The sequence below is a fragment of the Cibotium barometz genome, chromosome 38, assembly GCF_041138505.1.
Source record: "Cibotium barometz isolate CiBa-2024 chromosome 38, ASM4113850v1, whole genome shotgun sequence".
Taxonomy (NCBI): Eukaryota; Viridiplantae; Streptophyta; class Polypodiopsida; order Cyatheales; family Cibotiaceae; genus Cibotium; species Cibotium barometz.
Window position 1 is genome coordinate 28,815,060 of NC_141083.1, and position 72,089 is coordinate 28,887,148.

Consider the following 72,089-nt stretch of genomic DNA (forward strand, 5'->3'; position numbering starts at 1 on the left):
GCACAGCTTCAACCCTCATAGCCATGCACAACACCTTCATTAATCACAAGGATTTTGCACTTCATGAGCACATCTTGCATACATAGACACTCATAATCTCTAGTACATGCACCAAACCACATCTTTGACTAGCTATCCACGTATATCTTTAGATAGGGGACCATGGTGGGTGAAAGCATAGTCAATCGTACGACTCATCTTAGATCATCTTTGAGCATGCAGGAACCTCCCAATATCTTTAACGAGAACAATTCCTTGTGGTCTTTATGATACCATTTTCCTCTTCTTCGACTACCTTCACCATTACAGCACAAGAACCTCACCACCAAAGTGCAATAAGCAATAACAAAACACCCCAGTCCCTAGTTTCACCATGAGATCTGGGAATTTTGCCTTGACATGCATATCATTCAATCATCCACACCTCTTCACCAACTATATCATTCAATCATCTATGCCTCTCTCAGGGTGGAAACATCTACACCACCCAAGCTTGGTGACATGAGGATGCAAACTATTAGGATGAGGGGCATGTTAGCAACTTTATAGGTTAACATGGTTTTATCCCCAACCCCATCGTAAGGAAATTTTTCCCTATCCATATGTAATGGAAGCCCAATTCTTACAAGATGTCATTAAAGCGACCTTATCTTGAGCTTAATGCCAAATGGGAAAGTGATAAACTTCATGTATATGGTTTCTTAAGACTAAAAACTAGTGCTAATTGACTATTTTTTAAGTTTTATCCGACCTAATTTAAAAGTTGGTCATTTTTGTATAGGTCAATTTTGACATTAAACAATACACCTTGCAATAGAATACTTGTGAGCTCTCCCTCAAACTTATCTACTCTTGCTTTCTTGTGTTCTATTGGATTCTTACATGTTAGATAATTTGCCTGCTTGAATAGGCTTGCTTGTAGACTTTCTTGTGAGCACTCCCTCTTCTCTACTCTTACTTTCTTGTGTTCTATTGGATTCTTGCGTGTTAGATGGTTTGCCTACTTGAATAGGTTTTCTTGTAGGCTTCTCCCTCTCATTAGCTTCTTCTCCATCTACCTTTTGTGAGAAAGAGCCACTATGAAGGCAATTCTCTTCTTGCCTTCTAGGCAAAGGGACCTCTTCCTTCATGGAGCATTCCGATGTGAAAACGGATTGAGGCTATGACGGATGAGCTAGCAACCCCATATTAGGAAGTCGTATTTGTGGCTCGAAGAAGGTAAGACCCACTGAGACTTGATTTGGCAAAGGCTAAGGTAAGCCCTTAACTTGAATAATCATCATCATTAAAACTTATCAATCTTTTTGCAATAACTCTTTTTTAGGATTTTTTGACAATAATCCTTTTTCGATAATCTTTTTTAAGGTTTTCAAGGGAATTTTTTTTGGGTAACCTCACAAGCTACCCACTCAACTCGCAAGTTACCCAACAACGTGTGTAAAGGACAAGAATTTAAGCCTCTCTCTCTCTCTCTCTCTCTCTCTCTCTCTCTCTCTAAGAGCTAGCAACTAATATAGTGGCAACCCAACTTTTAAAAATTGGATACATCATGTGCCTACTCGAGAAATCGCTCATGTGCACAATCTCTTAAACTTCTTCACCAAAACTCTAATTCAAGTAAGTGGTTTCAAAGCGTCACAAGATCTAGGCCGCAGTGCAAAATTGTAAAAACAAGAAAAAACTTCAAAAATATCTTCTTCGTTCATATTCTATTTTGCTTATAGATCTATAAAATTTCAAACAAGGCCTGAAACTCGTTTATCTTAATTTTGTTGTGCTCATTATCATGTACAATATCATATCATGTGCTTTTGCATTCAATTTGCAATTAATGTCAAATGTATAAATAATGAATTTTCACAAGATTTGAATTCTTGATTTGTGCTGTAAATAAAACTTTTGAAAGACTCTTTATTTTTTCTTTGATTTAATCTTGTTTTGTATTGCAAAAAAAACTTTCAATTAAATTATATTTTTATATTTTGCAAGATTATTATACACCCACCTTAGGCATGTCTTGCCCCTACCCACTTGATTTCATAGAAACTCAAAGTGTTATGCTTTTATTATGTTTTTATATTTTGCAAGATGACACACCCTAGGCATGTCTTGCCTCTACTCACGAGTGTAGTGAGAGGGAATCGAACACAAGTCCTAGCTGGAAAATTCAATTGTCCTATTTGCTACATTACAACCTTCATGGTTGATCCAATTGAACTTGACAGAAAAGGTGAGACAAAGCAAGCACAAAGAAAGAATTAACACATTTTTCATCATAGACAAAAAATGAAGCACGTTTTCTACAAGTGCTGATGTATTGATGCAAGGATGTCAAATTGCAAAAGGCAGATACATCCACTATTGGAGGTGTTTGCTGGAGCAAGCTTATACAACATCACTTTCGGCAACAGCCAGGTGTTGATGAACGGCATGGCAAGGGTGCACTCAAAATAGTAAATAGGCTAGGGGGAACAAAAAAATCAATCATCACACGAGAGGTCCCAAACCCATGCATGCGTGCAAATGCGCGTGAGAGAGAGAGAGAGATAGAGATAGAGATAGAGATAGAGATAGAGAGAGAGAGAGAGAGAGAAATATATATATATTAACGGCTTCAAAAGACCCAAAGGGTCTATGTGACCAAAAAGGTTGTACAATGTATCCATGATGATTACTAAACGATGGAAAAGAAAAAATTATGTGGAGCTAGCTACATAAGCAAAAGTATCCAATATATATATATATTATATTATATTGACATCTACTAGTAGAGACTCAAAGGGTCTATGAGACCAAACAGGTGTTCTTACAAGTAATCCGTGTGTAAACTGGATATCGTCTATGTACTACATAGGTCCCTATGTATACAATGTAGTAAGTAACAATTACAATCTCATGTGTGTTCTCCACAGAATATAGGGCCATGATACCCAACCTCTTGCAGTGATGACTCCCTGTGACATTAAAGAATGTCTCAAATCTGGAGCTTGTAGGTGGAGGGCTTGGATCTTCTAAGGGCAAAGGCATCTGGCTCTTGGGGGGAGACAACCAGATCTTTGGTAACTCTATGGAAGCAAAGTGACCAATGCTCTTGGGATCGATCACGAAGATTATAAGGAGAGGCTATAGTTATACTCACTAATATCATTATGCCTGGCCTAGCAAGCCCTAGGCTCACATCTGAGATACGATCGTCAAATCTAGTCTTACTGTGTTTGGAGCAGGCTCGAGGGTGACTCTGAATGGACTCTATGGCAGGGAGGTGAACCTTAAGCCTTAATCCTCAATAGGTTCTAATGGGTTTGGGTCCTGTGAGACCTTACAACAAGACGGCAGCACTCGTCAGAGTTTGGTCGCATTCACAGGAGCCTCCACTTTTTTAGACCAGCATGGTGACAATGCATGGCCACACAATGATACCATTCTCCTCCAAAGAGAGAGAGAGAGAGAGAGGAGGAGGAGGAGGGGGGGTTTTGGAAACGAAAGGAAATTTTATTAATGTCTCAAAAAGGCCAAAATGACTTGGACCAAAAAACACACAACATGAAGACGATGGTGGTCTTGAGCCAGATTTGTTATCCAGCAAGAGAAACACCCAAAGAGAAAATCGGCCCACCTTACATAGTATAGGAAGCCCACTTTCCATTCAGCTGCAGACTGTTTCAGATTTGAGCTCACACTTCACGTAATCATCATGGCAAGTACTTTGTAATAACCACCATGGCCCAGCTTCATTCCTCCCTCAACCACACATCAAGGAGACCAAACAATTATAGCCCTCACAATTGGACCCAATTACTACCTGTCTACGAGAGTCCCTTCATGGAGGTTTGCCTCCAGAATCTCACCCCTCAATATTCATGCCTATACAGCCGTTTAGGGTTCTCTCAAAGAAAATTTGAGTGATGAAGAATAAAGAATCTATGCTCACTTATTAATCCATTCAACCTTCATGTTGATTTTCTCAAGCAAAAAGATTATACACTGTGGCTAGCAATTACACTTCCAGAAATTAAACTCTTGGGCTGTAGTAAAGGACGGGTGTACATCTTTAATCGCCCTTTTACAGAAGTTTAATCTACACGACTGCAGTTCATCAAGCCTTTCTGATGCATGTCTCTGCCTCGCTTTTTCACATAGGCTCAAACATTGCATCTCCAATCACTGTCTACAGCATATGAAAAGAAGAGCTGTTTAATGTAACAGGCACTTCAAGCGCCCATGCCCACATTATGGAGAAGCAAGGTCACTTTTGGGAGGTGAACCATCTTGTAAAATCCCCATCTAATTAATCTATCAAGTGAGCCTTCAGGTCTCCCTGGAAGAATTGAAGCTTTTCAACCAAAATGTAGAAAAGAAGAGTTAATCCACAAAAATACGCAAATCAATCAACTTTCTCGTGTACAAGATACAAGAGGCGCCCACCAAAAAGCTGCAAATCTATGCGTGAGAACAAATCCATGCTAATGTTGAGATGTTTTTCCCATCCAGCTCTCCTAAAGATTCATACGGTGGGGAAAGATAATGCCATCAGCCAGTAACATTCTGGTCCATCATCCCCGAAGTACACTGAATTTTCATTGAATGTACTAAAATATGTGACGTATATAAAATTTTCTCGAAAAGATTCTCACCCAAGCACTGAGCTGCCACGCCATATTGAGAAATCATAACATGTTTTCTTCTCAAAACATTGTTTTAACACTCCAGCTTAACAAAAAACGTCAGCATGCCGGGCCACTCAGACAACACTGAATGCTGATTGAAGGGTAGATGCCATGTGTGACGCAACAGTTTGAGATGCGAAGGCTTGAATCTGTTTTTTGGCATCTGCAAAACAGAATAAAATAAGAGAGACATCCACGATTGTAATGTCCAAGGAATACAGACACTGTTCTCTAAAATCAAAAAAGAAAAGACTGTTCTCTGAAAGATGGAACGTAGCAGGCAGCACGAAGAAAAACTTTTCTCATATGCCGGCGGTTAATATCACTCCTGTCATGAAATATACTAGACATGGGTACAAAGGGAGCACATGAGAGAAATATGATGATGATGATGATGACGATGATGGAATCTTTTGACATCAGAGTCTAATCCTTACAACACCAAGTGCAGGAAACCAGACTTGAACCACCCTTCTCCCAATAAGGAGCCCAATGCATCATGCACCCGCACACCAACCACCAGACCATATATGATCCATTTGACCGCATCAAAGGGCAAAGGATAGGACTTCCCATTCCCAAACAGAAGCACACAGGCCCCCGCGCCGCATGGGGGGTGGTATTGCAGAGGGGGGGTGTAATGCATCATGTCTTGCATTTATACAAGTACCTTTCTTGCATCTTGTGAAGCCGATAAGGTTTGCAATACTGAGAGCCAGACAAACTCCCACCACCAAAAGGTAATCAAAGTTGAGCCTGATGATGGCAACTATTCCAAGAACCACCCATGCTGCTGCCTGTAGAGATATTAACAGAAAACATCAGTTCAAAAGGTGATCTCCAGAGCCATAACCAAAAGTGTGCCAGCTAAATTTCTGCCATCTTCACATTCTGAGTTCACCAATATGTGCAAAATCTTGAGTGTACCAAAACACCAATGTGTAAAGGGCTTGAGATAGTAGGTTTAAAAAGTTTTGACAAAACAAACCCAGCCATTAAACCAACACCACATCTGTCTATTTGATAAAGCAACTCCTACTTTATGCCCTCCTCCTACAGCTCTCTCTACGTGGATGATGCAGTGTCTCTCCCACAAGAGATGATTCCATACAGGAACATTGATTGCATGCAGAACAGAGACAGATTGCATCCATAGATATGGCAGGCCACGACTAACAAGGGATTCACGATCAAAAGGAAAAAGCAGTACCACACCATAGGTTTGTCTGCCCTAGAACAAAAGAGGGGAACAAATCTTAGTGCCCAATTGTGCTGGACCCTCACATCCCACCAGAGCCCTTGATATTGATCAGCAAAGACCCTTGGAAACAAGCATTCACTAACAAAGGACGAGAGACTCACTTTATACAGATAAGACCCGTCTTGCCACACAATTGCTCCACCACTCAACTAAATAATGATGCCACCAATGCAGCATTTGTCTCAGAGCCCAATCGATCACCTCTCACCGTCCATCTATTTAGGCTTCAAAATCTTCAACATGTGGTGCCTTTGGAAAGAAACTATGCCTATATATAGAGCTTGATCACAAACAACACAAACTACATGAACTTGACAAACTCAGAGCAGATGTCCCTCAAAGAATGTCTTCATTGACCCATTACAATAAGAAGTAGATGCTTTGAGCATCAATCCTCTTGCCAAAGTGCTCATTGTTGGTGCCCCATGCTGATCTATATGTCTCAAAGTTCCTGTTGTGTTTCCTGTCTAGCAAACTAGAAGCAGAAAGCTTGCAATCCATGCCCCAGCTTGCTACTGCCAATGACAACTGTGACATGCCATGTGTCACTGACTTGACCCCTTGCTTCTAAATTACTAGAATACAGGCTTAAAAGATGGTACAGGTAGTGGTGATGTAAATCCAAAACTTTTATTCAATAATTAAAGTTTCATTGACTATGCATGCTTATAGGTACACACACTAAAATAAATTGTGTGGACCAATTATAACCTAGGCCGTCCACTTCTTATGTGAGGACCTATTATGTACCTGAGGCTAACTTGGAGGTTAGATTGGCTAATCTGTGGATTAAGGGGCCCAAAAGATGAGAAGAGCAGGATCATTATAGTGGCTAAGGTTCATACCTTAATAACCCCATAAGTTATAGCTATTAAATCTCAGAAGTGACTCTATAAGTGGGATGAGCCTTTGTTGCATTGTGTATGTGTGCTGTCCATGCATGCTAGTTGTGTATGCAGATTGCCCATGGACTGGGGGCAGCCATATATGGCCGTGCACAGGTGGGTATGCAGATGCTTTTTTGTGTTCCACATATGTTTTTGCATCCTTGTGTGCATGTGCGGGCCCTAGATGAGCTAGGCTATGCAGCAGCATGAGCAGGTGTGACTCCTGCCACCAGCTTTTATAACTTTTCCACTGTACTGACTTCTTGGACTTGCACATTGCAGAATTTGCATCATTCTAATAAAGCAAATACACCATTCGTGGTGGGGGCCCACAGAGGGTATTCGGGACCCAATACTGTGTCCACTTCTCCCTCTCTCTCCCACTCTACACGGATCATCTGCTGATCACATGTACTGTCAAATGTTTTCATTTTACTTTTTCTTTCAGTTTTCGATGGCTCAGTATATCCATGGTACCATTGTATTACTTTTGGTCGCATAGGCCCTAAAGGTCTTCCGTAGACGTTAATATAACACTCTCTCTCTCTCTCTCTCTCTCTCTCTCTCTCTCTCTCTCTATTTTTGCACATCTCTCTCTATGTTGTGTCCCAATTTAAGAGATGGTCCCCGTTTGCTTAGCTTACAAACATAATGACGCGAATGGAATTTTAATTGGGGGTTGTCCAAAAATAGTAACCTTGTTTGTATTCCACCATGTAGAAACATCATGTTTTAATGCTAGATCTCTCCCAAATTCTTGAGAGCTTGCCATGCATGCTTTCCACTTGACACCTAGCAAATGTTGTGCAGGTATGCATGGATAACACATCAAATTGCATTCGGGCTGGGCAATTGGTTGAACAGGAGTGGACGACCATTTTCTACACTAGATGTGCATGCCATTGCTTGGACCTCTTATTTGAGAACATTGGCTAAATTTCTTAGGTTGCGGAAGTGCTAAACCAAGCAACTCAAGTTGACATATTTTTCACAAGTCCACATAGTTGGCATTGTTTAGAAAACTCGGCAAGAAGGACTCGGTGAAACCTTATGCAACTCGGTTTGCATACTTTTTTATTATGTTGGTTACTCTCTTGGATGAGAGATGTATGCCGGGTGTGTGCAAGTTGATGATTGATGATAAATCTGTAAAAATGAAGGCATCAAAGACCCCTCAGGCAATTGAGGTGTTAGACATTGTGTTCTCTGCATCTTTTTGGCAAGAGGCAAGAACCATTGTCAAGATATGCACTCCCATTTTGAAGATTCTCCGCTTGGCTAACAGGAAAGGAGCCACCATGGGCCTCACGTATGAGCTTACAGATCGTATGGTAGAGCAAGTGCAAAACATGCAAGGCATTGAGGCCAATAAGATGAAATAGATCGAAGATCTATACATTGGTAGATGGGAATGATGCACACACCATTGCATGCTGTGGGCTATAGCTTGCATCCTATACGAAAAGGAAAAGAGCAAGATAGTGACTCAGAGGTGCATGATGGATGGATGACATTATATACCTAGATGAATCCAAGAACATGCCCAAATTCACCTTTTAGGAACATGCATGTTATATACTCATGGTAGTCAACCCACAAGACTATATAACTATCAACTCCATTATGCATAGTATGGATTAGATACTACGACATCCCCACTAACGTCATCAGTGCCCAATAGTGGGTGTAGAACTCTGTATCAAGATATGCTCTCACACACACAATCCACAAACACACACACACATAAGAGCATATATTCACACAAAGCCCTTCGTACTGAGTTTTTGTCAAACCTCCGGAGATGGATGGATGACATTGTTGGAAAAATACACTAAGGGTGATTTGGCCTTGCAAGGAGATCTCATTGATGAGCTAGACAAGTATAAGCGAGAAGCGACACATTTGCTCGTCCCATTGCAAAAGATGAGAAAAAGAATGCAAGAGGGTGTGAAATGGTGGGAGACATTTGGAACTTGCACACCCAAATTACAAGCTTTTGCACTTAGGGTGCTTTCTCAAGGCTCATGTGCCTACCCATGTGAAAGAAATTGGAGCACATTTTCTCTCATTCATACTAAGAGAAGAAACAGGCTTATTTCTTCTCATACAGAGGAGCTTGTTTTCATACACACAAACTTGAGGCTCATCTCCAAGATCAAAGAAAGAGGCTATGAGAGAATGGAGATCGCATTGGATATGCTTAACAAAGAAAAAGATGAGGAGCGCTTGATTGCCTTGCAAGATTTGCAAGAGGCTATTGCAGAGGCAGATGAGGCTTTGGATCCTCTTTCGATTGCTCCACCCTCTACAGATGGCCAGCCATCCTCTAGCCATGTTGGGACATCATGCTCAGTTGCTACCGAGGCTTATGAGTTTGATGATGAGGGGAAGGAGGAGGAGTTTGCACATGAGGATGAGGAGCCCATTGATCATGTTGAGGATGAGGGGAGCTTTGATGAGACTTAGGGTTACTTTAGTATTCTTCTACTCTCTACTTATGTTTTGTCCACTTCCTACTTATGTTTTTCCTCACTGTTCAAGAGTCAATCTACAAGTTTTGCGGCTTGCCCACTGAGTAGTGAGCACTCCATCATCCATGTTTTTGCTCGCTTCCAACAAGTTTCACTCATGTTTTATTTAGTTTCTTGAGCTTGGACCTCCTCATGTTTGTCCACATAGCACAACCTACAGTCTACAAGTGAGGTTTTGGCATTTGTCCACTCCACGCTCCCTACTTACGTAACATGTTACATGATACATCATTGATCACACATGTATGATGTAAATAGTAATATAAAGTCTAGAGTTTGGATTCTAGCTCTACATCATTTACGTTTTTTCTAATCCCAAAATCTTTGCAGTTTCAAGTTTCTTTGGTTATTTGTGTCATGTTTTTCCTTAAATTTAGGATGCCGTATGGAATTTCTTGGGGGTGTGAACCCTACTTTTTCCGTACTTCCATACCCGTATGCATTTGCCGTATGGAAAACTATGTACCAGATATTCATTGAAGTTCAAGAAACATCCTAGATTAAATGCTCAGTGGACGCTTAAGCGTTTTTCTACACTTGTCCAAACTTGGTCTGGTCATATAACCAAACACGCAAATAAAGTCACTTGCAAACCCAAGCAAGAGGGATGTTAGGAAGTCCACTCTAAGGGGTTTGAGTGCACATAATTTGCTTTGAGAAATGCACCATTGTGAGAAGAGATGGCACAAAGACGATTGATATTTGGATATATGGCCACTGAGGATAGACTTGACGGCTCTAATTATTCACTATGGAGCTTTATGATGAAAAGCTTGTTGATTGCCAGGGGGATTGTGGGAAATTGTCACTATGAATGAACCTCGTCCTACCCACAACAGGTGGGACCAAAACAGTTGCTCACGTGGTTGTTGGAATTCCAAAGGATGCTCCACCACCATTCTTAATTCCTTACTTGAGTCCTTTCAGAGTTTGCATACTTCTCTGAATCTCTCTTATGAGAGGAGAAGGCAATCCTATATCCTTTTGAGGAGCTGACTGGATTACTTCTCCATGAGGAGCAAACAAGGAAGAATAGATCCAAGGTGATGCAAGCGAAGGAGATCAAGCCTTCTTCTCTAGGAACAAAGGCAAAGTGGACTCTGTTAAAATATCTGCATCTCATGTGTGAGAACAGGCACTTGTATTGAGGCGTGGGTATTTTCTCTCAGTCGTGGACTGATTTACAGTCGTGTGTCTTCCATGTAGGGGAACAGGCGCAGAGGGGAACAGGCGCTTGTATTGAGGCGTGGGTATTTTCTCACAGTCGTGGACTGATTTACAGTAGTGTGTCTTCCATGCTATGAGTAGGGAAACTCCCACTATTGCCTATATATAAAGGCCTCTCTCCCACTGTTGTAATCATCCATTCCCAGCGCATTTGTATTGACGCCCATCTGCTGGCTGTAGTATGTACTACCCCGTGTAAACCCCATGTGATAATAGAACTTGATCATTGTCTGCACACACTCTCTCTCTCTCTCCCCCCTTTCTCTTATCTAGCTTCCGCATGTGCACACTCTAACATGGTATCAGAGCCAAAGGTAGTTGCTGCCATCATCTGTGAATTTCCTCCCTCTTGTAGCAGCATTTTTGGAGATCCTCTGCTGGCTGCGATATCTGCTAAACCTTCGTTTTCTGCTAAACCTGCGTTTTTCGTCTGTGCCACTCCTTCATCAGCATTTTGCTTCTCTCGTGCTCCTGCCTCTGCGATCTTTGGCCGGTGTCAAGGTGCAATCCTCAGGGGGCTGCATTTTGGCTTCCTTGAGAAATTTCACAGCTGTTACTGGTGATTGGTGGCTGTTTTTACAGTCAGGACAGCATCTGGAGGTGGTCCATTCGCATGTGGTGCAGCCCGACAAGTGGCCTCGACATCCCTACTTCTTTCCCAGCTTCCCCTCCCTCTAGTTGGGCCTTTTACGTTTTTGGGCCTGTTTTGCTGCTGTCCAGCCCTTCTCTACCTCAGTTTTCAGAGGGGGCTGATTGGTCCATGCTGTTCGAAAGTGCTAGAGAAGAGTTCTTTCACTGCTGTGATACGAGGTTTTGCGATGGTGTTGAAGCGACGGTGTTTTTTTGCTGCAGATATGGCTCCCCATGTACGACAAAGGAGGACAGGCTTGATGGGACAAATATGGTCGCCAAAGTTTTGCGATGCCGGGTCACTTCCAATCTTTTAGATTTTGATAACCTAAGCTCCCTCCTATTGGAAGAGGATTCAGTCCTCATGACACGAGGTAAGTTAAAGGTTTTGTCTCTTGCTCCGGATCATGCCTTAGCATCAGTGCACAAGAAGATTTGGACTTGGATTTGGATTTTGGACTTGGACTTGGACTTGGACTTGGACTTGGACTTGGATTTGGATCTAGACTTGGATTCATTGGATTTGGACTCTGGATCTGGTACTAGCCCAATGAGAGATTCTTGTCGTCGTGTGCTCGGCATCAGAAGTCATGTGCCTCGACATCGACTACCACTTGGATATTCTACGTAACTAGGTTGAACACAATGATAATCAATCCACTTAAATACACCAAGATTTAATGAACAACATGCTCAATACAAGAAGTAATTTGCTGAATTGACAAGAGATGCACAATGACACGGAATGGCCGGCCCCTCCCTCAAATAAAGTATATTGATCTTGCGAGAATCGAGTACATAGTGTCATGAGCATTTCAAACCAGATTTCCATACCAATGCGGTTGTCGGTGAAGACTTGCAACTCACACTACCTGTTGGGGTAAAGGCATTATGCCCACCCTTGTAGTGTGTACAAGCCCATAAGTTATAGTACATAGTACACTTAGTACTTTTAATGTACTAAGTGCACTATGTGTACTAGTGCAAAATATACATGTGTGATAGGGGAGTCACACACTCACACTTGATGAGTTGACTTATCCCCACATATGTCTCTCTCTCTCTCTCTCTCCCTTCTTCTCTGTGTGTATGTGTCTCCCACATGAAACCCTAACCCTAATTCTCCCATCAACTGGTATCAGAGCTTGTGTTTTTTTTTTTTGTTTAAGCTGGCACTCTGACTGTGAGGGATCTGCTTCCCATTGCCATGGGGCTTGAAAACCTAACAGTGTATACGCCCTCCTGCTGCTGCCAGCAACCTTCGTCGAAGTTCATGGCGTAGCTCAGCGCATCGTAGCGGAGCAGGCTTCCTGCAGTTCATCTTCCTTGTCTCTGCCCTCAGCTTCCTCACGAATAGCTTCCAGCGCGGAGGCTTGCAGTAGAAATCGTCGCTCGGCACGGCCTCCTCCGCCCAGGCTTCCGTGCCGTTGTTGAATCGGGCACCGGTACTGCCCTTCCTTCTGCTGCCCAGTAGTGCGCCAGCCTGGCTCGTATGCGTGCGAAGCTCTCCTCGTGGGCGAACACGTAAAAGCACCCCTTCAACAGGGTGTCGGCGAACACGTAAAAGCGCTTGAAAGTGCGCAGCATTGAAGAGCCACGCACGCAACCCCCTTCCAGAACGAAGGTCACCTTGTACGCCTGCACCTGTTCGACTACAAAGACCTGCACGAATACAGGCACGCAGAGCAGAGGCATGGACGGAGGACAGCTGCAGACAGCTTAGCTGGGCAAAATTGCAGGAAATTGAAGTGCAAATCAAAGGGCTTTTGTGCCAATTGGATTGATTTGCATGCAGGCACTGACATTTGATGCTTTGGGCAATGTGTTGATGCCTGTCAAGCACTCAATGTGCCTGTAAATCAAGGGGCTTTTATGTATTGGATGTATATGTGGCCAGGGGGAAGCATTGTGAAGACTCTGGATGCCTTCATGTAATGTACCATGTATGATCAGAAATTGATCTTAAATCAAGGGGCTTTTCAAGATTTTATGCTTGTTGAGCTTGGCAAAGCAGCAGGCAAGACTTTTATGCCTTGAATCCTCAGAAATCCACTTGCAGTCAAGGGGCTTTTGCCCAATTTCTGTTCGGGACTGTTGTCTGCAGTGGTGGGGACTGTAAAAGTCTGATTTTCACTCATTTGGACAGCCAAGAGAGCATTTATTGCTGCTGTACTTGCTGGTACAGATTTGGTACATCTTTGTACAAGTTTTGACATGGCTGTACATTGATTTGAGTGAGGAAAAGGCTCATTTTCAGCTGCTGTACTTGTCGGTACAGATTTGGTACATCATTGGTGAGCACTTAGTACTGCTGTACAGTACTTTGGAAGGGGAACAGAGCACATTTAAGGTGCTGTCCTAAATCTGCAGCAACCAGATTTTGGTGATTTTATCACATTGAGTGGGAGTAGAGTTGCATTTGTGCTTCCGCAGTGGGAGATAGACTTTGGGAGAACAACTGTGAGCACTTTGTGAGCCTTTTGGTGCAGTGTTTGCACATCTTGCAGGGAGTCAGGCATTGACTGTGACAGGTTGCATATTGCTATGGCAACCACAGGTGAGAGCTCTTCATTGCTTCACATCAAGAAGCTTGAAGGCTCACATAATTATGATATTTGGCAAACCCAGTGCTATAATGTGTTGCTCCAGAAGAAGCAGCACAAGCCTATCAAAGAAAGGGGTGTAATGCCCGCTTCTCTTACTGCTGAAGAATGGGAAGATATGGATGAGCTGGCAAGATCTACTATCATGTTGTCTGTGTCAGACTCTTTACTTTTCAGCATTCGTGAAGAGAAGACAACTTGGGGAATGTGGCAAAGATTGCACGACTTGTATGCCCAGCAAAGTGCCTCAAGCAAAGTGTATTGGTTGAAGAAACTCATAGGTCTTCAGATGAAGGAAGGGGCGTCTATGACAGCCCATCTAAATGAGTTTAATGGTGTTGTCAGCCAGGTAATCAATCAAAAGTTGGCAACGGACGATGAGTTCAAAGCCACCTTTCTCTTATGCACTTTGCCAGAGAGTTGGGACACATTCAGGACAGCCACTAGCAATTCAAATGCTATGCTGTCATATGCAGATGTGGAGGGTGCTCTCCTTCAAGAGGAGATGAACAGGAAAAACAACTCTGTTGGAAAGTCCAATGCAATGAATGCACGTGGGAGATCCCAGCAAAGGGGTAAAAGCCAAGAACGGGGAAGGAGCAAGTCCCGCTCCAAAAAAGACTTGGAATGCCATTATTGTGGCAAGAAGGGACACTTCAAAAAGCAATGCTACAAATGGAAGAATGATCAAAAGGAGAAGGACAAAGGCAAAGACAAAGACAAAGATGAAGCCAAAGAAGCAAAGCCAAAGAGCAAAAGTGGAGTCAAGATTGAAGAAGTCAATGTGTCACATGCAGGTGACAGTGAGGATGAGGTCCTATTCACGTCTTCACTTGATGCCCATTCACTTCTTGCAGGAGATGGTCATGGTATGCACTCATGGATCATTGATTCAGGTGCCTCCTTTCATGTCACAGGTTGCAGAGACTTGTTTGTCAGGTATACTGCTGGCAATGAAGGAGTAGTTTATTTGGGTGACAACCATGCATGCAAGATTCTTGGCAGAGGTGATGTGAGGCTTGTGTTTTCAGATGGCTCACAGCTTATGCTCCATGATGTCAGGCATGTGCCTGAGATCAAGAACAACCTGCTTTCTACTGGACAGCTTGATGATGCTGATTATGTTACCACATTTGGTCGTGGAAAGTGGAAGATTAGTAAGGGCTCACTGGTTGTTGCCAGAGGCTCTAAGGTGGACACTCTTTACTTCATGCATGCTGGTGTTTGTCACCATGCTAATGTAAATGCAACCGAGCTGCCGGAAATCTCTATGTGGCATAGCCGGTTGGGACACATGAATGTCAAAGGAATGGAGCAATTGTCTCGTTTTGGTTACTTGCCTTCTCTAAAGTTCTCAAGTTTTCAATTTTGTGAGCATTGTATATATGGCAGGCAACTCCAGTGCCCCCACAAGAAAGCTCTTGGACAGAAAGATGCTCAGTTAGAGCTTGTGCATACAGATGTATATGAGATGCCTCAGCTTTCTTTGGGAGGGGCAAAATATTGTGTGTCTTTTATTGATGATGCCACACGCAAGGTGTGGGTCTATCCTCTTCGTTTGAAGAGTGATACATTCTCAGTGTTCGAGAAGTTTGTTGCTCTTGTTGAGAATCAAACTGGCAAAACACTGAAGGCTTTGCGTTCCGACAATGGTGGAGAGTATATGTCCAAACAATTTCAGGACTTTTGTGATGCTAAAGGCATCAAGAGGGAGCTCTCTACTCCTTATGATCCTCCACAAAACGGGACAGCAGAGAGGATGAATTGGACCATTCAGGAGAAGGTCCGTTCTATGTTGTCACATGCTGCGTTACCTCATGGTTTTTGGGCTGAGGCTATTATGACATCCGTTCATCTTATAAACAGGTCACCTAACACGAGGCTTGGTGGGAAAGTGCCAGAGGAAGTATGGGCAAGGAAGCCTCCGTCATACAAGCACTTGAGAGTGTTTGGTTGCGTTGCGTACGTGCACATACGCAGGAAAATGCGCACCAAACTTGATCCTAAGTCTCACAAATGCATATTCCTAGGATATGGTGACAGAGGTTAAATGGGGTATAGACTTTGGGATCCAGTGAATAGAAAGATTATACGCAGCAATGATGTCATTTTTGATGAAACATGCATGTATAAGGAGCCTGCAAGGCAACAAGAGCCTGGCAGAGTCATCTTTGATGATGGACATCATGGACAACAACCAAGGGCTGTAAATCAGCCATTACAGCAGCAAAACCAGCCCTTAAATGGTGCTGAAAATGGTCCAAATGGACAGCCAGAGATGGCAGAAGATATCCTTATGGATATTCCACAGTTAGAGGAGATACCGGGCATGATATTTCAACCTTATGGCATGGAACAGGAGCCACCAATAGGTGATATGCAGGCTGGACAGCAACCTGCAAATGATGGTCATTGGGTACGGAGGTCCACAAGACCCTCCAGAGCCCCTGACAGGTTTGTTCCAGGGGTTGACTACTTGATGCTCACTGACTGTGGGGAGCCCTCATGTTACAAGGAGGCTTTACAGAGGGCAGACAAGGCTCTCTGGAAGCGTGCTATGAAGTCAGAGATGGATTCTCTGCACAAAAATGGAACATGGAAGTTGGTGCATTTACCTGCAGGCAAGAAGGTTTTGCCATGCAAGTGGGTATACAGGCTCAAACTTGCACCAGATGCAAAGCCAAGATACAAAGCCAGGTTAGTGGCTTAAGGGCTTCAAGTAGGAATATGGTGTGGACTTTGATGAAATCTTCTCTCCAGTGGTCAAGATGACCACACTTAGAGCTGTATTAGCTTTGGTTGCTCATGATGATTTGGATTTGATTCAGATGGATGTGAAGACTGCTTTTCTTCACAGTGATCTCCATGAGGAGATATATATGCAACAGCCAGAGGGTTATGCAGTGAATGGAAAGGAGAAGCTTGTATGCAAGCTGAAAAAGAGTCTTTATGGGCTCAAACAGGCACCAAGGGAATGGTATCATAAATTTGATACATTCATGAAATCCCAGGATTTCAGGAGAAGTGACATAGATCACTGCTTATACACCAAGAAAGCTTTGGATGGCAGTCTATTGATCCTCATCTTGTATGTTGATGATATGTTGATTGCCGGGAAATCTCGTAAGGAGATGGATGCCTTGAAGAAGAGGCTGCATCAAACCTTTGATATGAAGGATTTGGGTGATGCAAATCACATTTTGGGTATGCGGATACTTCGGGACAGAAATCAGCATGTGTTGTATTTGTCTCAGAAGGAATACATTGGCAAAGTTTTGCAGAGGTTCAATATGGATGGGGGGAAGAAGACTAGTACTCCTTTGCCTCCATATGTGAAACTCAGTGCTATGGACAGCCCACAGTCAGATAGTGACAGGGCTGATATGGCCAAGATTCCGTATGCTTCAGCTTGTGGCAGTCTCATGTATGCCATGGTTGCTACTAGGCCGGACATTGCATTTGCAGTGGGAGTGGTTTCTAGATACATGGCCAAACCTGGCAAGAAGCATTGGGAAGCAGTGAAAGGTGTCATGAGATACCTGAAGGGCACACAGGATATGTGCATATGCTTTGGCAAACAGGATGCATTAGTGCATGGTTACACGGATTCGGATTATGCTGGTCATCCAGATAACCAGAAGTCTACTACCGGTTATGTGTTTACATTCACAGGAGGTGCTGTGTCATGGATATCCAGGATGCAGAAGTGCACTGCCTTATCTACTACAGAGGCCGAGTATATTGCAGCCACAGAGGCTTGCAAGGAGGCATTATGGCTATCTCGGTTAGTGGTTGATTTGGGCTATACAGGGGATATTCCATTGTTGCATTGTGACAGTCAGAGTGCCATCCAGTTGGCAAAGAACCCTGTCTTTCATGCAAAGACGAAGCATGTGGATGTGAAGTATCACTTCATCAGAGAGGTGATAGAGAACAAGCAAATTCAGCTTGTTAAGATTCATACGGATGACAACCCGGTTGATCTGTTGACAAAGAGTTTGCCTCCGGAGCGGTTTGCTCATTGCAAACACTTGATGGGCATTGGATGAGGCCAGTTTCAGCCTTGATATGGCCTTGTATATTATCATGTACATGCTGATTTTTTTTTCTTTTCCTTCATTTAAGGGCACTTTGCCTTTAAGTGGGAGGTTGTTGGGGTAAAGGCATTATGCCCACCCTTGTAGTGTGTACAAGCCCATAAGTTATAGTACATAGTACACTTAGTACTTTTAATGTACTAAGTGCACTATGTGTACTAGTGCAAAATATACATGTGTGATAGGGGAGTCACACACTCACACTTGATGAGTTGACTTATCCCCACATATGTCTCTCTCTCTCTCTCCCCCTTCTTCTCTGTGTGTATGTGTCTCCCACATGAAACCCTAACTCTAATTCTCCCATCAGTACCCTCTCAAGTACCCATGTTCCTTACCATCTGCTCTCTATTGTTCCACCAACACATGGTAGCAACAATCTGCAAGAGAGCATGTAGAACAAGAGAACACTACACAGGGTATGTGAACATGAAGTCCTGCTACTTACTTCCATTAAGCATCAAAGCTTACCAATTGCAAGTAGAGTCAATGACATTGGAATTCTTCACGATGGAAACGTTTGGAGTCCTAAAGTCTTCAATCTGTCGTGATCCTTCGCGAGACAAAAGTCTTCAAGAGGATGAAGGGAACCTTGGAAAAACTTCCCCTATGGTTCAACTTGAGAAAGGAAGGCTAAAATTAAGATTTTTGACAAAAAAATACCAAAAATTACAGTAAAAATAAGAGCTATTTTGCTAAATTTCAGTCATTGGGAGTGTGTGGGAGAGTGAACACCACCTAGAAACACTCTTGGAAGAAAGTGCAAAAAATAGAGCCATAAAGGCCTCATAAAGGGAGCGCCTACTTCTAGAGAGAGAGGAGAGATGATGAGATGTCCACTCTAGGTGTCAAGTAGAGTGGACACGTGACTTGTGCAAGCTGGGATGGACACATGGCTGGTTGCTCCCTTTGTACAAAGGGGATAAGGTTTGGGCGGTGGGCATTGGATTTTGTCCACCTCAAGACATCAATGTGTACAAACACGAGCTGGTCATAATTTATAAGTGAGTTTTCGTTGCCCAAAACTTAATGAAGTGCGTACACACTCATTTATAAATTAATGCTAATTTTACGGCTAGGTTTATGACCAATACTTACAACCTGTCACATGCCACATAACCATGTCCGCAGGCAATTTCACACCCATGGTTCACAGGCGAGCATGCCCTTACCCGAAACTACACATTGATCAAGCAAGCATAAAAACAGGATGCAGATTCAATTGCAAGCAAAGCACATAAAGATGCTATGCAATGCAACATTGGTATGGACAATTCCCGTTCATGAGACTACCAAAATAGACACGCTCTAGGCAAGTACACGAGGTACCAGTCCTGATGGACCACCAATCCTCCAGGCATGTACACACAGGCATAAGTCCCAACGGAAAGCCAAGTCCACAGTATCACACGAGTGGCATCAATCCAGGACATATACAACTACCATGGACGTCATTCCAAATTCCAATGTACCTACATAATGAGAAAGCATGGGTGGCCAAATGGTGAAATCCCCCCCGGCTTGTAAATAGTTATCCACAACTGAAAAGCATCCAAATACGTCTGAAGCAAATGCAGACAATCTCTAAAGAACTCTTCATCTATCCATTTAGCAGCATCAATGGGAAGATAGTTCTTGAACTTCACAAGGTAACGCCTAACAACTTTGCCTGCCAGCAAGCTTGCATTCATTGTGATACACAATCTACTCTAGCTGTAAAATCTCCTCAAGCTCATCCACTTCTAGTGGATCCTCAATGACCGGTTCACTGGGCTCCGTCCCTACATACTTACGAAGGAGACTCACATGAAAAGCATTGTGTATGTGTCAATGACTAGGCAATGCCAACCTGAAAGCCACTTCATTGATCTTAGTTGCAAGCTTAGGATATGCACCCTCTTTTCCAAGCCTCTTTGCAAGTCTTGCTTTCTCAAATTTCAATAGTACCCAAACATTCTCTTTAACATCGAATTGCCTTGTATGCTTGTCAACAGCCTTTTCATGCTTGTCTTGTGACCTTGCAATGGCTGCCCGCATCTGAGCAAAAGCAATATCCAAGTCTCTTACGTACTAATCAGCTGCAAATATTTTCTCTCTTGTGCAAAGGATAGGTGGCAAAACCACTTTACCATAAACAATCTCAAACGGATGAAGAATGGCTCGCTGAAGCTCCCGCCTCCCCTCTCCCTACTCGCGTTGCTGCACAGCGCCTGTCGCCCCCCCTTGCCTGCTCGCCCCCCCCGCCTTCCCCTCGCTCCCTCCCCCCCCCCCCCCCCCCCGCCTTCCCTGCATTGCCCGCCGCCTGTCTTTCAGCCCCCCCCCCGCCTGCTTTCGCTGCTGCGCCCCCCCCCCCTTTTTCCGCCTGCTGCCGCCGCCTTGCTCTGCTCGCCTTCCTCTCCTCGCGCCTCCCCCCCTTGTCTTCGCGCCCCCCTCCCCTCTGCAGCGCCTCATCCCCCCCCCCTCCGCCAGCTCGCTTCCTCCCATCCCTCTTGCGCGCAGCCCCCGCCTTCCCCCTTTTTTTTGGGTTTTTTTTTTCTTCTTCTTCTTCGCCTACTCCCACTCCCCCCCTCCTTCCTTTTTCTTGCTTCCGCCCCCCCCTTGGGGTTTTGTTTTCCGTTTTCGCTCCGTATCCCGCCTCTCTGTGTGCAACTCGGTTCCAGCAGGATCCCGCCTTCGCCGCAGCTTCAGACTCTGATGGAGGCTCCTCCCGCCCCGCCTCAGAGGGACTCATCCGCAGCCCCCTCGCCCGCCCCTGAGGTCACCCCCATCAGGCTTTCTCTTTCGCCGGAAGAGGAAGCGAGCCTCACCGCAGAGGTGGAACGCCTCCAGGCTCATTCCACCATCTGCCGTATAGTCGGCACTCGCCCCAGCAGAGGGGAGATCAGGGATCTTCTTCACGCCCGCCTTCTTGCAGATGTGGGCAAGATCCTGGATGTACAGCTCCTGGGCCGGGGACATTATCAGATCGAGTTCGAGGCCGCCCAGAGCGTTGCCAAGGTCCTTGCTATGAGTCCCCTTGACATCAGGGGTGCTCGGGCTTCAGACCTTGGCAGCATGGATTTGACCCAGCAGCGGCGGAGCAGAGAGAGCGCCTCTTCCATGTTACAGTTTGTTTCCCTGGTCTCCGCCGGGAGTATCTTCCGCTCCTCTCCAGGCTCGGAGCATTGGTGGGCTCGGTACTAGAGACGGGCCCCTCAGCAGCTTCAGTGGTGGCCAGAGCAGCTGGGCTACCTTCGGTCAGAGTGTTGGTGCCTGACATCTCCTCCCTTCCTAAGGTCATTCAACTACCTAGGATAAGGGGGGGGGGTGGATAGATCAGAGAGTGGAGTTCTCGGGGCTCCCGAACCAGTGCTTCATTTGCAGGCAGGTCGGTCATCTAGCCAGGGCCTGCCCTCGCAGGAGACCCCGACCCTCACCACAGCAGCAGGCTACTGATGGCCCGCCCACAGATTCGGCTCGGCAGGCTGCCTCCGGGACACCTGCTCAGGCCACAGAGACCTCGGAGTGGCAGCCTGGACAAGGGCGCCGCCGAGGGAGACAGCCACAGCAGCACGCCCAGAGACCGCTGCAGCAGCAACCACAGTCTCAGCCTCACTGGGTCCCCGTGAGGAACAGCTTTTCTCCCCTCCAGGAGGAGACCCCCGCGGTGACGACTGAGGACCAGGAGATGCCAGCACCCCCACCTTCACCCCCCCCCACCCCCGTCCCCTTCCACCATCGCCTCCTCCCGTCTCCGCTCCGGTTTCGGCAGCGGCTCCCTCTCCACCTCCCTCGCCTCCCCCTCCTCCCCCTCCGCCCGCCTCACCTTCCCGGGAGGCCCTGGCAGTTCCCTAGCGTTCACCTGCAGTCCGGAGAGCGCTGAGCACTGACCTCGCTCGAGCATCACAGAGGAGACCTATGCCGATTAGGGCTTCACGGATTTCATCTATCTGCAGTCGGCTGCATTAGACAGCGCTCGGAGGCTTTTGATTATACCTTCACACGGCTTTTTGGAGCAGAGGGCCCCCATGAGCCAGCACCCATCCGAGTTCATGTAGTGATACCTCCGGCCCGCGGGGAGGAGGCACTAGACTCAGCGGTGGCATTCTCGTTCCCTCTATGTGGCCCTTGCGACCGGGAGTGGACTCTAGAGCTCGCTCTCAGCACTTTGAAAACTCAGGCAGTTGAGTTTTCTCATCACATGAGCGATCTGGAGGTGACAGATGTGATAGGCCGACTTTTGGAGTTGGCTCATTTTTTCTTGGATCCCGGGAGTGTGGATACCTCAGGGATTCGGCATTTGGTCGTGCGCGCAGTGGCAGACTTAGCACGCGACCCTGGATATGTGTGTATACACGAGGTTGCTTTGTCAGAGCGGGAGGCAGTCGCCATGGGCCACAGCCACCACTGGCGCCTGATCCGGGATTCTTGCAGTACACCGGGTGGGCAGATTCGCAGCCGTTCGGATGGGGACTACTCTCCATCCAAGCCGCTTGCGAAGGCCCGCCGTACGGCTGAGACAGCATCCACCTCAGCAGGGCATCCATGAGGATCATCTCATGGAATGTACAGGGCCTTGGCGGAGCACACTTTATACGCTATCGTGGTTGCTTGAGGCAAGAGCTTCAGAGATGCCTGGTTGGTGGCAGCATTGATATTTTGATGATGCAGGAGCACCACTTGGGTGAGAGCAGGATCCGGAGATATGGTTCGGTGATGCCTGGTAGATGGGACACTTTTTGGTCTGCAGGGTTTGGTCCTTTGGGTGGACATGGAGGAGTATGCATGGTCATTGCAGATGTATGGCGGCAGGCCATTGTGGATCGAGGGATCATTGTGCCTGGTAGAGCACAGTATGTCATACTGAGGATGCATGATGAGCTATTGGGTGTGCTCAACATCTATGCGCCCAATCATGCTAGTGCCAGAGCAGAGTTCTGGACTCAGGTTACAGATGCATTGCCAGAGGCCGCACATTGGTGTGTCGGGGGAGACTTCAACATGCTTGAGGACCCGGCAGATAGGGTGGGAGGCAGTCATGTTACAGTGCACGGCACGGAGCTTGCAGCTTGGGACCGGTTTTGCATGTCACTGAGGATCACCGATGCATGGCACCATGGGGCTTTCTCCCGGTCTCAGGACAGTCTTAGTTTCTCTCGGTCGGATCGCTGGCAGGGAGGGACTAATCTATCATGGATTGATCGCTTTTATGTGGGCGACTGGTTAGGGGAGCGAGGGGGCTCCGTCGGCAGTCTCGCTCTGGCACCTCATTTTCGGATCATGCGCCAGTTATATTGACATTGGAGGAGGGGACACGAGAGCCCAGCTTGCAGTTGAGGATCCCAGAGAGGGTACTTACAGATCCCAGTCTCGCTGAGGACATTGAGAGGATCTGGCATGATAGTCAGTGCTCTGACCAGGATGCAGAGGGCCAGTGTGCCCAGGGACTCATCGATCTTAGCTCTTTTCTACACGCTGCAGCTTTGACACGACTGGGAGAGATTCGTGAGCGGGAGCAACGGCTGAGACGCAGCCTTGCTTCGCTACAGCGCCTTCAGGAGCAACAGCCTGCATGTGAGTGGGTGGCGTCCCAGCTGAGCCAGGCACGCCAGGAGGTTAGAGGTGTAGAGGAGCAGAGACATGAGTTTTACTATCGTCGTCAGGCCTCTCAGTGGACGCAGCTTGGTGATAGAGTGACTGGAGAGTTTTTTGAGATCACTGGACCCCGTCATGCGCGAGCAGGAGTCCGCCAGCTTGGTAGACCGGATGGATCGGTAGCTACTGAGCTCGGGGAGATCAGAGCCATTGCCACTGCATTTTATAGTGACCTGCTTTCAGCGGAGCCAGCCACTGAGGATCGAGATGCTTGCAGACAGACTGTGTGGGCCCATGTGCAGAGGAGGGTCACAGACCATATGCGTACAGTTCTAGGTGCGCCTCTGTCAGAGATCGAGCTTGCCGAGGCCTTGAGGGTCCTGCCGCGACATAGTTGCCCAGGGGAGGACGGACTGACGCCGGCCTTTTTTATGCGCTATTGGGACCTTTTGGGGCCAGGCCTCCGCAGGGGCTTTCAGCATGTTTTGGACACTGGGGTGATGCCGCAGAGCTTTTCAGAGGGCTTGATCTATCTTATCCCCAAGGGGGAGGGAGTATCAGATGATATTCGGCATTGGAGGCCTATTACGATCCTCAATACTGTCTACAAGGTCTTAGCAAAGGCCTTGAGTTTGAGGATCCAGCCCTTCCTGGGGGAGTTGATTCATGCTACTCAGACAGGATTTGTCAAGGAGCGCAGTATCCTTGACAACATCTTTACGTTCTGGGAGAGGCGACGGCCCGAGCTAGATTTCTTGGCGAGGACTTGGTCGTGATGCTTCTCGATTTTGAGAAGGCATACGATAGAGTTGATTGGGGTTTCTTAGAGGGCACTATGCTTCGCCTGGGCTTTGAGCCAGGATGGATCAGAGGGGTGGCAGCTCTGTATTCCACAGCTCGCAGCCAGGTGTGCTGATTGCAGGAGGACGGGGGCCGAGTTTTGAGCTGACAAGATCAGTCCGTCAGGGGGGTCCTCTCGCCCCTTTCCTTTTTCTCTTCTTTGCGGAGGCTATGAGTATGTATTTGACGACAGAGGAGGTTGGTTTGAGAGGACTTCAGCTCCCAGTCCGGGGGGAGGACTTGCTTGATGCTGAGTTTGCAGACGACACGGGCTTATTTTTGCATGGCCAAGAGGCCAATCTTATTCGGGCTGAGCAGTCGCTCCAGGTTTTTAGTGCAGCTTCGGAAGCATTGATCAATTGGCGCAAGACAGTGGCCTTTTGGATCAGTAGTGCTCCCACTCCGGCATGGAGCCCGGACCCCGGTTTTAGATGGATTCCTCCAGGCACAACAGTGCGGTATTTGGGATGCCAGATTGGCCTAGATTTGTCACCTGAGCAGCAGATTGCCCCGCTTCTTCTAAGCATTCGGAAGAAGCTATTGTATTGGAGTACAGCTCGACTATCCTTGGCTGGGAGGGTGGTGGTGGCAAATCAGGTGCTGTTAGCGACCATGTGGTACATTACGTCTTGTTGGATTTTCTCGAGCTCTTGCATCAGCCAGGTACAGAGGCTGACCAGGAACTTTCTGTGGTCTGGGCGGGACGGTCAGCCAGCTCGGGCAAAGGTTGCATGGGCAGTTATTACACTTCCGCTGGCTCAGGGAGGTTTGGGCATTATAGATCCAGTCGATCAGAGTAGAGCCTTATTGGGGAAGCTTATTGTTCGGGGGTTGCTTCCAGGCGCTGAGCCTTGGAAAGAGCTCCTCTTGCAGCGGCTGCAGGATCGGGCGCCCCCAACAGGGGGTACTTGGGCACCAGAGATTCGCTGGATCTTCATAGAGATGAGGAGGACAGGCCTCAGTAGAGGATGGGAGGACAGATTTGCTTTGAGTATCCTGAGAGCTTGGGAGCTGCTGAGACCGGGGCTCTCTCAGTGACCTCCTTCTTGTGTTGAGGAGCAGGCCAGACAGCCGCTCATCTGGAGCCCAGCGGTTCGCACGGAGCAGGGTCATATGCTGGGTTCTCGGCCTCGTCTAGCCTGGGGACCTTGAGCGGCAGGCCCAACTCGTAGTTTTGGAGACTGGCAGGCTTTCTGCAGTCTACCAGAGGAGATCCAGGTGGAGAGGCTGAGTCACTTCAGAGGGGGGTTGATTATGAGGGATGATATTCAGGAGGCACTCACAGAGGAGTGGTTCACGCCTCTCGAGCCAGTGGCCCCACGGTGGATGGGAGCCTTTACACAGTTGGAGATCCTGATTGTGTCAGAGCTTGCACTGAGGATGGCAGATGCCTCTACTATGAGATTCAGGATGAGGGTAGACTCCAGAGAGTGGAGGTGGAGTCGCCTTTGGTTGCAGAGTGCACCTTTCAGAGGATTCAGGTAGTGGCCGCCGCTTCTCGGAAGTGGCATATTGACCCGACCCTGCTGATGTGCTCCCGGATTGGCGCATATGGGCATATGCAGCGCGCCCCTTGGCCCGGCTACAGTGGTACCCCGGGGAGTACGAGTGGCATGATCCTTATGCATCCCTTGAGGCCACAGAGATCACCTTTTTCCAGTATACTGTTCAGCTGGGGCGGCATATTTTGACGGCGAGGAGGACGGTTTCTCCAGCAGCAGCGGGGCATTGGCGACTACAGGGACTCTCACAGGAGTTCCTAGAGGATTTCTGGACTCGGCTCTGGGCTAGTCGACAGGCCCGCAGAATCTCGACTTTTCAGTGGCTGGTCGCCCACAGGGGCTCAGCAGTTGGCACTTGGCTTGTTTACAGCGGTCTTCCGGCAGCCTGCGTCCGATGTGGCCACCCTATGGAGACACAGAGACATTGCCTTTGGGATTGCCCTCAGGCACAGCAGATTTGGCTGCGGATGCTGCGTATTCTGGCCCCCCTCTCTCCAGAGGGTATGTTTACGTGGGGTGCCGCTGCTTGGTCGACTTCGTCAGGGCCTGCTATGGGCTATGAGATGGAGCAGGGCAGTCAGGCCATCAGATTTATTAGGGGCCAGCCTCGCCTGGTTCCGGCACCGGATTTCTCGTCCGCCAGCTGGACACAGGAGAGGGATTTACGATGGGAGCTCCTCAGCAGCCTCACCATCTGGTTCACCTGGAGGGCCCGGTGCTTTACGGCCTTTGAGGGGAGATTGGAGCCACCAGCAGAGACTGTACGGGGGATTTGGCAGGAGTTGATCCACACCCTGCGAGGACAGTACGACCGCATCCGGGGAGACTCGGATGAGGCGATCTTACGGCGCCAGGCCTTTCACACCACTTGGCGCTGTGGCCCTTTCTACACCTTACACACGGGATCCCCCCGTTGACACTACAGGCCACCTGTTTGGCTCTTCCCCCCCCCTATTGTATGATTTAGCCGCTCAGTTCTTTGTACTGATGCTTGTATTTTGCAGCACCTAGGGAGAGTCTCCCGGGCTGCCATGCTGTATTCGCTGCTTTGTCTCTCTTAGGAGCAGGAGAGATCTTTTTTAGCCCTACGGGCGTTTTTATATAACTAATGAAAGGATCTTTTCTCGGAAAAAAAAAAATCTCAAACGGGACCCTTCCCATAGATGCATGCACCGTGGTGTTGTATGCAAATTCCACAAGCGATAAGTACTTCTCCCGAGAAGACTTCTAATCAGCCCCACAACATTTCAAGAGATCCAACACGGCTGAATTTGCAACCTCACTTTGCCCATCCGTTTGAGGATCATAAGCTGATGAGAAGTCCAATTTGGTGTCCATATTATTAAATGAGGCCCACCAAAAGAGACTTGTAGTCCTGGGATCTCTATCCCCCACAATGCACTTCGGCATTCCATGATGCTTGAACACTTGTGCAAGATATATTTTAACCATATACTCAGCTTTTATAGTCTTCTTGACCGGCAAAAAGTGAGCTTACTTACTAAACCTGACTACAATTGTCCAAATAGCATCCTTACCCTGTTGGGTCCGTGGCAAGTTGTCAAATCCCCAAAGGATCTCCTCGTGGAACGTTCCTGGTACGAGACTCGAAACCTGCAAACAAACCAAACAAACAAGAAGGAGGTGCAGGCCTGACTCACCTCCCAACCACGACAACCGTGGGCAAGCCCACAGACTTGGCTGTCCCCACCGAGCCACGAGCTGAGCTAACTAGATGGACGTACCGACCAATCTCTACCTCTGACTTGTGAGAGCTGTATGGTCTGGAGCCTAGATCTAGTGCAGACGTGCACTTGCTTTATGCAGCCGAGGCCGGCAGCAGTCTTGAGGCCCGCGAGGGTAGCTTCGTGGCGGTATGGGACGAGACTCTATATGACTAATGACTAACCTTGGCCACCCTTTTATAGGCTCTTGGCCGGTCATCGGGCGTCCACACTTGGGCGCCCGCCCGTCCATACTTGGGTGCCCGCCCGTTAGTCTATCCCTAACTCAGCTCGCCAATCTGCCTGCCAAGCTCCAAGCTTTCCCAAACCTCGAAGCTAGTCTTGTGTGCGTGTAGCACACGGTAGATACACACTGTGCACATGACACAAGTCGATAATGAAATCTGTGACTACAATTGTCCAAATAACATCCTTACCCTGTTGGGTCCGTGGCAAGTCGATAATAAAATCAATTGTAATACTTTCCCATGGCCGTATGGGAACAGGCAATGGCTGAAGCAAACCTGGTGCCCTTTGCGTATCAAATTTCACCTTCTAACAGGTGATACATGCACGTACATGTGCCTCTATGTCCTTCCGCATACCTGGCCAAAAGAAATAGATATCAATTATGTGCATAGTAGACATTATGTCTCTATGACCATCATATGGAGCATGGCACTCGTCGAAAACCTTTTGCCTCATATCAGACACCACACATAGGCAATTATCTTTCATGAGATAACCCTTTTTGATCACATATGAGGCATGTGCAAGACCAGCCATCAAATCAGCCCAAATAGTGGCAAAATCAACATCCGTATGATACAAATCATGCATCTACAATACATCAGCAGGGAGCATCCGAAAGCAGCAACTAGGGAGAGTGGAAAGCTAATGCTACTAGTCAAAATGGGGTACATGAGTACATGGATAAATGAATACATGAATATGGGGGGAGTACAAAAGTGACAGTGAGTACAATAGTATATGGTTGGAGTGGTAATCATCCTAGGAGCTCTAGCATGGGTCTTTGCCGGATGGCCTGGATATCTGCCATAGTGAGATGCCTGGTCGGACGAGCTCGATGCCTCGCAATGATGCTCTGAATCCTCCGGTGTAGGCACCGTCTCTGATGTAAGGATCCGCGAACCCTCGAGCGTCTGGATCTGCCCAACTGGATAGCTCTCTCAACTAGAGTCCCACGGGGTGCCCACTGTTGGGCTGTCGGCTGTGTCTCCTCCCGGGTAGTCCCTCTAAAGAAGTCAGTAATCTGTCTCTGTGTGGACTCCCTGCCAGTCGGGCGTCTGCTCCTCATAATGGACTCTCTGAGCCTGCGGATCTCCAGGAGATAAAAACCCAAGCATCGCTGATCACAATAGTCCATGACTCTAGCCAGTGGTCCAAATCCCTCTCTGAAAAGGCAATGGTAGCGCCCTCGAATCTCATAATATGCTGTGCAGCGACAGATGTAGTGCTCCTCCGTCTCTGGCTCTATCCAACAAATCTGACATATCCTATCCCCTAGAGGTATGCCTCTAAATCTGCCTGTCTCTATCTCTAACTGATGTGAAGAGGTACGGATCTGCCCAATGGCGCACCTCAATCCATGAGACAAATGGGTATCCATGTAGCTCAGTCCAAGTATAAAGCCATCCTCAATGGTGCGGAGAAGATGGTCTCTATAGAAAGCCATCTTTGTCCCTAACTATTGTGAGGGCTCTAGCCATGTCCTCCTAGTGTCCAATTGAATGAGGTCCTGTCTGATGACTCTACTAATCTCAGAATGTGTCAAGGTGAGAGAGCGTGCCTCTAGAGAGTACTGGAAGGGTGGACGTCTGTCTAAGCTGAACCCGTGGAGCTCAAACCAGGATGCTATCTGCACATACCAACATGAAGTGTCTCCCTCCATGGCTAGCTGACGAGAGGACTCTAAAGCAAGTCGTGCATACCGGTGTTGGGGAAGCTCCCAGGTGCTATGAATGAAGGACACTGATCTGGCAAGAGCCTCGACTACGATCGGTGGTGCTCCCATCTCGGCTCAAATAATCTCATGGGGTACCGAGACCTTAGCCCGAATCGTCCTGGAGATCATGGACACAAGTGGTCTCTCCATCGATCTCCATCCATCGTATGCGCGTCCTGATCGACTGTGACGATCTAGGCTAGGCCCCCAGATCTGTACTCCATATAGCATAGCCGATGTGACCAGCGTGTCAAAAAGCCACAGCTTAGTGCATGGCTCCTGAAACTGTACTTGTGAGCACATCCTCTCTAGACCTCCTAGTGCTGCATATCCTCTAGTCAATCTGGCCTCTGCTGCCCCCCTCATGGAAAATGTGGGCCTAGTGAACACCACTCCAAGATATGTGTATGAGTCAACATACTCCACTGTCTCCTGCCCATATGTGAAAATAGGCGCTGATCTCCAGATCCACTGAGCTGTAGTGTTAAACACCATAACCTTGGTCTTACCAAGGTTAACTGAGAGCCCACTGTCCTGTGCATAAGCATGTAAAGTATCCAAGTGCCTCTGCATACCCTCTGGTGAGTCTGCTATAAGCACAATATCATCAGCATATAAGAGCAGAGGTATCCAAGTGCCAGCCAATTGGGCTCCTCTGTCCCCTCGTGTCCCAATATAATCAGAGATCTCGTCAATGTATAGTCCAAATAGAGTCGGAGAGAGCGGGCAGCCCTGTTTCACCCCTATAGTGGAGTGTACTGGCTGGGAGAGACCCTCTGAAGTCCGCACCTGCCCAACTACTGTCTCATAAAGTGCCATAATACCCCAAATGAGCTCACATGGAACCCCCAAATGAGCTCACATGGAACCCCCAAGTCTTGCAGCCTGCGCATCAATCTAGCTCTGGGCACTGTGTCAAAGGCCTTGCGGAAATCCACAAAGCCACAGTAGATCCTCCTCCTCCTCCCATGTGCTCTGCCCTCCTCAATGATAGCCTTGAGGGTAAAGATATGATCCAAAGTAGAGAATCTCCTCCTGAAACCGGCCTGTCCCTGAGCTCGGACCCCTTGTCTCTCTGCCCATCTGCTCAACTCATGCTCAAGAGTAGAGGCATATAGCTTGGCCAGCAAGTGACCAATCATAATGGTGCGGTAGTTAGTCGGCAGGCTCGGATCTCCAGACTTGAGTACCGGCACAATCGTGGATGTACTCCAGGTCCCAGGAAACCCCTCACACATGGCTCTATTAAACATGCATCATGCAATCTATGGCTCTCATAAGCCACAGCATGTCTCTCGTTTTCTTCAACATGATCCGGAACAAAAATCAAGTACGCAAAAACACTCTTTTTCATTACTTTCTTAATTTGTACATGAGATACAAGGGAAATGGTATCACCCTCTTCACTAGCATCAATCACATGCTCTCGACCTTTATGCATGAAGGTGATCATGTTGGTCTTGTAAGCCCCGCACGGATCCATGCGAGTGTACCAAGGCTTCCCAAGAAATACATCACAGCCATTCATAGGCACTACCATAGTTACCAGGGGTTTCAGAAACACCTGATTTGAAACGGGTTTCAAAAAGGTTTCAGAAGTTTCATATTTTTTTGAAACGTCCAAAAAAAGTTTCATACAAAAAATGCAAAAATATATATATTTCTCAATATAGAATATACATGAAAATATGTATTTAGGCCATGACCAAGGCTCAAACGTCCTTGTTGAGATGGTCAACTAGTCACTACTAAGCAAAAAAGGAATGTCAAAAAAAAGTTTCACACAAAAAATGCAAAAAATATAAGTTTAGAATATACATGAAAATATGTATTTAGGCCATGGCCAAGGCTGAAGCGTCCTTCTCAAGATGGTTGACCAGTCATTGGCAGGCAGGAAAGGACGTGCGTGTGCAAGTCGAGTGGCAAGCAACAAGAAAAAATGCACTTCAAAAATGCGTATGTATGAAACTTGCATGTAAGGTTTTTGGGCCTTAAAAATTTTAGGTGAATAAAAAACGAGTTTCCTATTCTGAAACATTTCGTTAAAGTTTCGGTCAGTTTCATATGATTTGAAACGAGTTTCGTTGCTACTATGGGCGCTACAAGAAAGTCCGCATGATCTACATAGTGTATGCCCAACGAAGCGTATAGTGACAGATTCAACCACTAGTCCGAGAGAGAGGGAGAGAAAGAAAGAAGAAAGAAAGGAAAACTATATTAACGTCCTTTAGAGGCCACATCTGACCTATAGGACTAATCAGATACATCCATGTGATTACATTCCACTTCGGGGGCAACAAAATGAAAATAGAGATAAAACTAAAAATAGTTCAAATTCCCTACAAGACCATAGGAGAATCCTAGATAACATGAAGAGAGAGAGAGAGAGAGAGAGAGAAGGATTCGGGGCAACCACACTGAGCGGGGAACAGGCCCCGTCCCCTTTTAGGAATTTATTTCAGGAGCAATCCACGGGCTTTTCCAAGCCAGGACCAATACAACAAATGAGTTCAATATCAAACAAATATGTCGATGATGAGGTCGGTGCTGAGTCAACGTCAAGGTACAAGATCCCTCATGCATGAGCACACCAATAGGAAGACCCACAAGAATCTTACACCAGACTAGTACCAAGGTATGTATCAAATTCTTGTTGCTCACAAAACTCCACGAGGAACTTGAGGTAGAGATGCTAAGAGAAGATGGTGCACGGCTGTCCAAGGCTCTTTTCCCAAGGGTGGTGATGGCGTTCCTTCAATAGGAGACAACTCTCAAAAAGGCGGTGTAGGCCGCGCTGCTAGAGGTGACAGGCGGCGTGGATAGATGGTGCAAGCAACACAACTGGAGGCGGCAGGCGACACTCACCAGGCAGTACAGAAGCAGCGCTTACAAGGCGGCGCAGGCAGGACGACGCAGCTAGCGGATCAGGTGCTGCAGGGCGGTGCAGGCAAGGCAGCGCAGGCGCAAATAGAGTGGCGCAGTCTGGCAAACAGGTGGCGGGCGGAAGAGGCTCTGGGGACATCATCGCCATTGGCGGAAAATGGCTCTAGGCGGCGGAGGCACCGGCGAAAGGGACGTCTCAGCCGACGGAATGGGCAACGACACCAACGGCAACGGTTTAGCAACGACGGCAGCGGTTCAGCAACAACGGCGGTGGCGGTGCTACACGTGGGGCAGAGGCTAAGGATGGAGAAGAAGATAAAGATGATGATGATGATGCTCTAGCTCTTCACAAAATAAATCTCCCGAGGCTCTTCACAATTTTTTTGTGAATCCCCAAGAGGATACAAGCTCCTTATATACTTGAAAAGGGATCCTTGATTTTGGCCATGCTTGCTTTTGCCTTTTTGTTTTGCTTTTTGGTTTTCTCTTTTAAATATTTAATAATAGTAAAAAATAGCCAAAGTTCTTGATTTATGCTTTTGAAGCTTCAAGGCCATGCTTTTTGGCCCTGAAGTTGCTTTTTGGAGAAGTGGCTTGTAGCTTTTTGATCCAATTCGATGTCCTCTTTCAAATGATGCCCTCAGCTTTTGATCAACACAGCTGACTTTTTGCTTTTTCTTGCTTTTTGACCAAGACTGGTGCTTTTTCTTGTGCTGGCTTAATGAACCCTATTTCCATGTGTCCGAGCATGAGTTCCTCATGTGAAAAAGAGCTCGGAGAGCCAAATAGTTACACACAGCCTTGAATGTGTATGCACAACTTGTCAATAATAGACATAACGTGCACTTCTCTACCAACAAAGACAGCCCTTGCTTCAATTTGAGGACCCATGTCCTCCACTTCAATACCCAAAGCAACTGCCATCTGTGTAGATATGAAGTTCTCAGTTGCACAATCATTAAACATGAAAAAGCAGGTTGATCCTTAAGTTGTCCCCAAGCTTTACATACAACCCTGTCTTTGCTATCATGTGAAGTGTTGCTCTGCACATCCGGAATCATATGCACATTGGGCTTTGATGCATTCACATTATCACGCTTCTTATTGTTTGGGCATGCATTTGCAATATGCTCAGTGCTACCACAAGTAAAGCATTTCCCCTCGCTCATATATTGCTTTTTCTGCTCCAGAGTGAGACCATAGTCTCTCACTTGGAAGGAACGCTTCTTGGTAGACTTATTTTCAGCCTTTGAACCATTTTTATCTTAGTTTTGGTCTTTTTTAGGTGGCTGGCCGTTATTTTGCACAGCCCTCTCTTTGCCTTGAAATGAGGATTTAGCCTTATTGGATCGACTCAACTTGAGTTCCAATTGCTTGGTGGCAGTAGCGACTGCAATTAGTAGGTGTGTCCAAGATACATTTGTAGTTCCGCTTTGTACACGGATTGCAATCCCGATTGAAACCTTCTATTCCTTTCTGCCCCAATGACATGCATAAATGGAGACACCTCCAAAAGCACTTTCCAAAACTTTTGCACATACCAGAGTCACAGGGGACGGAGGGGACGGACCCTTGGAACGGAGGGACGTCGTCCCGGAAACATTGTGGGACGGGGATGGACAAGGACGGACGGACGTCTCCAACTAGGCGTCCCTTTTCTTCGAAAATCTGTGCGGGAGTACTCTCAGCTCACACTACCGATGACCGACTTGTTGAAAGGTCGTGGACGTAAGTCAAATCAGCCTATCACTTGGAATAACGATCTGGATATGGCCTTCAGACTTTTGAAAGATAAAGTCAAAGAAGCACCTATCTTAGCATTACCCGATCCTAGTCGGCCTTATGTTCTTGAAACTGATGCCAGTAACTATGCCATCGGGGCTGCTCTATTTCAAGATGATAGACCTGTTGCTTTTGAAAGTAAAAAGCTAGACGACACTCAATCTCGTTGGCCAACCCTTGAGAAGGAGCTTTATGCTGTGATTCACGCTCTCAAGGTTTGGAGACATTATTTATATGGCTCCAAGTTTGTGGTATTGAATGATCATCAGTCAATCAAGTATGTGTGTGATGCGGATGATTTGAGAGGAAGGAAAGCTCGATGGGCTGAATTAATGCAAGATTTTGATTTTGAGATTCGTTATAGAAAAGGGTCCATGAATAGTGTTACAGATGTGCTTAGTCGAATTAGAGAGGTGAATACTTTGTCGTTCACCGAGATTTCTACTGATTTATTTCAATCATTGAGAGGGCTTTGCAGGATTGATAGTTATTTTGGTCCATTTTGGCAAAAGATCCAAGACGGGAGCTCATTGATTGACCAAGACTCAATGACTGAGCAGCCTACCATTCAGGCTGCAAGAGGCCAGTGGATGATTCGGAATGGTTTACTATTCCATAATGACAAAATTTGTGTACCACAGATCCCGGACATTAGGTCCAAGATTCTTAAGGAGTGTCACGACGCCCCTTCTGCTGGACACCCTGGGGTACACAGGACATTATCGTTAGTGAAACACACTTTTTATTGGCCAAAGATGAAAGGGTGTGTAGAAGATTATGTTCTCAAGTGTCAAGTTTGTCAAGCAAATAAAGCTGAACGCTTTAGACAGGCTGGGTTGTTGCATCCTTTGCAAATCCCAAGTAATAAATGGGAAAGTATTTCCATGGATTTTATTACCGGATTGCCAAGAACACATCAAGGCCACCATTCTATTTGGGTTGTGATAGATCGCTTGACAAAAATGGCTAGATTTTTATCGACCCGGAAGACCTTTACAGCTACGCAATTAGCAAGGCAGTTTATTGAGCAATTGTTTAGACTGTACGGGTTACCGCAAGACATAGTCAGTGATAGGGACTCTAAGTTTACGAGCGATTTTTGAAAACTTGTTTTTGAGAAGTTGAAAACAACTTTGAATTTGAGTTCCTCAGATCATCCTCAATCTGATGGCCAAACTGAAAGAGTGAATCAGATTTTGGAGGATATGCTTCGAGCATATGTATCCAAAAGGCAGAGTTTATAGGAGGATTATCTTCCTATGTTAGAATTTGCATATAACAGTACTAAGCATACGAGTACAGGTTTTAGTCCTTTCATGCTTATGTATGGTTTTCAACCTAGATCACCTGTTACAGTGGGATTCTCAGGACTTTAGCATGATGCAACACGAAATTTTTTGCAAGATATGCAAGAAATGTTACAAGTTGCGAAGGAATCTATTAGAAGTGCTCAAGACCGAGACAGATTTTATTCTAATAGACATCGTTCACCCAGAAAGTTCTCTGAAGGCAAGATGGTGTAAACACATAATTGAACATCACACAACACACGTGGACTTGAATAAGCCCAAACGTACTCACAAAGACAACACACACAAATTTGACACATATTAAGAGTCCAAGATGACTATCCACACTTCACATGACACTTTGGCTCATATAGGCCGCAAATACAAAACATATAACATTTGAAGCCATGATACGCTTTGATTGCGGGAAGGTCTTAACAGAGGAGTGTCTAGTCCCGTATAAATAAATCAGTTTTTTTAGAAATTAAGGTTTCTTAAAATTTGGGGGTTTTTGAAATTGATGCTACAGAGGGGCTGTAGCAACACTTCAATGCTTCATGTATGCTTCCAATTTTGACAAATGATGAAAACTTTAAGATTCATGCCTTGATTTGTGTGGCCTGCAGAAAATTTGAAAGGCCCCAACTCTTACTTGATGCTTGCAGAGGTGTTTCTCCCTTGTTGCTTTGATACTTGTAGAGGTTCCCTTTCTTCTTCTCGGGTTGTGGGTGTGGCTTCTTTGACTGTCAAGCTGGGCAACTACTTCTATCGATGTGTGAAAGCCTTTTTAGTGAGGCTTATAAAAGCCTTATAAGGCTTACAAAGCCTTTACTGAGGCTTTAGCCTTAGCATAATTAAGGCTTACTAAGCTTACTAAGCCTTTACTAACGCTTTAGCCTTGGCGTAATTAAGGCTTACTAAGCTCACTAAGCCTTTACTAAGGCTTTAGCCTTAGCGTTATTAAGGCTTCAGGCCTTTAATACCTACGTGGTACACCAAATACCCACGCAGTCAACAGACTGGCAATGTGCAGCATCAAGTCGACACCTGACGGGCTCCATAGCAAGGCGGTGTTCGGGCAAGACAAGCAAGTACTGGTTGGGTTTAGCAAACGATGCTAGTAGCTACATCAGCACAATAGATTCTTCACGGGTTGTGTTGGATTGAGGTGCAAAAGGTCAGTGTATACGTGATGAACATCTAGGAACCAAGCTCTGATACCAATTCTAGGAAATAGAAGTGCACATGGTTAGGGTTTACACAGCTGATAGCTATGGAGGATCAAAGATATAGCCATAGCTAGCTTGTTGAAGCAGTCGACAATGAGATTGAAGAAAGAGAAACACAATCTAGAGAGAGCATACACTACACGACCAAATGATATGACTTGTATTAGATGTATTTCTTCAATGAAAGTACAAGACCTTTACAGGCCAAAAGATTCTTCTCCTGACATCATTGCTCATGTCACATCACACACAAATATCTAGATTTTATTGTGACCCCTAGAGGTGGTTCACACACACATAATAATATATAGCCTTAAGAGGTTGTTCACACACATAGACATCCTTACACATTAAAAGGTGTTACACACAAACTAGGTACCTCACTTTAAGAGTGGGTTTGCACACATGACACAGGTAAACCTTGATTTTCCAACAATCTTTAACATAGGGGCAAAAGTTTCTTCATAGTCTATTCCCTTCTCTTGAGAATATCCCTTAGCTACTGATAGAATGTGCATCGGAAGAAGGTAAAGTGGAAACACAGGAGGGAGAGAGAGAGAGAGAAAGATGGAGAGGAAACACAGGTGAGAACCTGCTCTCAATATCATCATCAAAAGGAATACATGTCCCGAGCAAGAGTGGAGAACCTCGTAAGTGAGGGACTGCAACTAGACAAGCTAGGCAAGCAATGCAAGCAGTAAAATATGAGGGAGGCATGCCGGCTATATATACCTCTACATGAAGGCAGCCGACTAGGGATAAATACCTCCACGACTAGGGAAAATCCCAAGACCATAAAATGGGGAATAAATATGGGTAAAATATGAGTGAGGGGTGACCAGCCCCTCTGACTAACATGGTCAGCCCTAGAGGCTAAAATAGGACACCAAATAGGAAGCCAGCAAGTAGGGGATGATGTCTAACACCCCCTCTCAGCACCGGATGCTGAGCAAACTCCAAGAAGCTAGAGACGCCGTCCTCAATCAAAGATGAAAGACTGTAGAAACAGGTACCAAGAAAGCTCCACAAGCAATCTCCTCAGCAACTCAGCTACAAAAGCAACAGAACAAGCTGTCAGGTACACCGTTCCTCTGGAAGAAAACAACCATATAGGTTGCGACGTGCTGCTCCAAATAATGGTTCCAAACCCAAGTGTAAGAACACTACCCAAAGTCGAATGTCGTGTATCCAGCCTGGAGAAGGTATGAAAAACCTCATAACCAACCAAGATCAGATCCTGTATATAATCAATCCTGGGAGAAGCAAACTGCTCCTCACTGGAACCCTCAAAAGAAATAGAGTCAATCTGCTCCAACTCTGTACCAAGAGTAGCCAAATGCTGTATAAAAGCATCCTCTGAAAAGGTCGGCATCGCAAGATGTAAAGACTCTGTAGAAAATATGGGGTCCATCTGCTCAAACTCCATAACATGAGTTGCCCAATGCTGTACATAAGTACACGCCACTGAGGTGGGCATCGCAAGATGAAAGGACTCCACATCCCCCTCTGAAAAATGATATCGTCGGACTGGTACAAGCCCAACCTGATTCTGATCCAAATCCAAAAAACTCTGGAAGTACCACTGTGCCCCAGGCACGAATAGCAACCACAGATCCAAAGCATCCCACTGGGTCCAAAAAGCCATCCTCCAAAACAACAAACCATCAGAACTGGCAGGGAGAGCGGCATCCTCAGAAGCATCACAAAGAGAGACAGAGGTAGACTCCTCACAATGAGGAAGGGAAGCAGGAATATAAACTGCAGTGGCAACAAAGTCCTCTAAAGCATCACGGATAGCAGAAGACTGTTCCAGAAGTAGAACCAGATCCCAAGAATCAGCAACAGATAAAAGATCCATGTGAAAGGATCATACCGCAAAAAGGGGAAACACCCTCCTTGTTCTGCAAATGCTGCAAAGAACACAAGCTCGGACAAAATAAACTCTGCTCAGGATCTCTGAAAAGATCACTGCTCTCCTCCAAATAACTGTAAACTCCTGTCAAAGAAGAATGTCTCCACAGATACAACACAGCTCCCGAAACTGATCCTCAAGTGAAGTAGCTGGTGAAAGGCCCCCTCTGAGTGTAGAAAACTCCTATGGGAAGCAAAACGCAGCCAAAACACTGCTATCCAGCAAAAATAGCACTCCACCGCCAACAGAAGGCAAGGAACATGTAGAAACCGGGAAACCGTGTAGGCCAGGAACAAAACACAGGTATAGATGCTTCAAAATCAGCAAAACGCTGACTGAAATCTGAAATTCAGAATCCTCCTCAAGTACCAAACTGCCTCCAAAGCCACAATCCAATCAAGAAACCCCCTCTGCAAGTGATCTCTGTCCACTGGAGAAGAAAACGCAGCCAAACAAGGGCTACAAACCTGAAAATTCAGGCCAACCAGTGTCCACACCTCCTATGAGGAAAAACGCTGAAGAGAAGGTACCTTCGGGTCCAACAGATGAAGCCCAGTTGAAGGTAGAGCTACCAGCAAGATCGGTTCAGAACAAACGCAACAACCATGGCTGCAAATCTGAAAACGCAGAGGTATAAGGGGCTGAATATGGAAACGTTGAAGAAATAGGTACACCCAAGCCTCAGATCAGCAAATCAGCATCAGAAACCTGTAGAAGAAAAAACGCAGCAAATATGTTGCTGCTGGCCTGTACAAAACAGGCGACCAGCACTACAGGGGGGGTATGAATGCTGAGAATTGCTGAAAACTGCTGTAGACAGCCACCTGAAGAAAAACGCAGCAACCTATGTGCTTCTGCCCTTGCTGAAAACGCAAAAACGTAGGTCTGTCCAGGGGCAGAAAAAAACGCAGATATGAAGAGGTATAGGAGGGAGCATCCAACGCTGAAAATCACCGGCGCTCTGATACCATGATAGAATGTGCAGCGGAAGAAGGTAAAGTGGAAACACAGGAGGGAGAGAGAGAGAGAAAGATGGAGAGGAAACACAGGTGAGAACCTGCTCTCAATATCATCATCAAAAGGAATACATGTCCCGAGCAAGAGGGGAGAACCTCGTAAGTGAGGGACTGCAACTAGACAAGCTAGGCAAGCAATGCAAGCAGTAAAATATGAGGGAGGCATGCCGGCTATATATACCTCTACATGAAGGCAGCCGACTAGGGATAAATACCTCCACGACTAGGGAAAATCCCAAGACCATAAAATGGGGAATAAATATGGGTAAAATATGAGTGAGGGGTGACCAGCCCCTCTGACTAACATGGTCAGCCCTAGAGGCTAAAATAGGACACCAAATAGGAAGCCAGCAAGTAGGGGATGATGTCTAACAGCTACAAGCCTTGCCTTGAATCTGTCAATAGACCCATCCGGCTTCCACTTGATTTTATACTTCGTATCAATAACATTTTTACCAGGAGGCAAGTCAACAAGTTCCCATGTACCATTCTTGATAATGGAACTATATTCATCCTACATGGCCTTTTCCCAATGCTCATTGCCATAAGCCTATAAGAGGTAGGTTCTTCCAAATCATACATGCTACCAATGCAAGCAAAATCCACATCATGCTTGCTAGGTTCACCTCTTTTGCCCACCCTTGTCCTGCTTTCAAAAGGAGCTGAAAGCTTGCGCTCTCCAAGAGTACTAAACAGCCATCTAGGAACTTTTTTAGCCTCTTCTAGGGCTGTTGTTTCTTCCCAAACAGCTTCTTCTGCACCTGTAGGGATCTCAGGCTGCTCTATGGACTGATTCTGGGCTCCATTCTGAGGCATTTGCTGTCCCATACCCTGCTGTCCAGAATTTTCAGCATGTGGAAATGTCACATAATAATGATATATATCCTCTGGGCTTCCAACACTTTGCTTAAGTGCAGTAGAGAGGGGCTGATCTGAATTTTCATCATCTAGTTTATCCCCTTGGGTCAAAACCCCAAAGACATTATGTGCTTGTGCCATTATTGCTCATCAAATGACAAGGCAAAGGACTATGCAAACATGGAAGATTTTTACCAATGTGACAAGTTTAAGAAGCCAACACCACTTCAAACCTGCAACTGTACGGAAACCCTAATTTGTCTCCTGTATAGAACACACCTGGCCACCTGTACAGCTGCCTGCCTCGTTGCAGATTCAGTCCGCTGCTTCTGTCCGCCACCTAACCACACACAAAGCTGTAGAGATTGCCAAACACCTGTGCTGCCTGGGCCTCACAACCTGCTGTGTGCCACCATTATAACCACCTGTGCGCTTCTACTCACGGCCGCCTGTGCCCTGCTGGAATCACCTGTGCGCTGCTCCAACTGTGCGCTGTTTCTGTCCACCTTCACACAACGTGCGCGCTGCCTTCACCTTTGCACTCTTCACACGAACTGTACGCTGCTTCACCAAACTGTGCGCTGCTTCACTATCTTGTCTACACAAGGTTGACCACACACAACAACCTGTATACAGCCTCAACAATCTGCCATAGCTCTGATACCACTTGTAGGGGTTGCAGTGTGGGTTAAAGCAAGGACATAAACACAAGGGAAACACACACGATCTGTACAGTATGAAACGAGCAGGCATATATTTGATGAGAAACTTACAAAAAACTATGTTCACCTACAATTCTTCGTTTTTTTGTGTTTCTTGCAATAAATCACACCATGTATAGTAGGTGTACCAACCTTAGCCAAATGTCTCAACTTCTAGAAGTGCCCACACTAAGGTTATGGCTGCATGTCCTTTTGGGCCCATGTGACCACAAAACGGGCACATTTAGTCCCCACCATGTAGTCCAATTGCTAAGGAAATCCCTGGTCCCTGCAGTGGAGGACGTGCTATGTACTTAAAAAAAGGTCCACTATTTAAAAAAAGGCACATTTAATATTTTTTGGGTACTTTACTGCTGGTGAGTGCCAAGCCGTGGGTGGCCAGTTTCACTGGTGAGTGGTGGACACCTCTTCCCTTCCCACACATACAAAATGATGCACTCCCAAGACCACGCTCAGCCTCATCAGACCAGCAGCTATTAGGAGTCCAGATTCAGCCTAGAACTGCAAAGGTCAGCACCTCCTAAGCCTCTCAAACCAGTATTAGTTCAGCCACATTTGGAGGAGATCAAATAAAACTGCTCAGTTCCCGACTTGGATTTACAACTGATTCACAAAGCTTTCAGCCTTTTCCAGCCTTGTACTTTCATCAGCAAAGCATATACTCCACAGAGGATGCAGAGTAAGGTCTAGACTTCTGTGGTGATTGAGCAAGTATTGTTGTCCATCTCTGTTTAATGCAAGATTACATTGGTACTCCTAAGTACAACCATATTGCAAAACAAAAGCCAAGAACTAGCACTCAAGAAGACCCACTTGGAGCTTGACCAGGTGCCAAAAAAGTGGCAGCCCAGAAAGCCCTGTTTGAGGAAAAGAAACTTAAGCTGGAGACACAAACAAAGTTGCAAGAGTGTCACTTTCAAATACAGCAAGAAAAAGAAGAGCAGCTTCGGAAAGAAGCTGAAGAAAGCCAACTTTGACAACATGAAAAACAGAAAACAATACAATTATAGCGCAGTGCAACTGTTCATAGGCAAAACTTCAATTTTCCATCAGGAAAAGCATTCACATGAGGATAGGACATAACCACCACAACTAGCAGCGGCTGCTGCTGCTACTATAAGAATCTATTCAAGACAACACCGATAAAATATTCGGGTGCACACACGAACTTCAAGACCATTTGCACAACCCTTGTGCATGACCTCAGACCTGCCCCTATTTCAGACACTCGATCTCATCGTGATAGGCAGACAATTCAAAGATGAGAAATTCAGAGGCCACGTGTGCATACATTTAGATACAGAGTCCACCAGAAAAGCCACGAGTCCTTCTTGTTCAGCCTTGATAGTTCCTGAAAAGAACAAAACAAGCATAACTACAATCAGATCTCTGATAACATTCTGATTACTTGACCCTTTAAAAAAAGGTACAGGTTAGTCTAAGAGTAGGCAATTCACCTGTTGATCTAATGATTCAAATCGCCAGATGCTCTCCCCTTGGTCATTCACTTCATTCCACCATCGCAGGCCAACAAGGATCCTTCCACTAACATTCTTCACAACCCAGAAATCTAGAGCAGCAAGCAGAACCGTAATGACGAAGTGGATCGCGAAGTAGTTGAAGAAGAGAGACGATAAGATGTAGAATGCGATTGCCAAACCCTACACGAAAACAAGGGCACATAATGCATCACTTCACCAAACCCTAGATCACCAAACATAGATAAAGAGAAAACCCTAGGTGAACTGATAAAACCAGAAAACCTTCGATGACAGAAAACGAGCACACCGCATGGTGTTACCAAACCCTAAATCAAACACCATAGAATGAAGAAATCGAACCTTGAAGAGCACATGGAAGAGGCAAGTCAGAGGGTTCATATACTTCTCCTCTTCGGCCTGCAAGAAAAGACACCATCAGCAGATGGAGAAACCATTTAAGCACAATTCGAGGGTTCGATCTAGCCTGGCATGGCAAGAAAACATAGAGGAGACACACCATGGCAGGAGTATGCTGCTTAATTCCCAAAAGGTCATGCAGATAAAAAACCAAGATGTTTGGAATGATAAGAAAAAATTGAAGCCAAGTTAATAACTACTCTGTTTGGGTGGGAAGTGTGGATCAAATCCAAGCTTTCTAAAAGGGTCTAACAACGTCCCCCATTTGTGATATCTACTACTTGGTGCACAAGCATAGCCCTTGTCAGCATTGACATTTCTTCAATAACAAGAGCATAAGCTTCAATGATAGCTATGTGGTAATATTGGTTCCACCTAGGGATTTTGATGTGGTAGTGGGCTATTGTTGCAATGCTACTTAGCCTAGTTGTAACGGCACTAGTCGATGCAAAGTATAGTTTTGTTATGTGACATGAGCTGATAAGCGTGGTACTTTCCATTCCCAAGTTTTGTGTATAAATTTTAGCTTGATCTCTTGTTAGTGTGCAGCATTGTGAACCTGCTTGGACTTTTGTCGCATCTGTAGCATTGTTTGCCTAATTTAATTCTCAACATTCAATTCTCATCGCAATTTAGTGTGTGTAGTGAGGCATCACATGGAAATGAAATCTTCTACAAGATCATGTTCATGAGTTGGTGTGTTCAATCATTATAGTAAGGAGGTTTCTTTGTGTATCTTCATTGATGGATCTTCATTGCACACATCACTATTTGCTACAATAAAGGTTGGCACTTGTCAAAGTACAAATGTATTGTGTTCTCGAAAGAGATCAACTGTCACTCATTTTGTGAATGTAGTGTTATGGAATAGCACATTGTTTTAAAAAAATCTCTATGTGGTGTCCAACATGGTAGTTAGTAAATCTAACCAATCTTTCAGAGAGCATTGTATGCGATTTCCAAGTCTATTAATGCCTATGTCTCCTTCAACAATGCCACCTTTACACTTCACAACATTTTTGGTATGTAAATATGTTGGCATTGTACAGTATATGACTACTATTGGATGTATACTGATTCCATTGTTCCTCAATAATGTAATTGGTGTAGTTCTAGTGGCGAGGAGTCTAATTGAACTATTGGTATGTAAATATGTTGGCATTGTACAGTATATGACTACTATTGGATGTATACTGATTCCATTGTTCCTCAATAATGTAATTGGTGTAGTTCTAGTGGCGAGGAGTCTAATTGAACTATTTTCAAGCAATTTAATGTGGCCACTACAAGTGATGTTGTTTCAATAGTAGACTTGTAGACATGAACTTCAACTTCAATGTGTCTGGGCCTTGTAAGCCCAACAGACTGCATCCTCTGCCCATGGGCTCCACTTTCATGAAATACTTTAGCAAGTAGTGTGAAATGGACAAGTTGGTAACTCATTGTATGTTCACGACGTGAGCAACCCATAGCAACACTATTATCGCAAGTGGTAAGAAACGATGTTTCGATGATCGTGTCCTGGACGATAGTAAAGCCATCTTTGAGTCCGAGGATATATTATTGGCATAGGGCTTGATTGTGTACTATATGGGAATCAAAACTTCAATGGACCATGCTCTTATCCTGAGTGGCATGCATTTTCTTGGCTAGACAAGGCTACGTAGAGTTGCATTTTGTGGATTTTTTTCATCTCCTCTTGGTATGTATACAACTATGTGTGAGCTAATTGCAATGACATCATCTTTGCGGACCCATAAAATCACATGAGCATGCATTGAGCCCCCCTATTCTATATCTCATATATCTAACAAAGTAATGCTCAATTCGATCAAGAATTTCGTTTTCTCTTTAAGCAAGTAATTGTCCATGAACAAGTGGAATCATGTATGGAAAAGAGCAGCGCACTCTACAGGGCAATATTTCCATGTGAAAGTTCGGTTGAACTTTTTTCTCTAAAATCTCAAATTTATTTTGCCTTATCTCTATATATCTGAAATGAAGGCTAGGATGAAATCTAATAAACCCCAGACATAAACCATTGTGATCAAGCCTTTTAGGTTCTTATTCAAGTCAAGTGCTTACCTTAGCCTTGCTGAAACATGTGTTGTTGGGTCTTTGCCTTCGAGCCACAATGCATCTCCTCGATGTGGGTGCGCTAGCTCGTCGATCGCCGCATCCTAACTCCATTATCACACCAAAAAGTTCCTTTTCTAAGGGGGTAAATGTGGAGCTCTCTATGTCTAGATGGAGGCACTGGTTCTCTATCACAAAGGGAGGGGAAGAAGAAGCTAATGAGAGGGAGCAACCTACAAGCAATCTTATTCAAGTAGGCAAACCATCTAGCATGCAAGAATCCAATGCATACATGTAAGTAAGAATAGAGAAGAGAAGAGCTCACAATTATTCTATCATAAGGGAATGAATGCGTATTGCTTAGTGTTAGAATTAACTTATGTACAAGTGATTAGTTTTCACATTAGGCCAACCAAACTTAAATATGGTTCGGCCTAGTTTTCATACTAGGCCAGCTAAACTTAAACATAGTCCAACCACTTTTACTATTTCTTAAACAAGTATGTACATGAAATCCTTAGACTTTCCCTATTTGACATTAAATTCAGGGTCTGGCCAAACTTAAACATGCTCGAATCACTATTACTATTTCTTAGGCAAGTATGTACATAAAGTTCTTAGATTTTCATGTTAAGTCTACTTTATATATTCTAGTGTCGTTTTACAAAAGATAAGTGCATGTTCGAATGAGGACGATAGCAAAGCGCCGTAATGTAGGTAAGGTGGGTGAAACCATGTTAACCTATGAAGTGGGTAACATTAACAGTGCCCTTCCTAATGGTGATTGCATCCTCATGTCACCCAAGTCAACACCCAAGTCTATGGTAATGCTGTCAGGGTGGAGAGGGTGGCTCCAAGATATGCCACAAAGTGCCTAGTTTTCACACTAGGCTAGCCAAACTTAAACATGGTCCGACCACTATTACTATTCTTAAGCAAGTACGTACATAAAATCCTTACACTTTCCCTATTTGACATTTAGGTCATGTTAAGGCCTCTTTATATGTTCTAGTGTCATCTTACAAAAGATAAGAACCCGTTCAAGTGAGTATGATAGCAAGCCCCTTATGGTATAGGTAGGTCAGGTGGGTGAAACCATGTTAACCTATGAAGTGGTTAACATACTCCCCTTCCTAATGGTGATCACATCCTCACATTATACCCATGTCGGTGGTGAATCTATCAGGGTGGAGAGGTGTGGATGCAAGGTTAAGTGGTATTATTCGAGATCAATCCGTAGTTGGATACATGGCATATTGGTGAGATAAACTTTGAGTAGCCCTAGTGGTAGGTAGCTTGTTGAGGTGGCATGGAAGGTAGATGCGAAGTAGAAGTCTTTATCCAAGACCTCCTTCTATTGTGGAAATGTCTTAGGCCCTTCAAATTCAAGTAGTTGATAAAAGTGGCACACGCCCTTTGATTGGCAAATTGAGTGCCAGGGCCACCAATGAATAATTGGCATGGGTAGATGGTGGTCCAGACCTTCTTAGCATGTGACATGATATTATGCCCCGACCTCACAACCATGATACTTAGAGATTGGGCTTCTTCATGGCTAATACATCGACTAGGTGTGTGAATTGAAATCGAAGAGTTGCATGGATTGAAGCTCTTTGGATGGTGGTTATCCAAGTGATGGATTGTACCATGGGCTATGGTTTTGCCCTCCATATCTAGAGATGTATCTGGAGGGTTGGCATTGACGAGGTTAGTTGCAAGTGCATGTGTCCGTGCGTGTCGTGATGTGTGAGATGTGAAAAGAAAATGTGATGCCCACGTCAAAATATGCAGGTAACATGCAATGGGCGATGGGCAAAAGGTGTACCCTCTGTGTGTACTCCTCCAACTTATAAATTTCTCGAACTCACCTGCTTTCTTAGACTCTCTTTATTGCCTTCCATGTCATGTACTCGATATCCTGTTTCTTAGGGAGTCAAGATCATGAGATGTTAATGCATGGTAGTGGACTTTGCACATAGCTACAACGGAGCTTGGGGTTCTCTGCTCCTCATGGAATTTGGCATTATGGGCTATTCATAGCAACCATTAATGTGGTCAAAGAAGAGGCCATAGAATGTTCCTTTCATTTTGAGGAGGATCGAGGTGATGGGTCATACCATGGCCCAGGCTTGGTGGTCTCCCTTCCAAAAATGCACCTGAACGACGACTGTTGAGGGTGAGGCTTAATGCAAGTGCCTATTAACATCGTATTAGGAAATTTGGGATTCTCTAAATTTTAAACTATAAAGATTAGTGATCTTAATCAGTTGTGGTAATTAACTATACAAGTCACAAAGCTAAACAAAAACAAGAAGAAAATAATCCAAACTAAACAAAAACAAGAAGAAAATAATCTATAAATTTTAAACATTATTGGGACTATCATGATTAATAGTTATGATTATTTATTAAATACCCAATCATGATTAATTAATCTAATCTATATTATTGATAAAGATACATTACCAAAACTCCAAAGATCAAGTTTTTAATCTCCCTTTTTTTTAATCCCTTACATTATTAAACCAATTTACTAGCTCTTTATCTATATAAAAAATTTCCTACAAAAAAGTTATGGGAATATTTACATCATTGCGCTCTTGAGCTTGTACTATCTTGAGATTCATTGTGCCTCACATGATACCATTGAAATCTTCACCTTCTACTTGTTTGTCGGTGGATTTGTAGGTGTCCAACTCCATACAATTATATTTATATGATCCCATCGAGGTGGATCACTTTTATTACATTGCCAAATATTTGTCCCAACAGCGTTTATACATAGTTGTATCATTACATTCTCTTCTTGTAACAGGAGCCCAATACTACACCTTAACTTGTTTATAAGTATTGGATTGGGACTTAAGTTCAACAACAAATAATATAACACCCAACCATATTGGATTGATGTCGTCGCTTGACCTGAAAAGAACAAAATCATCTTTGCATACATCAATATTTGGCTTGTACTCCTCTTTTGGCTTATGGCATGCAAGGCCACAATAGTGGTCTTCATGGTCCTTTAATTTCACTTTGATTCTTTTCATGAGAATCATTGGTTGAGTTTTCTTTCCATAAGCTTTTCGGCTAAAATTCATCATGCAAGTATTCATAGAAAAATAGGTGTTTCTAATTGTAAAATGTTTCTAAGTTTAAAATGATTCTCTCCCAATAATCTATGAGACTAGAGTTATGAAGCTTTTATATTCAGAGGTTATTGTTTCATTATCAAAGCAAGAGCTCCAAAACTTAATGAACTTTTTTAATGTAGGAACCACCATGTCTTTATCTTTCATGTATTCCCAAATTTTCAAGTTTTAGTTGTCCATTAGGAAGCATTGGTTGACTCTAGCTTCTAAAAATGATTTCCTTTAATAGGTAGCCATTCGGGTGAATTTGGATGCATCATACATTGGAAAACCATGAATTTCATCTCAAAGGAAAAAGAAAAATTATAAGGACTTTTAATCTTTTGTCTCACATAAGAATCCTTTCACAAAATCTATGGCGTTGATGCCGAACACCACATCATTTTCACCAACTTTGTCCACAATCATTAGGATGGCGGGAATTCACTTGAAAACCATGTATTGTATATTTTACATGTGTGCTCGTTGCTTGTCTATTAAATATGTACCACAAGATTTTAGGTCGAGAGTACTATTTGTGGATTAGGTGCTGCACAAGCTAGAGTGGCCGAATGAGCCGGTCGCGAATGAGCCCTAGGACCTAATTTTTAACTTTGACTATCCAAGAGTGTAAACCCTAGTAGCCACACATAAGAGGCAAAATGTAACTCTTACTACTCATTCTTTTATGCTAATTCAATAGAGTTCTCTTCTTCTCTATCTACTATCTTATCTTCTTTTATGCTAATTCAATAGAGTTCTCTTCTTCTCTATCTACTATCTTATGCTATTGCTTGCTTGTTTGAGCTCTTATGTGTGCTTGCTTGCTTGCACACATGTGAGAGAGTGAGTGTGAGAGATTAAGTTGTGAGTGCTCTTCTTCTCTATCTACTATCTTATGCTATTGCTTGCTTGTTTGAGCTCTTATGTGTGCTTGCTTGCTTGCTTGCATGCATGTGAGAGCGTGAGTGTGAGAGAGTGAGTGTGAGAGATTAAGTTGTGAGGATGGTCGAGCTTCCTTTGGAGTGTGGCGACAGTGGTGGCAGCAGAGTGGAGCTTTCAGGTGCGGCTACGTGGCAGCAACATCATCTCCTACAAAAATCCTAGGCAACAAGCTTTCACGAGGTGAGTGACACACCCTGACGGTGCATTTATGTGCTAGGCCATGGTAATTTGGTTTCTCGGTTGAGCTGTTTGTGCTTCCGAGTGTGGTTGGGCAAAGCCTTATGACATTGGATTGTTCCCTACATTCTTTCTATGGTGCAAGGGCTCTCCATAAGTGGCACCACTACCGGAGAATAGCCCCACCGCATAGCATCAATGCATTTTGAGCGCTAGTGAATGGTTAAATTGATCAAATTTTTGATTTTTGCAAGAAAAGAGTAGATAGGAAATCTGAAAAAAACTTTGATTTTGCTGCATATTCTTGTTTTTGTTGCATTATTTTAGGAATTCTATGTTCAATTTTTCATGTTGTCTTGAAATTATGTATTCTTTAATTCTTACAATTCAAGTTTTTGCGCCAATTTTTGCACTTTCTGTTTTTTTGCATTTTTCAAGTTCAAATTAAAAACAATAAATTAGGCTTTAAATTTAAGAAAAGAGGTGAAATAGACCTTTAAATTGATTTTGGGATATAGGGTTTCCCCTAATTTGGACTCCTTACACGGAGAAATTGGGTTTGAAATAACGATTTGGGATAGGATTTGCAAATCAGAACTATTTTTGCATTTTGTAGGTTTTTTGGGTTTTTGCATTAGTATAAATTACACAAATTAATCTAGCTTAATCCACTTATAATTTGGGCCACAAGTTCTAAGTTTTGGTTGCGTGGGCATAAAATGCGTGCAGGCTATAGGCCCCAGGTCAAAAAGGGAATCTTGGGAAACTCTAAAAACCTTGACCACCCCTTTTCGGGTAGTTATGTTGAAATTGAAAGCCATAAACCACAAATCGAAAACTATAAAGCGTGAAAGTAAAAAGTTAAAAAAGGGTATAATTTTTTTTAAAAAAAAAGTGAAAATGCAAAAAGTAAAAGTAAAAAAGAGAAAAAAGGGGGAAAAAAGGAAAAAGGAAAAAGGGAAAAGGTAAGGCCCGTAGGCAAAAGAAAATAAATTTTTTGAAAAGAGCATGCACAAGTTTGCCTATTATATGTTTTAGGTCATTGCGATCGGTTTGGTGCACTTGATACAAGACCCAATAAATTTACAATTTCCCATAGTTAAGAGCCACCTTAACTAGGAAACTGATAACCCCTATTTTTGGTACTAAAATAGAAGCAACAAAGTGTTTTACATCGGCAAAAAAGTAATTATTTTATCAATCTTTGATGGCATTCATGCCTTTGTAAAAATCTTATTGCAATATCGTTTGTATCACTTTGTATCACTTTGTAAAAATCTTATTGCAATATCGTTTGTATCACTTTGTAAGTGATTGGCTTATGTAATTTGTGAAAGCCAATGCACATTTAAATTTGTTCATTCTTTGGTAGCATGAGAACCTTAGTCAATTAGGAAAAATTAAGCCTCAAATGGAAACCTTAAGATAAAGAAAGTTGTATACTCTTTTAATTTAATAAAATATCAAGAAAAGGTGGTTTGGGTGGTTAGAGAAGTGCACGACTCCTTTCTTATGAAAAAGGAGTTGTGTCTTTTTTTTTCCTCTTCCTTTTTCTTGCTTCTTGCATTTCTTCTCTATCTTGTGCAAAGATGAGTCCTTTTAGTAATGGAGAGAGAACAAGATCAAGAAAGCACCCTAGCTTAGTTGTGTGTGTGATTTTTGAGCTGTTTCTTGTCCTTCCCAAAGCTTAAAGCTAAGATTTCAGCATATACTTTGTTTCTTCTCTATCTTGTGCAAAGATGAGTCCTTTTAGTAATGGAGAGAGAACAAGATCAAGAAAGCAACCTAGCTTAGTTGTGTGTGTGATTTTTGACCTGTTTCTTGTCCTTCCCAAAGCTTAAAGCTAAGATTTGAGCATATACTTTGCTGGCTCATTTTGGACTACAAGGAGGCCATTTCATTGGTGCGTCTACCTCGAGAGAAGGCAAGCTTTGGAAGGTGTGCAAAGAAAAGGTAACAAGCTTTCAATTTTTAGCTTTCAAGAAAGTGCAAAAATTTGTTAGTTTTCATGAAGAATGCAGAAAATTCAGTTTTGTGTTCAAGAAGTACTTCAGTGTTTCAAATCTATGGGAGGGACTACTAAAAATTTAAGGTGATTCATCCTTCATTCGATTTCTTGGGGCTAAATTCTATAAAGTTTGGGCTTAATGCTGCAAGTTTAGTTAGAATATGGCTTCAAAATCTTTGATTTCAAAAAAGTGGAAGAGGTTGAGTGGTCATCATTATAATCCTAATTATATTGCACTTAATTGATCAATGAAGAAGATGGTGATCACACAGCACTTTGCATCTTTCAACGTAAGAAATGCGGCTCTGCTATGCTGGTCATCAAATCCCAAGGCGATGTTACGCTCTCCATCACACAATCAGCAAAATAGTCATGTGGATGTGTAGACTCATAATGGCGACCTGCTGAAAACAAAAGGAGATAAAGTTTAATTAACATTTAAAAAAAGAAAGAAAGAGAAATGGTGATGTGTGAATGGCCTTGTGCAAGCAAGTGTTCACACACTGATTCATCTACAATCGTTGCAATTCTGCTTCTTTTTCACACTGAAGAAGGGTGTTTTGGCCGAGTCAATGCCCAACATACACAACACACTAGGCTTAATAAAAAATTTGAGGCTTAGTAGTTAGTTTTATTTTTCAAGAAAAAAACTGGGTAAGTGAGTATGCAAGTTGTATCTTTTGTTTGGGAGTTTGTTCATTGCAAAATTTTTATGGGTTTTTATTGGTGCCAAAGGTGGAGTTAGCATTTCTTTTTATGCTTGGTTGGGAAGTTTCTTGCTTGTAATTGGGAGTGATTCTTTTTGCCTTATCATTTTGAGATGTGAGAGAAGAAATTGATGTTGGTGTGAGGTTTGAGGAGAGGAAGAGTGTGAACTTGTGAGAAGTGTGAGAAGAAGTAGATGTCTAAATGACATTGGGAGTTTGTGAAGGTTGTTGAGATGTGGTTTCATAATGGCAAAAGAATTTCTCTTTGTTGTTCACGAGAGCTCACAAAGCAAGTGTGGGAGGAATGATAACCCCTATTTTTGGTAACAAAATAGTATTGACAAAGTGTTTCACATAGGCAAAAAAGTAATTATCTTATTAATCTTCGATGGAATTTATGCCTTTGTAAAAATCTTATTGCAATATCGTTTGTACCACTTTGTAAGTGATTGGCTTATGTAGCGGGTCCGCAAATTTATAAAAGCCGATGGACATTTAAATTTGTTCATTTCTTTGGTAGTATGAGAACCTTAGTCAACTAGGAAAAATGAAGCCTCAAATGGAAACCTTAGGATAAAGAAAATTATATACTCTTTCAATTTAATAAAATATCAAAAAAGGTGGTTTGGGTGGTTGGAGAATTGTACGACTTCTTTCGTACGACTTCTTTCTCATGAAAAGGTGGTTTGGGTGGTTGGAGAAGTGTACGACTTCTTTCTCATGAAAAGGGAGTTGTGTCTTTTGTTTTTCCCCTCTCTTCCACTTTCTTGCTTCTTGCTTTCCTTCTCTATCTTGTGCAAAGAAGAGTCCTTTTTAGTGATGGAGAGAGAGAACAAGATCAAGAAAGCACCCTAGCTTAGTTGTTTGTGTGTTTTTTGAGCATTTTCTTATGCCAACGATGTGCTAAAACACAAAGAAAGGACATGGTTCCCTTGCACCTTATTAAATTTCTAGAACGCTTTATGAAATGGGGCATTGATTTTGTGGGACCCATCAGTCCGATTGCACGTAGCACCCAAGAGAAAGGTTTATTTTAATAGCTATGAAAAATGAGCCAAAGCAAGAGCTTCAAGAAAAGTGGATGTTGTGGCAACAGCTAAGTTTCTTTATGAAAATGTCATTACCCGCTTTGGTTGTCCTTTCGAGTTGGTGAGTGACCAAGGGAAACATTTTATAACTGATATAATCCAACATCTCACTACAACGTTCATGATCTCACATTGCAAGTCCACTCCATATTACCTGCAAGTAAATGGTCGAGTTGAGAGCACCAACAAAGTCCTAATCTCCATATTAACAAAAACTATTGAAGCTCAATGCAATGATTGGGAATTCAAGCTCACAGTAGCTTTATGGGCATATCGAGCCTCTTACAAAGTTTTAATTCGTTGCACATCATTTAAGATGGTATATGGGATTGAGGTGGTAATGCCCTAGGAATTCATGATACCCAGCTTAAGGGTAACAGTAATAACTGAGAGCCTTGAGGGTAACATGTTGGCCGACTGGCTATTCATTCTTGAACAATTGGAGGAAGAAAGAAAAATTATTGTACAAAACATGTTAACAGAAAAGGATTGACAAAAAAAGTAGTTTGATAATAATCTCAAGGATAAGGAAATCAATGAGGGAGACCTTAAACTTATGTACAAAGTCCGCAATGAAAAAAAGAAACTAAAGTATACTGAAAAAGGACCATTTTGAGTCTGCAAAATAACACCTCAAGGTACCATGCATGTTGAAACCCTTGATGGGGTTAAAACCGAAGGCTTTCTTAATGGTAGTAAATTAAAAAAGTATTATGGTCCTCTTACCGAGGAAGCCTTTGCAAGTCACACGATAAGAAGGCTAAGGAGAAAGCGGAACTAGAGAAATCTTAAGCTCTACAAGAGGTTAATGAAAGGAAAATTTGATAGTAGTTAACGATAAGAAGTTATCCTTAGATCTGCACAAGCCTTTGTGGGAGAAGTTGAAGGAGACACAGAGGAGCACATAGCACCTCTACGAACGTCCATTCAATTACCTAGCCCTTACGGTAAAGTGCTTTACAATGCATTGCTTGATATGCACATAGCACCTCTACGAACATCCATTCAATTACCTAGCCCTTACGGTAAAGTGCTTTATAATGCATTGCTTGATACGAGGGCTAGTCATATTCTAAGGATAGAATTCGCATCAGAAAGGGGGGTATGTTAACCCTTGCCACCACAGACCTCTATGGCATTGATGCCGCCACCATATCATTTTCACCATCTTTGGGCCATAGGCACTAGAATGGCTAGAATTCACTTGAAAACCATGTATTATATATTTTATGTGTGTGCTCATTGCTTGTCTATTAAAAGCACAACATGGGATTTTAGGTAGAGAGTACTATTTGTGGATTAGGTGTTACACAAGCTAGAGTGGCTGAATGAGCCCTAGGACCTAATTTTTTAACTTTGGCTGCCCAAGAGTGTAAACCCTAGGAGAAACACATAAGAGGCAAAATGTAACTCACAACTCATTCTTTTATGCTAATTCAATAGAGTGTTCTTCTTCTCCATCTAATATCGTATGCTATTGCTTGCTTGCTTGTTTGAGCTCTTATGTGTGCTTGCTTGCTTTCATGTGAGAGAGTGAGCGTGAGAGATTAAGTTATGTGGAGGTTTGAGCATCCTTTAGAATATGATGACGGTGGTGATGGCAGAGTGGAGCTTTCAGATTTAGTTACGCGGCGGCAACATCATCTCCTACAAGAATCCTAGGTAACAAGCTTTCACGAGGTGAGTGACACACCCCGATTGTGCATTTGTGTGCGAGGTCATGGTAATTGGGTTTCTCGGTTGAGCTGTTTGTGCTCTCGAGTGTGGTTGGGGAAAGCCCCACGTCATTGGATTATTCCCTGCGCTTTGGCGCAAGGGCTTCCCATCCTTAATTAAGAATGGTGTTGGTTTTATTGATTTACAAATATGAAACTCTTGAAACAAATGCAATAAAATGTAGATGCCTTTTGTGTTCGTAATTTCTTTGAGAATATGCTAAACATTGCATCAATATCCTCATGAGTTTGGCCAACCATTAGAAAGCCAAGCTGAACCATTTGGAAAACACCACATGCAACTAAACGAGATGGGTATGCAAAGAGGTACCTATTCTTATTCTCTAACCTATTCTTATTCACTTGCACAAGTGGCACACATGAGAAAGACGGATAAATTTTGCATTTTTGTTTGCACCTCCAAGTAGTAGTGGAGTTTGGTTTATATCTCTCTTTCCAATTCCCTTAACCTTATTATGATTATCTAGTGCATCCTTAGGTAAAAGTGTAGTAAATATATCTTGAAAACTTTGTCAAAATGAAGATCTCCTAGTCTTGGTAGATTTCCATTTTCCAAGTGACATTTGGTAAAATCTTCTCTCTCCTAGTCTTGGAAGATTTCCATTTTCCAAGTGACAAAGGCACATTGCAAAACAGAGCTAATGGTAAAATCTAATCCACCTGCCCAAATGGTAAAGCAAAATGTTCGTATACTCCTTGCCCATGTCCATGTGTCAATACACCAGTTAGGGCCATTGTACCATATGACCAAAAGACTTTTCTATATTAGAAACTCTTGGAGATACTAGTTTTAAGTTGGTCCATATTATCAAGAATGATACGTAGATTGAGATGGGACCGCGTTTATCATCCTTAAACTCAACCATGCCAGTGGCGTAAGTGTGGAACCTATCACCTAGGTGAGTCATCAATGTCTACAAGACTAGTTGAGCTCGATATCTTAACACCTTGGCCTTAGTACCTGAAGTTTCCTTTGGTGTTCTTGACATTGTATATAATACCATGTCTTATGCCTTCATACACTAGTCCTTGAGCTGTTCGTCAAACCATTACCTTTTGCATTATAGTTTTTCCACCATCAATCTATACATAAATTCTAATCTTTACTAGCTTAGTTGCTCTAAGGCAACTAACCTCTCTATGAGAGTCTCTATGAGAGGATTTACCTTGATGTTATGCCTTGCTAGCATTTGAAGACTTGCTACCATTTAAAGACTTGGAACCAAGTGTTCCATCGTCAGCTAAATGCAAGCAGTAGGCCCATAGAACAGAGTAAAACTTATGCTTCAAATTGCTTCTTGATGCCTCTTCCATCTTGGTGAGAATAATGCACAATGTCTTGTTTGTGCATTTAACTTGGTTGTGGGGGATAGTAAGGTGTTAACTTTTTGTGCAAAATAAGGAGCTCTTTGAGCAATGTTCTCACGTAAGGAAGAGGGCCAAAAAACCTTTTAGGCCAAAAAACCTTTTAGGCCAAGTTGCAGAATGATAAACCCATTAGATTTCAAATATCCAATGCAAAATTTTTACTTTACATGAAAAAGACAGCTAGAGGGATCATGTTGTTAGTCATTTATATATGGATGACTTGATTATCATTGGTGATGATGCTGACATACATGATGTCAAGCTACTTTTGAAGCAAAAGTTTGAGATATTTGGGTTAGCTACAATATTTTCTTGGTATAGAGGTGGTAAGATCACTTGATGGAATTTTGCTATTATGGAGATAAAATGGCTTGGATGACACATTATAGAGATAGTATGGCTTAGATAGTATCTTATGATAGGTTATAAGCCTATTTTAGTGCCATTGGAGTAGAACTCTAAGAATTTTGTAGATACATGTGAGATTTTAGATGACCCCACTATGCATAGTGGGAAGCTTAATCTACATTGTGAGCTATGTTGTTGGCCCCTAGGAAGCAACACTTGGATGTGGCTAGGTGGATTCTCAGATATATAAAGTTCACTGTTGATTATGAACTTTTCTATGAGGCTAGAAAGGAGATATAATTACATGGGGCATGACGGTTTCGTTGACGGTGTCTGGTGATATATGGCCAATGAAGGTGTCTGGTGATATATGGCCAATGAAGGTGTTGCGTAATTTCTCAAAAAGGAAGATGGGCTATTTGTTCCATGAGTTTTAGTAGAGAAATATCAGAACATTACCATCCAGAGTCCCTCAAGCCACACAATGGCAATGTCACCAAGCAAGCACCTTGCAAGCACGGCTAGTTCGACATCTGACTCTTGTAGAGGTGGCAACCCCCCGCCACCCCCCCGCATTATTGCTTCTTCTTAGGGCTTCTAGAATGACCCTAACACAGGCTTGAGCAGCCTGAATGCAAGCATGGTTCTGGATGGGGATCACCCTTGTTATTACCATGAAGCATAGCACATCAATTGGAAGATCCAGAACCAGTGATGACACGACCATAGTGCTCATGAAAAATCCATTATGCCCGTTGATAAAGAACAGGTGGTCCAATATGGAAGAAGCTTCCCTTTGCTCAAAATGGTATCACCTTCATTCGCCTGTGGATAGTAAGGTTGCTAGCATCACTAGTCTCTAAGAAGCGTAGCACTCACCACACTAGTCAACACTTGGCAACACAACCATCAAAGTATTGACAGGAGAGAGAAAGCTCACGTCATCTAAATTTCAAAGTCAAGTAACAAATCTGGTCTAGAAGGTGGTGGTGAAATGTTGAGTCTAAGTTTGAAGTTGATATCCGAATCATGTTGTTTTCCAAGGTTAAAATTTATATTTTATTTTAAGGATTAATACACCTAAGGCATGGTTTCCATGGCATAGTCTTATTTTTTTGATTTCCATGGTGGGGAAGAAGAAGAAGAAAAAGAGGTGTAACGTTTGCTTAGGGAAGGATCATAGCACATCATCACGTTCACATTTGTCTAAACCTTGTAAGAAGGGGGATAAATGCAAGTATAATTGGGCATGGTAGCTTTATTTGAGGAGTTATATGGGATTAGTAAATCCTTCCCTGCAAAGCATCTTCATCTAAAAAGCTAGATAAGCTAAAGACAAATTGGAAGATTATTCAGACACTTTAGATGATGCATATGATTATCATGAGAGGGGTAAACATAAATCATGTACTAGCCATCGGAAGAAGATAGTTTTATTGTAAGAAGCCATAGAGGAACTAAAGGAGACCTATGAAATAGTGATGATGATATTGGCCTTGATTGCCATTTTGGGTTGGATACGTTGGGAGTTGAGAGTGCATGGGAGAACCAAGAAGGCTGGAAGAGCTAGGAAGAGTTCTCGGATGTACCTAGCTTCACATCATATGGATCCTAGGTATGGCAGATGGTCAAGATTACCATGATGATATGCAGTTTGGGCATGGACTTGCCTATGTGATTCTTGATGTTCCTGATGTTGTGTCCCATGATGACTTGCAGTTTCAGGTATGGTTGATGATAGTCATGTTTCTTCTCATGTTTATTATGATACTTTTACTCATCATGCGTTAATGCATGGTGATATGGTGGATAATCTCAGCCAGATTCTTGATGATCTAGAGGAGCTAGCTTTGGCTAGTATTGATGCAAATATGATGAATCTCTTTGACTCTATTTATGGTGATCCAGCTCTTCATGCGGGTGTGGAGACTCACATTGAGTCTACTACACATGATGTTTGTGATCTAGATTTGGAGATTGAGCCTATTATGCATGATGGTGACCACTTTGATGTGATCTTATTTGATGGTTCTCCAAGCTCTCATGATATTGATCTTCATGTTGATGGTGTTTTTATGGATCATGCATTGTGCATGGATGATGTGCTTACTTGTGATGATTCTTTTTATCATGATGATGGTGATGCACTTATGTTGTTTTAGCTTTCTCTTAATCATCATGGTGATGATCTTGTCCATGTGGATGTTTTTTCTCATGATATTATTTGTGATGATGCTATGGTGATCCATCATGATATTCATGGTGTTTTTATGTGTGATGGGATCCACATTGATGGATTTTTCCATGTGATGGAGGGTTTATCTCATTATTTTGTGAGGCATGATGGGATTGATTTTCCTATCCATGCAGAAGTGGGTTTACAACTATTCATAGGAGATATATTCCATTTGTTTCCTATGATGGGTAATTGGACATGCGGATATTTATGGAAATTTTCCTATGCTCTTTAATATGATGGATGTTCAGGCATATACTTATGTATTATATGTTGCAGTAGGAGAGTGTGGATTTTTCTATGCTATTAGCATGTGGATATTATACATTTATGGTTCTATGTTTTCATCTTCTTTGATGATTTTTTGAAGGCCCTCGTGTTATGTAGCGCATAGGGAGAAAGGAGTAGATTTATTTTATCACCTTAATTGGTGACACACATGTTCTTCATGAGGATGTTTATATGGATCAGAGTCATGATGATCATGATGCTTATTCTTTTGATGATGATATCTTTTATGATGTATCCCAGTTAGAGTATTATGATGCTCTATATGATATTCTAGTGGAAGAGCATAGTCTTACTCTAGTACCTATGGTGGATCATGGTGATCCACCATGATGTATCCTAGTTAGAGTATTATGATGCTCTATATGATATTCTAGTGGAAGAGCATAGTCTTACTCTAGTACCTATGGTGGATCATGGTGATCCCATTTAGAGTATTATGATGCTCTATATGATATTCTAGTGGAAGAGCATAGTCTTACTCTAGTACCTATGGTGGATCATGGTGATTCCATGGCGTTCTCTTTGGAGGATGATCCGACCATCTATGCTTACTTGATGCAGCTGTTGTTGAGATCCTATTTGGCATGTGGTTTTATGGTGATGGTCTTTCACCATGTGCTTCATTACGACAATGTTGTGGTGTTGTTCCATATTGGCACATTTTCTAGCCCTACTGCTGCTGTTAGATGTTCAACATTGATACCTGTTCCACTTGTTGGAGGTTCTTCACTGACATATCTTTTTGGTGATAGGCTATTTTTGGCCTATGATGGATATGCTAGTTCTTCATGCAAATTTTTATATTTCACTCCATGTATTTGGAGTATGGATCTTCTCATTGATGCATGGTTACACATATTCACATTATATGATATAGCATGGTTACACATATTCACATTATATGATATAGCATGGTATCATATGTACATGTTGTGTGCATAACCTTGGCATGACCTTATCATGTTTTGGCAAGGGAAATCTATGGGTTCGAGTCTTTGAATTCAAAATCCAATCCATTGGGTGTGCCATGTGTTAGCGTGTGCACACACTCCTATGTCTAGCATATGAATCTACCACAAGTAACCTTAGGCATGCAAAACCTTAGTAGGGCAGTTGGAGGGTCATGTGTCTTTTGGGTTCTCATGCATGGAAGAATAAGCACCATCTTCCTTGTATTCGATCATGAATGAAGTGTGCTCAATTGCACTCTCTATCTTTCTCTATGTATTTGCTTTGTGTGTGTTCATTGTGATCTTCAACACTATCTCACCCACTTACAACAAAAAGAACCTAGAACATATCTTCAACACTATCTCACCCACTTACAACAAAAAGAACCTAAAACATATCTTTCTTAAAGAACTGAAAAGGAAACCCTAAAAATAAATGCCTTACATACTTCAAAATCTTTACTCATTAGTCTTCAACACAAAACACATGCTTGGAAACCCTAAAACTAATCATAGGTAGCCTTTAAGTAAACATGTGTGATGGCCCTAAAAACCCACCGTGGTTTTTCATGACTATGAAAAACCAGATTGGTTTTTCATGCTAAAATGGCCACAAAAGTGGCCCAAATCAACCATTAGTGATGCCCTCGTGATGCCCTTTGATATCAAGAAGGATGATGATCTGCATAAGAAGAGTGATTATATATAAGTATGATATCAGAGAGGCCATGCAGCCACCTCCAGCAACCCACACTCTTTGTGTAGAAAAGAAGGACATGCCCTTTAATACCATGCTCAAGGAGATAGTCTTCAACATTAACGATGTGGTGTACACCAATATCCAAAACAAACAAGATGAATTGACAGGCAAGGCCATGTCAATGGATTATGTAAATCAAGCTAGTGGACATGTACATAGGATAGACCTACATAAACTTAAGAAGGTCCATATGAACCTAAAGGATGATTGGGCCTATTATCTCCACAAAGAGCTTTATACCTATATCAACCAACAACAAAATAAGGTGGTAAACCTATATCTCCTAAGAAAGGTATTGGGTCGTATCATAGGTGCACCATTGCCATTGGAATCCACCCAAGAACATCTCCTGAAGAATCTAGAAGAGGCTGACTTGCTCATAGCCAGTACCAAAGAAGTCTTAGCAGGTATGATGGGACAGAGTAGAGAAGAAGGGGGAAGGATGAAATCAACCCTAGTGAAGCCATGCCAAAGAGAAACCTAGATTAGCCACCACAGAGGATAATACAGATGAAGACCCGATATAGTCACCCCATCCAATAATGGTTCCTGGGCCCAAATTTACAATGGAGATAGAGTTTGTCTCTTTCATAGAGCAAACTGCATCCTCTCATAGTCCTTCACATAGAGCATACATCAGCAAAAACCAATTCTAGCTGCACTTGTTTTCAGGAGCCTCTAATCGAAATACAAGAGTGGACATACACATGTCAACCGCAGGAAGACAAGGAGTGTATAAGCTTTGCAGCAGCAGGTAGTAGTGCACTTGACCACATCTTTCTAAGAATCTAGGGAAACATTACAAACCAAGGAGGAGGCATTGGCACAAGCATTTACACAACTAAAAACACAGGCACAAACTACTCAAGAAGCTATAGATAAGTACTACTTTTGCAAGCAAGTGCAACAAGGAAAGAAGCCATTAGAGTTTTCTCTCTAGACAGAGAAGGACCAAAGGTTAGCTCAACTCGAACGATAACTAAGCCAACAACATTAACCATAGCCAATAATGACCAGTTAAATAACCTCATGGAGCAAGCCTTGTCATTGGCTTCACTGCTGGCTTCACTGCCAGTGGTTCCTCGGGCCCCTTGCAAACCTTTACCTTTTTTATTTCCACACCAACACGTCTCTTGCTTTTACCTTACATTAATACAACAAAATTTTGATAAGGATGCTGACCCCTCTATAATCATGGCTATTTTCCATAATGATATATATCTTATTGATTATACAGCTATGTATACATATGCCATGCATCCTATTGTGCTTAATTTTAGGTCATGGTATAACGAGCTCTACAATTTTGGATGATAGGGAAGAGTTTTTTGATCTCTACATGCCCTCTAACCTTCCCTATGGCTATTTTCCATAATGATATATATCTTATTGATTATACAGCTATGTATACATATGCCATGCATCCTATTGTGCTTAATTTTAGGTCATGGTATAGAGTAGTAACGAGCTCTACAATTTTGGATGATAGGGAAGAGTTTTTTGATCTCTATATGCCCTCTAACCTTCCCTCCACCCTTGCTAACTTTGAAACCCTTCACTAACTCTTTTGTATGGTTCTAGACCCAGGGGTGGGTGGAGGCATATGATACATTTACTTATCTAGGTCTTCATAAAAGTGAGTTATACCACCCAAATGGAATCCTAAAACTTTATCAAAATATCTATAAGCATCTCAAATAGGTTTTGATAGTATGTGACTTTTTCCTAGAGCACATTGAATATCCTACTGTTGTCTTTCGAGAGCAGTAGTTAGAGCTTAATACATGTTTGAATATCACTAAATCCCCTCCTCCCCCAAAGCTTGATGATGACAAAGAGGGGATGATGCATATACATATATATTTCCTCTATAGCTCCTCTCATCCCCCCATGAATAAGCCCCCATGCCTACTAACACTGAGTGACAAACTAACATAAACTCTTTTTCTCTACTTCCTACTAACACTCTAGCCCTCGAGGAGCCATTGGCCCCATAGCCAACAATAGCTTCCACACATGGAGGTAAATCCCTAATCCATTTATTGGTTGACTATCCTAATGATGATGTTTTATAGTAGTTATCACATACAGATTATGAAGATCTAATCTCAGTTGGCAATCCAATGCTAAGGCCAAAGCTCTTCTTTAAAGTACTCATGTAGGTGACTCCATTCAACCCAACATCACGAATCTATTTGGAGGTTTACAGTACTGCTCCCCATAGCCTACCTTATGCTCCTTATCCAATGCAAACATCCATGCCATATAATTGGAAGAGTTAATGCTAATGGCGGTGGTAGGGAAGGGTGATTTATGGAAAATGTGGCAGTCTTCACCAAGCTGGCAACACACACTTGTAAGATTTTCTCAAAATCTGCTTGGTCACATATATGATATCTTATAGTTCAGTAGGTGGAAAAAGGAGCATTTAGTGGAGACATGAGATGGCTACACAAAGATAGATACGGAAGAATCCCAAGCAAAGATCGAGGATTTCAAAATTTAGCCAAGAATGGAGGAAAGAATTCTGACTTTTCCAAAATATGGAAGCATTTACATATGGGTGTTTTCAACACAATAGAGCAGGTGGACCTGTTGTGCATGCCCATCAAGAGGTGTTTTGTCCCAATCGCTTGCAATAGAGTAGAAACAAGATTTTCATGTTCGTTTTACAACTTTCCCCTTTTTGAGCCTGTAACTTTTGACAACATCAAGAGCAAGAGGAAAGGGTTATGATCATAGCATGGAGAAGAATCCTAGATCCAGCCATTAACACCGACTACCATTTTTAAAAGCTCATTTTGGTCTTGATAGATCAAAAGTGGGAAGAAATTAAAAATTCAAATAAAGATGTCCTCTGCTTTGACATGAATAGGAGACTTGAAGAATAGGGTATTTTATATTACTATCATTGTCTTTGTCATCATTGCCTACTAGGTTACATACACATCACTTTTGAAGACATGATAAATACATCATTTTTTCCATTCAGAAGAACTCTTGGCGTAAGCTACAATCTAGAAGGAATCATTATCGCTTTAAGTTGAGAGATAGGGCTTTTAGGTCTTAAATGTTCTAAGGATAGAACATATATCAGGTAGGGGGGGATGTTAACCCATTTTGGGCTTAAGAAATTCGCAACCAATAAGTGCTATGTAATGGCACTAAAAAATTTACCTATATTATGAGAAAATTTGACAAATGCCAATTGATAGATGCTAAGCTTAGTAGATTAGGATTAAGTTTGGGCATGCCCAAGTGTGAATAAGGGCCAGTTATATAAAGTGAATTTCTCATAATGAAAAAACACAATCTCCCTTTGTGCTAATTGAGTTGTCCATGCCTACTTGCTCTATCTTCTTGGAGAGAGAGAGAGAGAGAGAGAGAGAGAGAGAGAGAGAGAGAGGGAGAGAGTTGAGAGTAGTGTGTGTGATTCTTGTTGAGAGGGAGAGAGAGCATGCGAGAGAGTTAAGTTGAGAGTAGAGTGTGTGATTCTTGGTGCATGTGCCTCTTGCTCATTATGTGAGAGTAAGAGCGGCGAGTCCTTGCAAGGAAGTGGAGTATCTCTTTGGTGTGGTAACAACAAGTAGAAAGGCATTGGAACTGGACTACCAACCACCACTGGTTGTGGACCTTGGAGGCTATGAATTTTTGAGCCGGAAGCAAGGTAAGTCCCGTATTATTGTTTATTCCACCTTTGTTAGAATGGTAGAGTTCTGGAGAGTTTGTGAATGAGACATAACATCCACATCCATGAAAGTAGCAAGATATGAGTTACCAACAAGATTAATTAAGGTAAAAACCACAAATATTTCCATATACCTATCACATGTTATGGAAATGAGAATTATGGAATTATTTGATATTTTATGTGATATTTATGGTACGCTCATTTGCCACATGGTCTCGTGATTGGCTACGTGTGAGAGCATGGAGCAGCGGTCACATCATGTTGGGCGGATAAGCGAGATTTAATGTGTCGTGTTTTTTATGAGCAGATCAGTGCATGGAGTAGCGTGGGTGCGATGGATTTTGGCCAGTGCGTGGCTGTCGTATTTTGATGTGCAACGATGGTTGTCCGCCCAAAGTTTTATTTAATTAAATTGCTACAATTTTGATGTAGATAGACTAGCTCGATATTAATGGCCCAAAGTGAAATGTATCATGCTATATTTGTGAGCACTTGTTTTTTGCTAATACATAAATACATGCATGAGGAAGCGTGCTCACTCATGCATGGGGGGCGATTGAACCCACTTTTTTCTTATCTTGCATAGTTACTTTATTTATCCCCTTCTTGTTTATTTGAAAAGCTTGAAGCTATGGTTATGGAGGATGATTGACAGGGACATAAAGGAATTCAATCCACATTAGCTGCATGTAAAGAATATTTCTTTTGGCCTGACATGAAACATGACATTGCAAAATTTGTGTTTGCCTGACATGAAACATGAGATTGCAAAATTTGTGTCTGAATGTATTGTTTGTCAAAGAATTAAATGCCATCATGGTAAATCTTTTGGTATTTTAATGCCCCTACCTATTCCCAAAGGTCCATGGGGAGAGATTTCAATGGATTTTATTACTGCCTCCTCTCATAATGACATGATATGGACCATATATGGTTGATAGATTTAGCAAGCAAGCATACTTTGTACCTTGCAGCAAGAAGACCTTGTCTGCCCCTCAAGTTGCTAAGCTATTCATTAAGACTATCTTTTCTCACCATGGCTTTCCCAAAGTCATTCCCAAAGTCTTGTACCTTGCAAGAAGACCTTGTCTGCCCCTCAAGTTACTAAGCTATTCATTAAGACTATCTTTTCTCACCATGGCTTTCCCAAAGTCATTCTCTCTGACCGAGATGGCCGCTTTTGCAATCATTTTTGGGTTGCTTTATTCAAGAACTTAGGTTCTAAAATTTACATCCGCTTTCCACCCAAAAAGTAATGGCTAGACTAAAGCTACCAACAACACTATTATGGATCTTCTTAGATCCTACACTATTGACCGACCCTCTAATTGGGATCCTACACTATTATGGATCTTCTTAGATCCTACACTATTGACCGACCCTCTAATTGGGATCCTACACTATTGACCGACCCTCTAATTGGGATCAACATTTGCCTCTACTTCAATTTGCATACAACAATACCCCCCATTCGGCTACTGGTTGAGCTCCTTTTGAAATTGTCTATGGCAAGAAACTTCCCATTTCTGTCTCTACCATAATTAGCGATGTTCCAGCTGGCTGACACTTTAGCTCATGACCATACCACTATCTTAGCTGAAGTCATTAATCTATTAAACAAGCACAATCGAGCATGCCACCACACTGACCATGTTTCTAGCATAGGAATGTTTATCATCTTTGTATGTCCATATTTTAGCCATATGCAGAGGTTCTTCAATTCCATCTCTACAACCTCATGGGATGGAGCTTTTTTCCATTGTCAGCATTGCATCTTGAATTTCTCTTTCCATTGTGGGAGAACACATTTACTTTCATGTCTTTGCCATCTTTGCTCTCCCAATGAAACAAGCATGGCCTTTCTTTTCCCTCAAGCACATTATTTGGACCACAATTTACTGCAAGCCAATTTTCTTAACCCTCATTAGCCATAAATCCCCTAAATTCATCCTTGTGGTACCCCTCTTTTTTTATGATGTTGTTAAGCAGCAGTTCCCAAAATAAGGGTTTAGGTATCAATATCTTGCACTTTAAAGTCTGCAATTGCAATTGTCTATAACTCCTATACAAATGGGTTGTACAAATAGCAAGGCATTATTGTCCAATCATATGCATTCGCTTTATAAAGTCAAAAACACCCATTGACTACCCAGTTCTCCATTAGGCCTCATCTTGTTAGCTAACTCTACACCACTCCTTGGTCCCTAAGTCAACATTTTGGACACATGACACCATTAAAAGCAAGAAAAAGCTAGTTGTTCCGAAAAGGCCATGCTTTGAAAGTAGTCATAAAGGCATCTCTTTTTGAGTTGCAAAATGGCATCAGATTCATCTGATAATACATTATACTCCAACTAGAATTCTCTTTCCTTGTGAGATAGCCTACAAGGCAACAAAAAATATATGAGACCTAATTTTATGTTGATGATTGAGGTAGAAAATCATATTTTATATTCTTTTATCTATAGTTGGTATAGTTTGCTCAAGCAATACGTGGTCATCCACTCTCTCAAAAGTGTTAGATTTCTATCTTAAGTGTTGCTTTTATAATAATTTCTTTAGCCAGTTTCTTTTAAATAGTATTTGGCCTTCCTGTGCCATATTATTCTATGTATTTGCTTATCTTATCCCTTATTTCTTTGACAACTCCCTGTGTAACACCATCTCCAATAGGGTGTAGGTGATAACCAATATGAATAACACAGCTATTGATTCTTTTTTCTTTTTTCATTGGTCACCTTATGAAAACAAATATAAAGTTTACAAGGACATTCTTGTATGTACCAAGGCCAAAAACCACAATAAAGACATTTTAAAGAGATTGATTTTGTCACAGGACCCTTTTGTACTTCTTGAAGAAATAATTAAAAACCCATAAAATACATCAAAAATTAAAACAAAGACTTGAATTAAATTCAAATCAAGTAACATAGCATAACACAAGGCAAGAGAAATAGAATAACATCACCATCAGGACAAGATTGGGTGCAATCCTCCCCCATGCCGTGTAGCTCCACTTCCACGACATGAGTATTTAGAGAATTTTTATTTATAAAAATAGCCCAAGGAGCTAATAATAGATGTGCGTACAAATTGGGCTTGCTTTTCCCACTTTTGGGTATTGCTTTACATATTATTAACCATATAAAGTCTCCTAAGGTTTGTACATGTAAAAACCTTTACCCAAATATAATTGCTAATGGGCCTTGTTACAAATAACTTTGTGCAGATTTGCACATGTAATAATCTTGTGCACATTTGTACATTCCATTAAGCTAAATCTTGCACAAATTAAATTAAGCATATTTTTCTACTATTATTAATTCATAAAAAATATATACATGTATAGTCCTCTCGTTTGAGGAAGCAACTGTCCTCGGTTGTGTAAGAAAAATGTTGAGAGAACAAGATTATGCTCATAGGTATTGATGTCATAACCTGCAAGGTAAACTCAGAGGTCCGAATATGGCTTAGAGGCACAAAGGCACGGCTCAGAGGTTCTTATGGACATGGAATACCAAGAAGAAAAACTCATGCGACACCTAAATTGGTGATCATCATACTGATTATCAAATAAAAAATAATATGCACAAAAAGTCTAATACATGATTCACAAAAGAAAAATGATCATCATCTTCACACCACTGCTCAATTCACCAGCCACACGACACCTCAATCGGTACCCTTATATAGTGCGACACCTCAATCGGTACCCTTATATAGTGCGACACCTCAATCGGTACCCTCGTACTTCTCGTTGGCTATACTTAGACACTATCCACGTTAGTTAAACAATTAATTGAACACATCAATTAATCCCAATGTCATCTTGAAATATAGACAACCCATAAGTATTCAAATAATAGCCACACACATGTTTGCCAGGCGTAAGTAACCTGGGAATCACCCCTCTATACAAACCAACTGAAACAAACAATGGAGGCCCACAAGCATACCATATACGAGCGTCCCTGATATACAGTTGCATAAACGCATGAGAGGATGGCTTCATAATTGGTGTTGAAGACTAAATCTACACATAATGCATATGCAATGAACCAATCAAATGAATGTATGTAAGACGAGTCTAAGTGTCCCATACCACATAGGCGTGTTGCACATACACACATAGGATGGTAAAAGATAGAAGACATAAATGTGTCTAGAGTAAGTATATGAAACCAATCTGATGTGCCATACCACCAGATTAATTCCATACATCACTTCCTTTAGAATAGAAGTTTGAGGCGGAGTGGCCAGTTCCCTTTGAAACTTGAATTCCGACATAAATTTTCTCTATCTTAAAACATTATTTAAGTTACTGAATTTCAACTAATTTGGTTGTTGAATCTATGGTTATTAATTAGGTTCTTAGTTTTTAACCATATTATAGAAACACTTATGAAAAAGTTTTATAAATAGAAGTGAGTGTATACATATACATACCACCATCGTTGCGATGTTATTGAAATTATCTGCCAAAAAGAATTTTGACACTCCAAAGAGATGTGAGTTGTTAAACATAATTCATGAGAAGCTTGGCATTATAAAAAGATAAATTGATTATAGATAGGGAATACTATCCTTGAGTTGAAAAGATGTTTGAGAGAGTGTGAGATTGTAAATAAAGAATAGATAAAGTTGATTTTTCAATATAGCAAAAGTTTAAACACAAATATTAATATGAATGACTACTAACAATTCTAACAATCTTGATTAAGTAAACACGTATAGATGACGAAAAGATTAATTTGTATTTAAAGTTGAACTAAACTTGAATAATAAATATGAAACTTAGTAATCATAAGGTTGAGTTAAGCGTAAGAGAGTCGTACCTTTTATATATTCGATTGCAATGATGCTCTACATTGAGAAAAATGAGAAGCAATGAGAGTGGATTGAAATATAGTTATTCTTCCAAACGTAACTAGGGTTATATTAAATTATGACCTTATAAGAAATAGAAATTAGAGTAGTATAAATTGAAATTTTATGCATAATTATTTAAGCATGATCATTATTGTAAGGATGGAAAGGAGACACTTACTTGGATGGTATTTAAGTCATTGTTTGAAAGATAAAACTTACATAAAGATATTGGAAGAATTATTTACTAAGTTATGGGATAGCAACTTACTTACAAGTGTTGAATACATTTTTTGGGAGTGCCGGAATCATTCTGAAAAAGAAATATTATTGCACATGCTACATGGTACCAAACAATTTAAAAGAAGTTCTAGGATTCATATATCTTGAATTAATTAGTGTCAATTTTAAACACATAATGCAATTAATGAATGGGTGTTGTGAATATGTACTCATATGATGTTGGGGAAGCACATCTACATGATAAAGTGTTAGATAAATAAATGTAGATATGACTGATGCAATTAATATTCATGGATAAGAAAATTTACCTCAAGGTATGATGAGTCAAGAATAAAACAATAAAAGTGGTGTTCAAATATCACAAAAATAAAAATATGAAAACTCTCGAAGATTTGCACATTGTTGTCGATAGCTTGAAAATATTGTAATCTCTGCATCACAAAAATAATTACACTGGAACAAAGAATAATAATAATACTATAATCATGGGAGACTTAAGTTAGATAAAAGATAGGAAATAAAAACATTTGAAAGTCTTTGAATTTAGTTTAAAGGGATCATAATATAAAATTTAAGGTTTTAAAACTCTTGTTATATATACATACATACATGCATGCATACATACATGCATACATACATACATACATGCATACATACATACATACATACATACATGCATACATGCATACATACATACATACATGCATATATACATACATACATACATACATACATATATACATACATACATATGATGGAGGGGAAAATTGTCACTACTACCCACCTACTGAAATGGTCGCCGTCGTGCCAAGGAAATGGTGGAGGGAAATTTTAAAAAATGAAGAAATATATATATATATATATATATATATATAAAGCTTGCTCACAAGCTTTGGTAAGAGCAATTAAAGCTCAGCGCTGAATTGAGGAAAAGAAAAGCCAAAAAGTAATTTTGGAAAAAAAAAATCTTTGCACAACTCTCATCCCTCCATGATGGATTTCTTATGGTTGCAGTGGTTTAGCAATCTTGTTATGGCTCTCCATGCTCCTCTCCTTATTGATGATTCAATCCGTACATGGACGGATTATGAAGAGGATTAGTGAGATTAAAGGTGGTTTTGTGGTTTTTGCAAACACACTAATGGTTTTCCACCTAGCTTTACCCTTTGGACAATAGATTGATGGGGATTTGTTGTCCAATGTTTAAAGACAAGCCTTCTTTCAATCATACATAAACATAAACATATTCTTCTTCAAAATAAATTAAAAATTACCAAAATCACATGTGCCTTTGTCTCTTCACCTCTTTGTCCACAAGTCTTTGACCGGCTTCAAGAAGATTAAATTAAACCAAAGCTCTGATACCACTGTCACACGGGACCCTTTTGTACTTCTTGAAGAAATAATTAAAAACTTATAAAATACATTAAAAATTAAAACAAAGACTTGAATTAAATTGAAATCAAATAACATAGCATAACACAAGGCGAGAGAAATAAAATAACACCACCATCAAGATAAGATTGGGTGCAATCTCCCCCTCCATCAAGATAAGATTGGGTGCAATCTCCCCCTCCATGCCGTGTAGCTCCACTTCCACAACATGAGTATTTAGAGAAGTTTTACTCATAAAAATAGCCCAAGGAGCTAATAATAGATGTGTGTATAAATTGGGCTTGCTTTTTCTGCTTTTGGGTATTACTTTACTTATTATTAACCATATGAAGTCTCCTAAGGTTTGTACATATAAAAACCTTTGCCCAAATATAATTGCTAATAGGCCTTGTTATACAAATAACTTTGTGCACATTTGCACATATAATAATCTTGTGCACATTTGCACATTCCATTAAGCTGAATCCTGCACAAATTAAATTAAGCATATTTTTCTATGATTATTAATTCATTAAAAATATTTATCTGTAACAGATTTCCACACTCATATATGCCCCACATATCCTCAAAAGGCTTCCTTATAAATGTGTTAGGACCTTAAGACACGTCAACACAAGAGTGGGTTGAATCTCCCCTGGGATGAGTGTGGCCCTTGTACCACTCATCCATATTTATATGTATTAAAAAAAAAGCTTACTTTTGAAAAAGATAATTCCAAAAATAAAGCACAAGTGCTTTTGAGTTTATGAGCGTGCAAGCTCTACAAAAATATAGCAAGCATTAATATAGAGTCTTAGGCCTACCAAAAGTATAAAATACTATTTGGTATGTACAAAGGTATGAGATCTTAGCCTTAAAAAATATTGATGCCTAAATATGAAACCATAAAAGGTGTTCACATTTCTTCCAAAATATCTCATAATGGTCCAACACATATTCCACCCGCAATGTTCCACCCGCAATTAACACATAATCTGC

General features: G+C 42.5%; 3 protein-coding genes across 3 annotated transcripts; 1 reads left to right on the forward strand and 2 right to left on the reverse strand.

Moving 5' to 3' along the window:
- Positions 1-4,376: 4,376 nt before the first annotated feature.
- On the reverse strand, positions 4,377-43,345 carry LOC147616561 (Golgi apparatus membrane protein-like protein ECHIDNA). Its single transcript, XM_086777636.1, has 6 exons — positions 43,199-43,345; positions 43,042-43,098; positions 42,658-42,861; positions 42,492-42,551; positions 5,338-5,464; positions 4,377-4,830 (listed from the first exon to the last, which is right to left on the reverse strand). Exons 1-6 carry the CDS (start codon positions 43,199-43,201, stop codon positions 4,742-4,744), a joined length of 540 nt encoding a protein of 179 aa, XP_086633762.1. The 5' UTR covers positions 43,202-43,345; the 3' UTR covers positions 4,377-4,741.
- Positions 8,227-9,362, forward strand: LOC147616562 (uncharacterized). The gene is made up of 2 exons (XM_086777112.1): positions 8,227-8,327; positions 8,630-9,362. The coding sequence occupies exons 1-2, from the start codon at positions 8,227-8,229 to the stop codon at positions 9,279-9,281; spliced, it is 753 nt and encodes a 250-aa protein (XP_086633238.1). The 3' UTR covers positions 9,282-9,362.
- On the reverse strand, positions 37,275-41,468 carry LOC147616563 (uncharacterized). Its single transcript, XM_086777635.1, has 2 exons — positions 37,860-41,468; positions 37,275-37,742 (listed from the first exon to the last, which is right to left on the reverse strand). Exons 1-2 carry the CDS (start codon positions 38,548-38,550, stop codon positions 37,672-37,674), a joined length of 762 nt encoding a protein of 253 aa, XP_086633761.1. The 5' UTR covers positions 38,551-41,468; the 3' UTR covers positions 37,275-37,671.
- Positions 43,346-72,089: the final 28,744 nt, after the last annotated feature.

Excerpts from the sequence above, each read along its gene's own strand:
- LOC147616562 (XM_086777112.1), top strand. The coding sequence starts at position 8,227 with ATGATGCACACACCATTGCATGCTGTGGGCTATAGCTTGCATCCTATA. Across the intron at positions 8,328-8,629 it reads GTGCATGATGGATGGATGAC|ATTGTTGGAAAAATACACTA; the intron begins ATTATATACCTA and ends TGGATGGATGAC.
- LOC147616563 (XM_086777635.1), bottom strand. The coding sequence starts at position 38,550 with ATGGATCTTTTATCTGTTGCTGATTCTTGGGATCTGGTTCTACTTCTG. Across the intron at positions 37,743-37,859 it reads TACACGACATTCGACTTTGG|CTGAGTTGCTGAGGAGATTG; the intron begins GTAGTGTTCTTA and ends TTGCTTTTGTAG.
- LOC147616561 (XM_086777636.1), bottom strand. Across the intron at positions 42,862-43,041 it reads TCTTCCATGTGCTCTTCAAG|GGTTTGGCAATCGCATTCTA; the intron begins GTTCGATTTCTT and ends GTTTTCGTGTAG. Across the intron at positions 4,831-5,337 it reads CTTCACAAGATGCAAGAAAG|ATGCCAAAAAACAGATTCAA; the intron begins GTACTTGTATAA and ends TCTGTTTTGCAG.